The following is a 69,842-nucleotide window of genomic DNA, read 5'->3' as shown; positions in this document are numbered from 1 at the left end:
AAGATCGTGCGGCCACAATTTTTTCTTTATATATATATATATATATATATATTTTTCATGCAAAATGAGGTTGTTTTACCTTTGAAAATATAAAAAGCATTCAATTGTGGCCGCACTATCTTTGATGAACGGTTGGTATTAATTGATTCCTCGGATCCCCAGTGAGGAGATCCGGAGAGGATCTAAATGATATGGTTTAGATAATTGGATTATTAATTAAATGTCGATTAACGTGCTTGTTTCTTATTTGTGACACCTAATTTGGTTTAAAAAACTTTGTCTCCTTAACATTACTCTATTTTTACTCGTGGTAGAGATTAGTTTCGGAAGAATTTGGCATGTTTGTATTTTGGTATCCAAGGCCCAAAAATCACATGCAAGACCAACTAAGTCTCGAAACCCAAATGTCATACGAGCCTCCAATCAAGTATGGGTGATTTTTGGACCAATCAAGCAAGGGACGTAACTAAAAATAAGCCAAAACAATAAAACAAAATAAGTGCTCACAAAATAAATGAGAATTAACAAAATCAAGTAGGTTAATAAGATATGACAAATGTATAAAATTAGGGGTGATTTTCGGACCGATAGTATTAAAAATAACGTTTTTAATTTTCGTTCTATAATCTCGAAGTCGAACCGGATCACATCACATTTTTTAATTTTGAAATTTTTAGAATTAAAGTAATTTCAGAAAATTCAAAATATAATTTATATGTTTTTGAATATTCTCAAACTTTTTTGTACCTGCAATTTATTGTTATTTTTTAACATTTGATAAAAAAAAAAACCAAGCGCATCACATCTGGTTTTACAAAACTACCCTTAAAAAGCAACCAACCGAGTAGCCGACCTCATTCGCAATAGGAGAATACCAGGGTATAGTAGTCAATTGAACTGATCGGGTGGGAGATGTGACTGCGGGGACTGACTCAACAAATAACGACTTCATAAACATCGTTTAAATTGATACTCGCTGGATACGACGTCGTAGGTGGGCTCTCAGCTGCAATTCGTAAACACAAGCAGCAATTGTCATTGGATGTGCGATCGAGGTCTCCTGCTTATCCCCCAATCGCCGATCTCCTCAGGTTTGCCCCAGAATTTGATCATTGCTGATTCCGATCTGTGTTCTTCAATCGTATCGTGCTTATCTGTTTTTAATTTTTAATTTCACTTTTTCGAATTTTAAATGCATAATTTTTTTTTGGTTCAATTTGAAGGTTTAAAGTTTGGCAGTTGAAATTAGGGTTAGGTTTGTTGTTCGTGTAATTACTAACAGAGGATGAGATTGCAATTGAAGTTTGTGAATTTTGTTGGGATTTTTGTTTAAAACCCTACATTGGGTGAATTAACAAACTTGTTGATTTAACTAATTTAGTAATTTTTATGTGTTCTTCTTTCTGGCAATTGTTCTAATTTAATACATTGTTAATTTAATATGTAATATTTTGATTGTTTTACAAGAATCTAACTATCTGTGTTACTTTCATCTATTTTATCAGAGGACGGGTAATAATTATTTGGAACCAAAGGAGCTAAGTACTGAATAGTGCTTTATTTATTACGTTTTTCGTGAGATGGCGGAGAAATCATGTATCAAGCGCCTCCAGAAAGAATATAGAGCACTCTGCAAAGTATGACTTCTTTTGTTCATCGGAACTTGTTTTTGGCATCCGTTTGTAGGCGGTTCTTGCACCCTGAATGTTATCTTTTGTTCTCTTTCATGTGTTCTTTGTGGTTCTATCTGGCTTGTTTGACTAGTTTACAAAGTTTGATGTTTCATTCCAATATCAGTATGTGGGTAGTTTTTGGGTCTTATTGTGTTAAGGGCTTTGGCTTCTCTCGATGTCCTGTTGTATTCATGAAAAGATTGATTAATGTGGTTATTCTTGCTAAATTTGATAACTGTGGCAAATATATGTGCGCTAGTTAAATAAATGATGTCTCCTTTTTGCTATCTTGGAACTTTATTATTTTACTCTGGATGGTGTTAATAGTTTTATTTTCTGTGCGTAGGAACCAGTTTCTCATATTGTGGCTCGTCCTCACCCAAACGATATTCTTGAATGGCGTAAGTTTATTTGCATCTGATCCTTTAAATTTGAATATATTTGTTTGGCTATATAGGTACTTATTCAATGTGGTTTGTCCGCCCTATAATTTTTATGTTGTGTGAGAGTTTTTGGTCTTTTCAATAGTTGAACGAGCATTATATGCTAGAGCAGTGGTATAGGTTAATTTTACATCAATTTGCAAATTTTAGTGAAATTGGGACGAGGCATGAAACAACAGTTTTGTTGTTAACATTGTGAAATAAGGGAATTGTCGTAAGGAACTCTGTAGGTTAGACACTCCATAATAGTTCTCAAACAGTTTCTTTTAGAAACATATAAATAGCTTGCCAAACACAGTTTTCATATTGTTAGGTATTTTATTTTTTTATTGATTATGCTGAGTCCATGAGTGACTATCACCATGAGATGTTAATGTGCCACCATACTCATAGTTGTGTTGTCATTTCCGGAAGTGCAGAATACTCCTTTGCATAGTCCTTTGCTTCTACATTATTTCTAACTGCGTCGGCAGGGTTATCTATATGATACTGTAAATTATTTCTCTTTAGTTGAGGATATTTTTGCTTATTGTTTATATCTGATGCTTCAGACTACGTGCTGGAGGGAAGTGAAGGAACACCTTTTGCAGGTTTGTCTTTTCCCCAGACTGCCATTGTATTTTGATACGTGTATTGGGTTCTTAGCATAAATAATCTATATGATAAATTAGTCATTTTTTGCACTGTTCTTATGATTATCTGGGTTTGATTTCAATGCTTGCGTATTTTTTTAATTTTCTCTACTCATTGTAGGTGGATATTACTACGGAAAGATCAAGTTTCCTCCAGAGTACCCATTTAAACCACCAGGAATCAGGTATCTACTTTTTGGATGCCAAACATCTCCAGAAAAGTTATTTGCAAATATTTATGACATATTTCGTCATGCAATTGTTTACTTTATAAATTACTTTGTTGATTCTAATTGCTACTTACTCTTTCCATGCTGTCTGTAGCATGACTACTCCAAATGGAAGATTCATGACTCAGAAGAAAATTTGTTTATCTATGAGTGATTGTAAGTTTTGTGAATTTCTTTTTAAAGAGAATATTTCTTGTGTGTTTTTCAGTAACTAACTTCATGTGGTACATTTGCAGTTCATCCTGAAAGTTGGAATCCAATGTGGTCCGTGTCAAGGTTAGACACATCTGGGTTAATTAAGAACTTGTTTTGTTATGTTAATTGTTTTTCTACGCTTTCTCTTTGTTAGCAATTCCCTATTACTTATAATACTTGTGGTAAGTTGTAATTTTACTAACATCCGTTCTTCAAATATGCAGCATACTCACGGGGCTACTTTCATTCATGGTGAGTCCATTTTGGCCCTTTGACATGCTGATTTCTCTTTCACTTTGGTTTCTTTTTGCAATTTTATTTTCTACTGCGAACTGTTTTTATAATGTTATATCAGATTCTCCTAACGAATAAGTTGCTTAATGAATCTTAACTTGTTTGGAAGTACAGGCAGCCGTATCTTTTGTATAATGAGATGTGCTGATTTGTATCCCTGCTGCTGTGTTCAGTAGTTCAGGCAAATCATTTTATGTTGAACATGGTTTATTTAATTTTTTTCAAACTCTATTCCTTTGGTTGGAAATGTCACATCCTTTTGTTACTTTTGAAACATCTCTAATGCTTCAATACATATTTTCTCACGTAGATGGACACCAGTCCTACTACCGGCAGTGTGAACACTACTGTTGCTGAGAAGAAACGTCTGGCAAAAGCTTCTCTTGCATTTAACTCTAAGAAGTAAGTTCACTGGGTCATCCACAGCTTGTTTCCTCTATTTTAGATTATTTAAGCCACACCGAGGGCTAAAGTAACTTAATGTTTGAATATGGTTGTGGTTGAGTGGCCCATGCTCTTCTTCCATTCATCTGCATTTGCATTAACCAATTCCAATTGCCAATTGTGTTGCTTGTATCTGTTCAAAATTTGCTTGAATTAGGTGAGTTGAGAGTACTAGGCGTCAAATCAGTTTGCTCAGACAGCTGATTTTTTAGTAGAATTTATATATCATTCCAATAGACCCCATTGGATTTTTTTTCGAGGAAAAAAACTGTTCAGACACCCTGCCCTTTCATTTCCATCAACGGTATTCCTGATTAGGGGTCCCCTGTGTGGATTACTCCCCCTTTGGCTCGTTTCTGGTTTTCTACGTAAGTTTCAATCTTTATCGTGCTGTCTGACAATTTTATATTGAAACAGTGCAACATTCCGGAAAATGTTCCCCGAGTATGTGGAGAAGTATAACCAGCAGCAGCAGCAGCTTTCCGAGCAGCTTACTCCAGAGCATGTGTCATCCGATCTATCTCAAGGAAATTTGAGGCCCTTGTTGGAAAAGGTTGATGATTCAACAGGAGGTATAAAAAGAGTAGATGCCGAGGCGCGAAAAAAGAAAAGGCAGTCAGTCCCAACCTGGATGATGGTTTTGCTGATTTCCGTCTTCGGTGTTGTAATGGCGCTGCCTCTACTTCAACTTTGATATCGTACATCCCAAGTAGAAAATTTATTTGGGTCCGTGGACATAAAAGCTGTTGCGAGTCGAGGCACTTGTTCCAAATACTCGATTTAGGTTTTGTCTCTGTATCTAATATAATTTTGTATAGGAGGTTGATGCTAAGGTCAGTCGACTCTCGTGGCCGATGTTTTTCCTTCTATGTCAATGTTTGGTCCTCGTTTGCCTGCTAGTGTTCAAACATGACACTGCTCGTTGTGTTATTTCGACTTGAGTGGAGTTTCTGTTTGGTCTTTTGGTTGCTACTCTCTCTCGCCTGCAATCACGCACAATATAACCCTCCCTTGCACGCACAAGTTTCCGGTTCGGATTTCGGTTTACATTGGACATGCACAGCTTAGAAAATGATAGGATAATGAACTGAAGTTCTAAGTAATGCACGTATGGAGGTTCCCAGGCATGCAAATATATTTACAAACCTATATGAGAAGTTAATATATGATAATTTATGAAAATCAAAATACACATACAGTAAGTATATACACTTTTCAAAATTCGGGTCTTCACAAAAGAAGGGTGGGAGGATGGATAAGGTTGCAAGTGCAAAATACGGTGAAAAACACCGGAAAATGGCGAAAGACGCAGAGAATAAACGTCGTGACCTCAGAATCCGGCAACCATAAGCAGTGAAAGGGCAGGACCGTGCATGTAATTACTTGAGAGGAGAAGGAAAAGATGAAGAGTAAGGAGGTTGTTGCCAACCCCAACCTTTTGGTAGTTTCTCCGCGAGATGGAAAACGGGGAAGCATATAGGATTTTTGGCACAAAAGTTTAACAGAACAATATAAATTACATTAAGGGGTGAGGAATTTTGGCAAAGCCGCACAATAGGTCAGTCATAATATTTTGATATCGAACTCATTATACATGAAAGTCAAATTTAAGATCTCTCATTACAAGTGAACATGAATAACACAATAAATCAACCATAATAAGTCGAAATATTATAAACAATACAATAAATTGTCATCTTGACCTATTAATCTAGTGACATCCTGTCTTTACTTGACTTGAAAAGATTTCAAGTTCAACTCACATCGATGTAAAAATAATAAATTTATAATAAACTCGATAAAACGTCATTGTATAGTGAAGCAAGTTTCTTTTTCTCTCTATCTTGCTTTATAATTGGTTATGTTCTGATTGACGCCAGAAATGGAGGAAGAAGGAGAAACAGACTTTACCTTTTCCCTTCAAAACTTTTGCCCAAAAGCAAGCAGGTGGATTGTCTGCCTTCCATATCTATACTCTTCTTATGCCTTCCTGTAATGTGTGATCATGATTAAGTCATGTCAATATTTTATATTAATTTTTTATAGAAATAATAAAACAAAAAGTAATAGGAATATAAAATATTGACATGGTTTAACCGTTATCACATAAACAGAAAGGTATAGGAAAAGTATGGAAATGAGAGGGTAAACAATCCATCATCCAAAAGAAATCCTCAAACCCGCCAAAACATGCTCCGCATTCGTCGGCACTCGTGCATGACCCAGTCCACATGACAAAATGTATCTATCACTGCCCTTAATTTTTAAGGGCGATTCAAAATTAGTCAATTAGATTTGATAGTATTTTTCTTAATTTGTAAGTGATCTCGTAACAAATTAGGTTTCTCATTGTGTGATTAAGTTAAACTCTTCTCTTTCCTTAGTGTAAAATATATCGTTATACTAAACAATAATTAGTCTTAGGCTTTTTAAATATTCCAAATAACTACAACATTTTAAAAAATAAACATTTATTAGGTCACTAGCGTTAAATGATGATGTGAATAAATATTGAAATAGATTTGAACTCTCAAGTCATATGTGAAGATTTGAATTCCCAAATTGACCCTTTTTAGCCAAGCAAATTTAGTGTTTTTTTTTTTTTGGCTAAATGTCACGATTTAAGGATTTTGAGCTCCAAAGATAAGGATCAGCGAAAATCAACTTCATTTTTGTCCATGTTTATCATTTAACATTAATGTCGTTATCACTTAACACTGATACCGTAGTTACTTGACGTTTGTAACCTAACATATGTTTAACTTTGAAAACATTAGGTAGTTTTTTGGAATGTTTTAAAAGGTTATGACCAATTTGTAATCACCCCTAAAGTTTGGTAGTCATGCGTCCTTAACCCTTAATTTTTTTGACAGTTTTTTTTTTTATTACAACTGATATTACTATCATAATCTAAACTAATGGAGGAGAAATGTTTGAACTCTTGATTGAAGAGGAATGCGCTAACTACAAGGCAATACACCACTTGAAGGGGTTAAGGGTTGATTAAAGGGAGTAATGCTAGGGAGACTATTTATATATAAAATTTGCAAACTAAATGATGTGTCAGCAAGAGGAATTAGCACATTTATCAACGCTGAAGTCAAAATTCAATGATCAACTTTCATGTCATTTAGATTACAAAATTTTGTCTACATTTTATTTAATGGAACCCAAAAACATTTTATTTAAAAACTCTTTCAGTTATTTTAAAAGCACATATAAACAAGTCATTAGTTTCCTGGCATTACTCTTAATTTTGTGATGACAGGGGACCATCGATTAGGAGCACTGTAAAAGTCAATAAACAGTGGTTACCACTAATTAATGTTTCCAGCTTAACTTTGCCATTCAAGTGATTTTCCGTTTCATACGTTTTGACTTGTCAAGTGAGCCGTTTTAAGTATCTTTTGCTCATTGCACTCTGTGCTGCTTTCTCAAGTATGAACACTGCCATTCCAACCACCGTTTCAGATTTTTGTGGGTTTTTTTTAAACTAGAAATATTTTGATGTGGGTTTTTCTGTAAAAGGGTGGTTGGCTTTTGCCTTTTCTGATCAATGGCTAGTAGAAATGGACCACTATAATTTAGTACCAGAGCTTTCTGCTTGATTGATTGCTCTTCTTCAACTGAAAGGTAGAGAAGTAGCTAAGAATTTCATTTCATCTTCTTATCTTTATAATACAAAAAAAATTATGCAAAGCGATATTTGGGAAGGGAGATTCCAACTCAAGACCTCAGCTGCAAGAGTAAACGCTTTCTAACAATCTTCTTGTTTTTCCTTAATTTAGACGTGCATGAAGAAATCTCCTGTGCATCCAAAATATGAGATGGATCATGATCATAGCAATGGATTTGATCCTCATACCGACTTTTATCAGGTTAGGTTATTAATTAGTTAACGTTGAAGCGTTGAGTCTCGTAATGTTGAAGAGATTATAATATTTTGGGCATTCTTTCTTTTAAAGGACATATAAACCACTATAATCTTTTGTCACTTTCGTGCTTGAAAACAATTCTGTAGTCAATGCAAAAAAATATTCTATTAGCTAATTTCATCTGGTTTTAATTTTTAAATTCAATCAGTTTTTGGAAGAAGCCAAACACTATTCAGTAGAGGGAGACGTCCAGGCATCATCAGAAGAAGGTGGAGAGAGAAGATTGGGACAAGAAAAGAAGAAGAAATCATGGAAAAAGTTACTATTTCCATGGTTGAAAGGAGAGAAACTGAACAAAACTACTACAAAACCAGCAACCACATCTCATGTTTCTAATACGAAGAGGACTAATGTTTCCGGTCCGGTGTATGGCACCGGCAAGGCTACCGATGGCAAGCACCGGCGTCAAATGTCGGGGCCTATTGCCAGTCTTTTCAACCCCACAAAGAGAGCAGACAATGTAATGCCTTATATGTGCATCAACAAGAATGGAAGCCCTCAAGTTGGAAAAACTTATGGGCCAGTCTATTTGGTGACATAAATTTTCATGAAGTAGTTGGGGAATAAATAATTGAAATTATTAACCTTTCTGCTCCATGAAGGATTTGAACTGATTCATGGAACTGTGGTGGCAAGAAGATCCTAGTCTAACCCGAAAATTTTGATGAAGTACAATGAACTTATGGATCGTGCATTGGCTGTGATGGGAATGCAGTTGGATCATCGAATGGAAGAAAGCCGGGAATTCAAGCCGTCTTGGTTGCTTCGAATCATCTGGGGATGGAAAAGGTGCTGAGAAATTGTTCTTTAGGTGTACTGTTATCGTGTTTCATTTCAGAGTATGCTGTAAAATTGAACTTAAATTGCTTGAAAACCAAGTCGATATAGCCTTCTCTTAGGGTTTGTAAGTAATAAAAGGAATTGCAATTAAGAAGTGACATTTGATGAGTTTTGCTTTCGCACCTTGTGCTTATCTCTCGCCTCATGTCATGTGTCATTTGAGGTCAGGAGAGAGATAGGCACAAGGGGATAGGCACCCGGTTACAAAAAAGTTTCTCTCGCTTTGGACTACATTTTTTATGTCCTATTTCACTCAATCTTCAACTGCATCCTCATAATTTATATGCAGGGAAGCCAAATTATAGTTAAAAGAAAAAGTTAGTACTACACTTTCCCAGGAAAGCTTCATGTATTCTGCTTCTGCTAAAAGAGATGGAATGGCTGAGATCATTCAACTTGCCTTTATGTGACAGAGACATTTTATGGCAATTGAGGACTGTTAATATATCTGAAATGATGCTTACTTCATACATGTGCAGCTGTTTATAATTTGGGAGAAGCTTTCTGAGAGATCCTCATTATCCCAAAAACTGGGGAGAAATGGTATGGTCATTGCGGCTTGGTTGTATATCTTTTTACGTGATGGGGAGATGGGCACAAAGAGATATCACTAGGGAGAGATATGAGTGGTTACAAGACCGATTCTCTCCCAACAATCATTTAATTTGATTTATCACGTGACAAGTGAGAGAGACACAAGAGAATATACTAACAGTTACTCTCTCCAAAAACGTATTCCTCTTGCCGTTCTGGCATTTTTTTTGTCTCAGAAACTGATAGAATAATAACAACACAAAATGTTGTTTAAAGATCAAAGAAGCCTCAGTAGTGATTTTTCCATATTATTTTTAGCCGCTTACACACCTCTGATTAATTTGGTTCATTGGTTCCGTTTGATTTATTCAATTTGATGACCTTAAATAAAGAGGGGTGCGATGATAAAATACTGTGTGAAAATCACTTCCAGCAAAGGCAGAAGACATAACCACCAACATCCAACATAGACAAGAGAGATGATTGCGCATATTGGATGCTCACTAATCTGGAACAACATTTATGGAGTCAACAGAGAAATTTCCTCTTCACAAATGAGAGACTTTCACACCTTCAAAACAACGCGAGAGAAAGTCAAAACACATGACATTATTCTCGGTGGCACCAAGTGTAGGTAAGTCCTTTCCCTTGGGAATAACCAAACAAGAAAAAGTTAAAAAACTTCAATTACCATTTCATTTCCTTTCTTCTTCATAGAATCATAGGTTAACCAAAAAAAAGGGTTTAAGGCATCAAACCCATAATTAAGAAAACTGAGCCTACATTTAGCTTACAAAATATACATTCATTTCAAACAATTTGTTTGAATTTTGTTTCAAAGTAAAGAGATACATAAATATATTACAACTTTCTTGACATCTCAAGATCCATCTCTTCAAGAATAAAAGAACAATTTACCAAATTAAAATCCCCATAGACAATGCTTATATTGTCATCTCCATAAGAACCCTAATCCAAAATTCTCAGGGATGCAAAACATTGCACATCTATCAGATCCTCCTCAAACAACAATTTTTCATCACCAAAATTAATCTTCCCTTACCAAATTATGTGCAAACATTCTAGCTTTTTTTCTAACTCTGTCCTCCTCCTCTCTCTCCTTGTTCAACATCCACAGAACCAGGACTGCAGATACTAATCCTCCTATCCCTGCTCAACAACCTCTTCAGTGACCTCAACCGTGTCGGCACCGGAGACTTCAAGTCCTCTCCGGCGAACCTGTTACTGGAAGGCGAAGGCGAAGCCGAAACAAATGGAGTCTCGCTTGGTATATCAATGACCAACATCCCATCGCGCCTATTACTTGCAGATGACAAAGATGAAGAAGGTGGGCAAACGGGTTGTGATGAAGGGCCTTCTTCCTCCAAACCCGAACCGGGTCCGGAGCTCACCTGGGTTTGGTTCCCCCAAAACAACACATTTGTTGGGAAATTCGGAGTCTCAACCGAAATCTCAGATACCAAGTTCTCAGCTGGTGATAGTATCTGATCACTTACATTCTCTTCCAATGCAGAAGTACTGGAATCAGCAGAGCTCCCAGGAGCAACAGGGTTTCTACAGAGCGGACATGTGGAGTGAGACTGAAACCACATATCGATACAATCAACATGGAATCCATGACTGCATTTCGGAAGCAGCCTTGCTTTCTCGCCATTGACGAGCTCAGAGAGACAAACCGCGCATTCGAGACCGTCTTTTAAGTCATCGGAAGGAAACACTACTACTGGCAAGGATCTGAGGACTAAAGGGTCGAGCCCTCGTCGCATCGTGGCAACTGGGTCCTGCCCGGGAGCGAAAACGAATCGCCGCCGCCGCCGTGACTGACCGGGAACCGAGGAGGTGAGGTCATCGTTTGCCCGCCACAAGTAATATTTGGCGTAGAGGTGGAGGCAGAGGACGAAGACGACTACCAGGAAGAGGACGAGCACGGCGATCATCATGATTTTTCCGGTGAGTTGTACGGCGCTCGAGTCGTCGAGTGTTCGACGGAAAGTGGAGGAGTCTCCCATTGTTGCTGTTGTTCGAAGTAAAGGTGAGAGCTTTACCTGAAAAATCCAAAAAATGGAAGAAGGGTATTGAGATTTTGAGGAAATTAGGAGAACCCAAATGAGAAATGCTTGTGTTTTGCTTGGAAATCAATTTTTCTGGATGAATTAGAGGCATAAATATATGTGGACAGAGAGAGAGAGAGAGAGAGAGAGAGAGAGGCAGGTGTAGTGGGAAGGAAGTTGGATTTGTTCTTTGGGAGGACTAGGAAGGGAGAAAAATCTTTGTCCTGAAGCTTGAGAAAGAGAAAGGGACGTAAGTGCAGAGAGAGAGAGAGAGTTGTATTTGTAATTTGCACCTCTACTTTTTAGGTTATAGGAGGAGTCAAAAGACACGACATTTTTGTGGTGGAGGGAGAGAAAATCAAAATATGGTGGAAGAAGACGGCAATCTACTAATTGGGTCCAAATACGCGGGCAGAAGGTAGAATTATAAACAAAGGACTTCGAGTTCAAAGTTCAAACCCCACCTCTCAACTCAATGTCCATTTCTCAGTGCTTTCCACCTCTTTGACCCCAATTCTGGCATTTTATCACTTTTGAGACTTCATTTTTTCACTTTCAGGTTAAAATATATAATTCCTGATTTCCTTGTACACATTTTCAAAGTCATTTTTACATGTTACAGTCCTTTTTATCAAGATAGGATTTTCATATAACAGGAATTTTACCTGTTACAGTCATTTTTAATAAGATAGAATTTTCATACAACAGGAATATCGTCACAATGACATTTCAATGTTACATAAGTTTCTTCTTTAATTACTATTAGAAAACTTGGTTCTAATATCACACTCCTCGAGTTTTTTAACGGTTATGAATTAACATGATGTCAGATTTGTAGTTGAGCACTTTCTTTGCATTCACGACGAGTATTGACTTTTTAGATTATACACTAAGACGACATCCATGACATTGAAGTTTAAGTTTTTATCTCATGAGTAAGTAGCAGTTATAATTAACTTGACCACTTAAGCTTGTGCTTGTAGATTTGAATTTGATGAAGAACATTTGAGAAGTAAAATAGGCCAATGCTACAAAAGTGGCTAATTGGTGGTTAGTGTAAATTTAACGTCCAAAGCAGCATTTGAACCACAATGTTCAACTTTGGTGGTTTACGTTCGTTAGTTCAACACCACCTTATTGGAATGAAGAACTTGATATGACAATATTTAATAGCAACTAGCAAGAGAGAAGAAAATACAATACAAAACTAGTTCAACGTGGCAGTATTCCGAACAATTATAGATCGCCAAATAAAAAAATTAATCTTCGAGACGATATTATAACGCGCTTAAAGTATACATAAAGTATACACTACACCAGTACATTTTCGATTCAAATGTCAACACGTGTCTATTTTTTGAATTATTACATTATCGGGAAAAATACAGGTGTGGGGTCTTCTCCACACGATTTGTGTTATGTTCTGTTTTCAAGCACTGTTCTAGGTCTTAAAGCAAATCTCAAAGCAACTAATTACACCTAAACCCTAATCTCTAATCCGGAAAGTTAGCTGATTCCCAGCTGCTTTTGATGTCGGAATCAAATATTTTTCTAATTTGTACCCTCTTTTTTCTCTTTCGTTGTAGGTTATGCTTTTATTTAAGATGAGTAGTGAGCGGTGATCTCTTCTAACATTAAAAAGAAAAATACCGTTAAATTAAATAACTAATTAGTCGTCCTAAGTGGTGTTTAAGTACGAGATAAAAGAGCAGACTCGCATTGTTATTGGGTAAGTTGCAGGATGCAGTTGAGCTTGTCATGACTGGTATAATATGTGCTCCATTTGTTTGTAAAAGTTTGTCAATACATTATGCACTCGTGCATGTAACAAAGTGATGTGAACTCCCAGATGGAATCCCTGCACTGATCTGAACCGTTAACAAAAAATTTTGGGTACAGTTAAGTTTTTTTATATAAAATTCCTCTCATTAGTTCTAACAGATTTTTTTTTTACTAGATGCAGTATGAATCATATGGCCGAGCGGCCTTGATTCTTGGTGGTAGTTATGATTTTGGGTTTTGATTGTTTTCGGCTATGTGAGCTCGAATACGAGTTATGCTAGATTTTAGTACTGGATATGATAAAACAAACTCTTTTTTTTTTCTCCTTTTACACACTTTATTTAATCATGTCGATTTATTCTCATCTGATTTATTCAATCTAATGATTAGAAATAAGAAAGACATGTGTAAGACTACATAAGAGGTGTGAAAATCGGCTACCTTTTACTATTATAGGTTGTTGGTTTTACGATTACATTGAGATCTGTATCTTTCTTTGATGTAATTTTTAACTACTTAGAGCTATAATCTTGGTATCAAAAACTCAACAGAGGAAGCAATATTATATTTTATGAGCTCTCCTCCAATTTAGGTCCTGCAATTTTCCATGATTTTGGGCTTTAATTTAACATTTAGAATATAATAATGATGAACACTTGAGCAAGAAATAAATGGGATGGACATAATAATTGAATTGAAATGATTTTTGTTGCTCAGTAGTTATAGCCATTCATGTCATCCATTGGTAAAAGCAGAAACACACACAGAAATGAGTACCAAATTTTATAACTTTGTTTACAAATTTATAACTTATCTAAAAGGTTTCCGGCCTTTTAGCTAAAATGATCCTTAAAACTTGACATAACTCATCACTTTACTAATCCTTGATAATGAAAATTGATAAAAGTGGTTCTTGAATTTGTTCACCTTAAATCATTTTGGTCTTTCGTGAAAAGTCTGTCAATATCTTTTTATCAATTGTCACGCGAACAACTACGTAACCACATTTTTAAGGGCATTTTCGTCAAACCAACTTCTCTACTTAATGAGGATATTGACAGATTTTTCAAGACATGACTACAATAATTTACAATGGACAAACTTAGGTACCACTCCTACTGATCTTCATTATCAAAGAACAAAATGAAGAGTTATATTAATATCAAAAATTATTTTGGTTAAAAAGTTAAAAGATTACTGAAGAAAGTTGCAGGTACGAAAGAGGCCGTGCCAGTTTGACACCGGGCCGCAAGGCTTTATTTGATAGCTTGAGGGCCATAGCTTTACATATTACTGAAAAGGATAAAAGGAAAATGGGGATCATTTGATAAATATAAAAGAAAAAGGAGGGGCGATGAAGTGAACAAGGGTTGAGATCAATGCACTTTAAAACAAGTTTGATTTAACGTTGTTTGGTAGAGATCAAACTTTACCCCTAGTTTAGATGTATATGGAATGATTCATAAAATGTAAGATAACAAGTTTCAGTTGCTTTTACTTTCAAGTTTTTGTTTCATATACGTTCTTGTTTTCACTTTTAAGTTTTTATTTCATATACGTTCTTTTCGTCTTTAAAACTAAAAACAAAAACCTAAACAAAAAGCAAAATAGCTATCAAACGGACGCTCCAACTTTACCGCTCCCTACACTTTAAAGATAGAGATATCATATTTTTTCCCCATGCAGCAACCAGATCTCCTTGTTGACTTATGTGTCTGTCTTGTTAGAGAAAGAGTTGTGCAAATTTTAATTGGGGTGTACCGAGTAATGTCTTAGGAACTTTTTCACCAGCAGGAAATGTGAAGAAATAGATTTACCCCTATGTAAAACATATGCTTTGGAATGTCTGCATAATCTCAGAGTTCACAATTAGTTTGTAAGAAACCATACACGCCATGGTTAAACTTGGCTAGTCAATTTAATTAACACTTTTTAAGCTCCCTGCTGTTATTCGCACGCGAGTGCATAAAAAATTAGAAAATAATCAGTTCGGAGTGCATATGGATAAAGAACGCACTATCTATGATCATCAAGCTTTCTTTATTGTTGATGGCTTTGAGAGAGGAAGTTTAATTTGGAACAGCATTTGTGCTCAGGAATGTTGAAGTTGACTAGTAAGCAGATTAAGCAACAAGGAGGACCTGTTAGGGTTTTGACTTCTGGGAATTGGAAGGAGGAGGCTGGAAGATTCCAGGAGGGGCTGCGGCTTGGGAAACTAATCAGATGGTCAATGATTCAAAGCTATAACTTAAATTAATCAAAATAATGAATGCGTGAAGCTTCAACTTGTTGGAAGAATATAGAATGCATGCGTGTAATCAAAATAAAATGAAGAACCCATGAAGGCGGCTAAGCAAACCGACCAATTCAAACATATATATTTGAGTCACGTTTATAATACAATACAATTCGATACAATGCAATACAATCCATTTCTAATTAAGTGATGTACTTCTGAATCACATGATCATATTTAGGAAGAGATTGAAATGTCTTTGTGAGTCTTCCTAGTTTCTAGAAGAATGAACTGTTATGGCTAACCCATCAGCTAGTCTTTTTTTTTTAAAAGACAAAAAAAAGTGGTATGCTTGTATTAATGTATTCCATTAAAAAAATGAAATTTTAACGAAACATTTCCGTTACTATTCACCTTTAACGAAAAATCACATTTTTACCTTACCTTGATATTATTCACTACACCATTATTATTATTTTTCATTAAAACTGAAGTTTTTTTTGAACTTTTCACTAGTTTTCCTTTAAAAATGGGAGATTTGTTGCCTAAAACATTCATGTGATAGAAAAGCTAGACAAGTTGAAAAAAATATTGGTGGGAGGTCAATATCAAATACAACAACTACAACAATCTCAAGTCAAAAGTCAAAAATTCATTTCTAAAGACTAGTTTAACAACTACAATGCAAGATGTTGCTTTCTTTGGTTTAAGATTGTATTCATGAATTCGACATCGCATCTTATTATTTGCTTGGACAAAAATATTACTAATTTAAGCAAATGATAATATGCTATGGCGAATTTGTGATTATTTTCTCTTCCCATGGGCAAGATGAACCACATATGTCATTTTGACTGTTTGCCTTTTGCTTCTTACCTTGCCCTTGCCTCTTTAGAGTGTTTTATCATATATAGGGTACAGGGGTACCCATACTCAAGGAGAACATTAAAAGGAAAATTAATGGAAAATGCTTGAAAACTTTGAGTTTTAATGATAAGGATAAAATAAAAAGTAAAATGAATAGTACCAGAATTGACTTTTTAGTGTAAAAATGTGGTTTTTAGTTAAAGTGAACAGTACCGGAAACTTTTCGTTAAAGTTACCAACATTAAAAGAATGGTAGTAAAATTATGTGTGTGGTAGCACCACTCTAAAAAAAACTGGGCAATTTTGTGTGTAGCAATAAAAGGGTAGGGGCAACTGCATACATTGGCCCTAATGTGGCATTGCCAATAATTACGTACGTTCATTCATTAATAATAATTCTAAATTACACCACATGAAGTATAACTTAGGTGAGTTGGTAACACAAAATCGACATATCACGTGGTGTTACAGTTACGTACGTTAATTTTTTCAGTAGTTCAACTATTACAAATAAAGTGGGAAGCAACGTAATTCCATGCTAACCATATTTGGGATACTATTCTAACAATTCAGCCAATCCAGAATCCTCTTTGGTTCAAACTAATAATTGAGCAAAACTTATCACTTTAGGAGGCCTAAATTGAAAATTTGGCAATTCTATGGGGTGATAACATTATGACATATTTGTCGATTTACTTTCTGAACTTGTATAGAGCTGTCAATTTTCCATCTAAACTTTAATTTTAGCTTATTACCTCTTAAACTTATGTAAATGGCCCCTATTGTTAGATTTTAAAGATTTCCATCCATGGCAACTGTATGAGGACAAAAAGGTATTTTTATTTTAGGTAAATTGGGCGTAAAGCCGATACTTTGCAACTGCTAATTGGACTCTCATAGCTAATTCAAATAGAAAATGTACAGAGTAAACTAGCAAAAGAGGAAGAAGAAAAAGCAACCTGCTATCCACATTAGTAATAATAATTTAATGCCCTCAAATATTTGCCATGTGACCAAAATGAATAGAAAATAGGGTGGAAAATTCTAAAATTTAAAGTCATCGGAAAATTGACTAATTGTAAAAATTCAAATAGATAATTGACTAAAATTAAAATTCAAGAAGGAAATTTGCAACTCCTTACAAGTTCGGGAGAAATTAACAAATCCTCAAACATTGTCAATGAACATAAAAGCCCACTTTTGTATAAAATTACAAAGCCCACATAAAAATATCAGAACCCAGAAGCCTAGAGGCCTCAGGGAAATCTCCATATCAAAAAAATATCAAAGTGGGCTACATTTAAGTTTGAAACCCAATCGTTATCCATCTCTGTTGCCACCGTTATCAGAGTGGTATCTTTGCGTGCGTCTCTGTGTGGCTCTCGCAGTGGCAGAGTCTGTGTTTCTCCTTCCCAAAACCCCACCTCACTTTTCTGCTTCTGATTTTATGATTTTCGGGATTTCTGCTTTTCTGGTTCGGTAAGTTCTTCCTGAAATGCTGGCTGTGCTGTCTGTCTCTGCTGAACTGTCGCTGCTGAGTTTGGAATTTGCTGGATGAGCTTCCATGCCTTCACTTGGTAATCAAATTTAATCTCTTTTTTTTTTGTGTTTTTTGTTTTTTTTGTTTTTTTTAGTATGTTTTAAGTAGTTTTAGAAAACCCATTGTTTTAAATTCAAGGACCTCCGTACAACTTTTTCAATATGTGTGTGTGTTGGGTGTTCAATTGTTAAAGGACTGAACTTCATGCATAGACTTGCTAATATGTGGACTTTAGTTTCATGAGTTGCCCAACAACCCTTTGGCCTCGTTTGGTGTCAGTGATTGGATTTGATTCGATTGCTCACTGGATTGAGTGTATGTCGAATGAAGAAATGGATGACAATTTTCAAATTTTGTCCAAGTAGAAGGTAGAAGATACTTTATTTTCTGTCAGAAATGGTAGAAGATGGAGTAGTAATGAAGGAATCTAATCCCTTCCAATGCCCAGATGAATGGTTGGATAAGGAGCGACCAGTTTCCTCCACGTCTAATCCAATCCATCTTTTACCTTCAACTTCGAAAAAGTTTGGAACTTGACATCTTTTCTTCCTTCAACATATGTCTATCATCGAATCCTGGACACCAAACAAGGCCTTCATTAAAGAATTTGGACTTATGTGTGTGTATAAAAAATGTCGAATTGTTGAAGGAATGATCCTCTTGCTGATAATTGTTGTTGAAGCTCTGAGGATATCTCATATATGCCTGTACTTTTCAGCAGAGATTGCTGCTGCACAGCCTGCCTTCCAAAATCATCTCGGTACACTCAGGGCTCAAACCCCTGTTTATGGTAATGTAATTTCAAGTCCATTCGCCTTTGGAAATGACAAGAAACTGTCATCTGCTTGGAAACTCTCTCATATATCTATAAAATTGAACTTCAACTTGGGGCGCATTAACGTCCCAAAGGGTAGTCTCGGGATCATGGCAGTTGCTACTCTTGAATCCAGAAGTTTGGTTCAGAATGAGAATGCAAACATGGGTTACGACGGTTCAGAGCTGGGCAGGGAGTCCAGTCGCTGCGCAGGTCAGCTCGAGCCTTCCAGTGATGATTCCGAAGAACTGGATGATAGGGAGAAGTTAAGGCGATTGAGGATTTCTAATGCTAATAAAGGGAGCACGCCATGGAACAAAGGCCGAAAGCACAGTCCTGGTACTGATATGCCTATCCAGTCTGCCTTTTGCTTTACCTATCTGTATCCATTTTGCTTACCGTACACTAAATATTAGTACAAATATTGCAGAAACCCTTCAGCTGATCAAAGAGAGAACAAGGCTTGCAATGCAGAATCCTAAGGTGATGTCATGTAAGAAGAATTTGCATGTTCTCATAGAATGATCTTAATGCCTGTAGAATAACATATACATTAGAGCAGCTAGAGCTACATTTGAAACTTCGGCATTGTCTTCAGTCAGTTCATTATGAAATGACGAAGATGCATCTCTTGAGCTTCTTCCTAATTCGGCTCTATTTACCGCTGATCTTAGTTTTTCGTTGTAATGGAAATAATAGTGCTAAGTAGTTGAATCTGATAACTCTTCCCCAAGTACATAAATATCTTGCAGCTCTTCTGCTTTCAAATGGGCAGGTTAGCTGGTCTGTGTCCAAACTAATTGTCTTGTTAACTGAAGGATCACCTTGCTAATGCTTGACCGGGTACCTAATTTAAAGCATATACTCGTAAATTTGTATCCAATCGAAAGGGTAAGTCATTGGCGTATTGCCAACAATGTTTGGTTTATGAGTATGCACAGGTTTTGTGTTTTTAAGAGATGGAGGTAACAATATTTGGCTATGCAGGTCAAAATGAAGTTGGTGAACCTTGGACATGCTCAAAGGTGGGTATTGCATTGTTCTGTTTATAAGGACTTAAGTACTGTTTCCGGATAGCCTTTTTTCTACTTGGTTTTCAGCGTTCTACATACTAAACCAGAAGCCTGAGATTATAAGTTTCAGTTACATATTTTCTTTTCATTGACCATGTAGTGAAGAGACAAGAGTTAAAATCGGGCTTGGAGTGCGAATCAGGTGGCAAAAACGGCGTGAGGAACTATCATTGCAGGAAAATTGCTGCTATGACTGGCAGAACTTAATTGCTGAAGCCTCTAGACAAGGATACGACGGTGAAGAGGAACTGCAATGGGATGTCTACAAGATCTTAGATGAAAAGCTTACAGAGGAGTATATAGAGAGGGTTGAGCAAAGGAAAATTATGCGTAGGCCAAAAGGAAGCAAGAGAGCACCCAAGTCTCTTGAGCAAAGAAGGAAGATTTCACAAGCAATCTCTGCAAAATGGAACGACCCTGTAAGTGCAAATATGGTAATCTTGGAGAGGTCTTATCGTTATTAATCAAATCATCGGCTTTGGTTCCGATAGAGTTTTCATCGCTATATAAATTGTGTTCAATGGTGTACATAACTGCCTAAATGACCTATGTTATTACATGTTTAGTAAGAGTAGTATGAACCTGAGCCTTGTTTTCTTTAAGCTGTATTTTCCTCATGTAATTCGTGCATCAGAATTATCGCGACCGTGTTTGCTCTGCCTTGGCCAAATATTATGATGCATCATATGGACCCGAAAGAAAGCCAACGAAGAAGCCAAGTGGTAGTACAGAGTCCGCGAGAAGGGTACCTGCAAAGAAAAAGGTTAGCGAGAAAAACAGTTTCTCTAGTGGCGAGATTAAAATCCAAAAGCAACGACTGAGGTTGAGAAGTAACGCACCCATGTACAAGGATCCTCTTGCGAGTTCTAAGATGGAGATGATAAAGAATATCAGAGCACAAAGAGCAGCTGCTGAAACCAAAAAAACTGAAGCCGTAGAAAGAGCTAGGTAAGCTTATTTTGTGTACTGATTGGTTTGAAAACTCTATGCACTCCTTGCATGGAATTCACTAGCCTGCAAAATCATATCTCCCCTTGTTTGGTTGCGGTTTCATCAGTTGTGGTGGTACTTTGCAGGTTATTGATTGCGGAAGCTGAGAAGGCAGCTATGGCCCTTGAGGTTGCTGCAACAAAGAGCGCTGTTGCTCGAGCTTCCCTCGTTGAAACCCGACAGCTTATAGCTGAGGCAATTCAGTTCATTGAATATGTTGAGACGGCAAAGATTTCTTTGTTCGAGAATGAAGACCCTTCAGTTGCATCAAATGAAGCGATTACTCAGGACGAAAAGGAAGCACATACTGGGGTTGAGGAACTGACAGAAGTAGACAGTGGAAGGGCAAATGGCATCCGAGCTTTGTCCCCCCATGAGAATGAAGACCCCATATTTGCATCATATGAAATGATTACTGAGGGTGAGGAAGAACCATGCACCACGGTTGCAGGTCAGACTGAAGCGGGTAATGTAAAGACAAATGGCACGAAAACCTTATCGAGTACAAACGAGGACTCCAGCTTTGGCAACTTCACATCGGAGTATATGGTAGATGCCGAAGAGGACCTTTCCCCATTGCAGGATATGCTTAACGTTCTCGAGGACCCTGCCCCGTTGGAGGATATGCTCAATAGTGAAGAGGACCTTCCCCGACTGAGCACCAGTGGCTATGGTTTGCCTCTTTTCGGTTTTGAGGAGCCAATAAAGCAATCGGATGTGAGAAATGAACCCACCCAGTTAGAACCAAATGGGGACGGTGTGTGCAGCAAGAACCTTCAACTAAATGGGACGGAAGTTCAATCCAAAGAAGAGGAAAAGCCTTGCAAACCAGTGACCGGTGCTACTAAAAAGTGGATTCGTGGGAGGCTTGTTGACGTAGGAGAAGAAGCTTAATGCTAAGAAAGGAAACAAAACAAACTGTACTGCAGCTGTTCTCCCTCAAGATTCTCAAAACAGAACAAACTGTACTGCAGCTGTTCTCCCTCAAGATTCTCAAGCATTGAGATGAAGTCTTTGGTCATATCGGCTTCCACCAAACAGCAGTTGCTGTGTTCATCTGTCGAGTCGTCAAATCTGGCTACCGCTGTTCTCACATAGAGCTAATACTTGTCGACGATGATTGTTATATATGATACTGAAAGAAGTACTGTATTAGAGTTTCTAGGGGGCTTCTCTCTCAATTCTCAGTACCAATATACTGAAAGCAATGTATTAAAAGCGTGAGGCGTGGGCGAGGCGTCCGAGGCGAAGCCTAGCCTAGGCGTGAGGCGTGAGGCGTGAGGCGAAGCCTTACAGGATTTAATTTTTTTTATATTAAAAAATAATAGTATGTAAAATAAACATCCATTCTCAATTTTTCATTCAAATCCATAGTCATTCAAAAGATAATATCATTTAAATTCATCATTCAAAGGTAATATCACCCAAATTCATCATTCAAAAGGTAATACAAACAAAGAAAACAATCATTCATCCAAATCATCTTCATATAAATCAAAATACAAACAAATATATAAATCATTCATCTAAATCCTCTTCATCTAAATAAATTTCTAACAATTTATTAATTAATTTATAAATTAATCCTTTAATTAATTTATTAACAATTAACTCTTTAGTGCCAATTTCTAACAATTTCTAACAATTTATCTAAGTGCCAATTTATGGCAGTGCACATGGACACAATTTATGGCGGCAGAAGCATTAAGTTTATGGTATAAGACTATAAGTGCAAAACAGTTTGGCAGCCACACAGACATAAAACCGTGGGCTCTGTCCCCTGTTTTCTATTCTGCTTCTTCCTCTCTCTCTCTCTCTCTGTCCCCTGTCTCTCTCTCTGTCTCTCTCTCGCAGAGCACCTTCGGCCTTCCCCAGAAAATGCAAAACCAGAAAACTAAATCCCCATTAACCCCAGAAAACTATTAACCCCTTCCCCAGAAAATAAATCCCTAATTTCAGAAACCGTAACCTTTGGGATCTTGCTGACGGCGCTGGGGCTGGGCTGATGGCGCTGAGGTGACGACGGCGTGGCAGCGTGGCGACACCGATGTTCTGAGCCTCTGGGCTTCTGGCGCGCGAGAGTAGAAGAAGCAAGGCAGAGCCGCAGAAGGCAAAAGGCAGAGGCAGAAAAATGGGTCGAATTCGAAGGTATGGTGGGTGAAGACTGAAAATCCTTACCCAAACGACGTTGTTTTGGGTTTGGATAGTTTAAAAAAAAAAAAAAAAAAAACGTCCAGACGCCTTGAGGCGCACCTCCGCCGCCTCGGCGTCTCCGGCGAAGCATTTCGCCTACTCCAGCAAAACTGAGGCGTTTGCCTCTCCGCCCAGCCTCAAGGGCGCCCTAGGTGCGCCCCGAGGCGAGTTCTTTAAAACATTGACTGAAAGTAAATTAGTTTTACCAAATAGTGAATGGCCCCAATTTTTCAACACTCAGATTGTGAGCACGAAATACAATTGGATTGGAAAGGCTAGGTTAACGCTAGCCTCTCCAATCCAAGTGATCATCATCCAAACATTCTAATCCTACCTCCTAAATTCCTAATCCTATCCAATTCCTCATCATACGTCTTAATCCAATCCGAGTCGCCAAACATAATCATAGACAGCAAGCTCTTTTCTTTGGCGCATTATGTTGGATCATAAATTGTGCAAACACACAAATAAAAGCACAAGTAAATTACAACAAAAAACACAAATGGTTTATGATTGTGATGGAAGATTAACTAACTAGAAGCAGTAGTCTCAGGAGGGCAGGTGTCACCTTCGGAGCGGCTGCGGTTGATTTTGGAGTCGACGGCCTTCTCCACCTCCTGCCTCTTTTCTTCTTTCTCCTCTTTCCCTTTCTCTATCACCTTCTCTACTTCTTCCTCCTACACAATCACAAACAGAGACCCCCATCAGACATCAAACATCAAAGACTGGGGATGGAACTTGCAACTTTCCAAACTTCACTTGTTTTTGAGATGAAAACTCAAACTTTCTAAACTTCAATTTTTCAGATGAAAACTCCAACTTTCTGAACTTTCTCTAAGAGTTAACCTATATGTGAAGGCCAACTACGAACTTCACGTCACTCAATTTGTTGACGTATTAACCTTAAAATTTACCGACACAATAATAACTGTGAAAATATGAAGGCTTGTCCGCATTAAAAGTTAACCTTAAGGACTTATAAGGTCATCTCCAACTAAGGACTATAGGCCATATTTAGCCCGAATTATGTGCAGGAAGTCGGGTCATTACTAAAGAACAATCATGTGCATTAAAAAACGGTTGCCGTTAGATTAGGAACAAGAAACGTAGCATAACGTACATCAACAACACGAGGGATGGGCAGCCTATGTCCATGAACGGCGGCGCGGTTGGGCGCTTTGGCTGTCATAAAACGCAACGGCAGCAGCTCCGCCGTGTTTGGCCAACCTTGTGCGGTAGTGCTAGTAATGCCTCCGGCTCTTGACCACCATCCAAACACTAGCCTTCCCTGGTGCTGCTTCATTGTTTTCTACAAAAATCCTTTGCTTTGCTAATGCTAGGTGGTCTTCCTTCCTTTTTCTCAACTATTCATTCTTCTGGTAGAAACTGGAAATCTAAGAAACCATGAGTCATGAACAAATGGGAGCATTTGACACATGTCATTCACCTTGGCCGCCACATTTCCTCTAGTGAAACGTGTCACACTGTTTGAAATTATTGAAACGCGGAGAAAATGCTGGAACTCGCTATTTCCTGCTATCCAGAATTTCTTTTACGTGAATACAAAAGTGTTGGAGGATATTTTTTAAGGAAATATCTCAAAATGAGATAATTTCTTAATATTGAAATAAAAATAGAATAAATCAGTCATACATAAAATTAAAATTACTAAAATATCTATATATAAATGGATTATTTTATCTTATTTTCTGATTTCTCTCTTTACTCTCCCTTTCTCTTCCTCTCTCTCTTCTCTCACTTTCTCCCTTACGCAATATCTCTCCCATTCTTACTATGTAGACATGTTGTATTGTCAGCCCGACCATCACCATCCAAATCAAAGCCACCACCAATTTCATCTCGTCCTCGTGAGTCCAAAACACCTAGTCTTGTCACAAATCTCATCCTCGATCTTTGGGATCGAAACTCAAGTAGGTCGCGAGTTTTCCGACCATTTTTCGGCAAAATTGCAAACAACCGAGGCTCGAGACCACCATCACTGGACTCGCATCGATGGTGGGAACAAAGCCCAATCATTAAATGTTGGTGTTTTGTTGGATTAATTTTTTAGGATTTGCTCACTGTTTGTACTCGACATTCACATAATATGCTCACAGATATAAGCCAAGCCAAAAATCCAAATCTCATAGCTCTCTTTTCGAAATCAGAAAAATGACATTAACACCTGTGATGTCACCACCATATACACTATATGCGCATCACTTGCTCATGATATGTACAATACATGCACATGATATGCACAAAACTAGAAATCAAGCAACGAGCTGTTTTTCGCATTAATAAGAAACTTTAACGACAACCTATTGGTATAATGGATACAATTAAAACACAATTGTTACGTATATAAGGTTACAATGGTAGTTTGAAAAGTCTTGTTACGTTTTACAGTGGTAGTTTGAAAAGTCTTGTTACGTTTTACAGTGGTAGTTTGAAAAGTCTTGTTACGTACATTAATCACCACTTAATCGTGCACATGGAAAACATGATACTCGTTGTCGTTATTTTATGGACACACATGATCCTTAACGTCCTCTAAGCTTTTTCTTAATTTATTTTTTCGTCGAGGCCAACTAGATTGTGGTCATGCTTGCTAAATTTTAGGGCACAACATACATGCATCATAACTAGTGAACATTCCTGCTTCTTATATTAAGATGTAGCCATGCACATCATATGCACACCACATGCACATTACGGAAAAAATTTCACAAATTTCACAAATTTTTTTTTGTTTAGCTCATATCTATGAGCAAACATATGCATGTCATGTGCATGTCGTGTACATGTCATGTACATACAGTGTATAAGCAAGCTTAATACGAAGAGAGCGAACGAGTACGTGAAACAATTTCGTCCATATCCTTCGCTCTTCCTTTTTTCCACTCTAATTTCTCTCTTTCCCTCAAATTTATCTCTCCTCCAAAAGCCAACTGACCTTTAATATGTTTTTTCATTTAATTGCAGCAAAAGCCAAACCCTATTTTAGTGCTTGTAAATTTGGATCGAGAGAGGGAGCGGAGGGAGGGAGAAGATAGAAGAATGAAAACCCACATATAAATCAGAGAGAAGATAAAATAAAATAAAAATAAAATATCAAAATTGAAGTATTTGGGTCTCCTCCAAGAAACACCAAACCAATCACTTCAACTCCAAAAATCCATCAATCAAAAAGCAAAATTAAGCAAACCCAGTTCACAAAACCAACAAATGAAAAGGTAAAAATCAAAGAAGATGGGTGGGTTAGAGAGAGCTCTTGTGCATATTCGAAATGTAGAGCGAGGGGAGAGAGAGATAGAAAAAGCTTGGATGAAAAAGATGGGTGATTTAGGGTTCTTCGAATTGGAATTGGGCGAGAGAGCTCTCTCATCTCTGTTTCTCTCTCTACAAAATGAGAAATGAAGTATGACATTTTTGGATAACTCATTTATATGGGAGGACAATTTGATCATTTCAAGGTGTATGAAAAATCCTATTTCTGTCTGATTTTTGTGAATGGCGTGTGCATATGCTGTGTGCATATTTGAAATGTCCTATTTCAGTTACAAGATTAAGAAATTATCTCGTTTTGAGGTACTTCCGTACTTTTTAAGATGATCAATAATAATTATTGTTGTAAATTGCATTCAAAAAAGTGTGGGGATAGTTGGAATTGCATGCGTATGAAACACTCCTTTATTATAAACGCAAGAAATTCTTTTATTAGAAATTTAGAATTCAAGTGATTTTTAGAGAGGCAATTGAAAGTATTTTTTGAAGAATGATCTGATATGTGTTTCTTAAACGTTTCCCTATTAAAATGTGTTTTTATTGAGAATTTATTTCATATTGATGAGGAAGAAATTTTGCACATACTTATATAAGTTGAGTTACTTTTCATATTGTCAATTGGTTTTATGGTGGAATCTCAACTTCTTCAGAGCAAGTTGCCTCACGTGTGAAGCCCAATAGACACGTGTGCTCTATGACACTCCGTTTATGTTGTCCACATGTTATACTTGAAAATTTGTCACATAGGAGGGAGCATGTTGAGAATGAATATCACGTTGATGAGAGAATAGACCTTACATATGCTTTTAGAGGTTAGAGTATCTCCAAAAAAGTTACCAAAACTTTTTTTTTTTAAACGTGTCCTTTGCTAACTCATTTGACACTTTTATGCTGCTTTAAAATGGGGTCACTCCAATCCACTCTTCAACTAACTCTTTCACTTTAAAATATCAATATCTTTTTTTTTTTTGTCAAACGATAGATTTTGTTATATTAGATGTTAGATTAGTCACCAACTCAGTTTGAACCCAAGCTGTTATGCAAGAACTCAACATTTTTCCACAACTATGATAAATAGCCACTTGCTTAACTATTATTAATATCTTAACTTCATTTTATCTTTTGAAGCCTAAATTTTATTTTTAAACTCTTTACTAAACAATACTTTCCAATAATATATATATATATATATACATATTTATTGCTAGCAAATAAGATATATATTGCAAAACTCAATTTGTTAATTTAAAAAAGTACCAACTTACCTTGTATATTTACAAAATCGTTGTTAATTCTTTAATTTAGTAATTAGATTACCTTCTTTGGACATGACATTACAAATTACTATCTTTAGTTTGCGACCCAATTACTATCTTTCTTGGACATGCACATGCTTCAGTTACTCCTCATATTACGCATTAGTTTTACATTGAAATCTCTAGCTCTTTTTTTTTTTTTTTTTTTTTTTAACCTCTTTTAAAAGTAATTTCAAATATTCTCCTACCAATTTCTTTTTGCAAATAAACATTCCCCTACCAAAATACCACCAAATCACACACATATGGCTGGTTGAATGGGCTTTAGACAAACCAACATCAACCTCCTTAGTGGGCCGGTAAGTTGTCACTTTCGTCTACCGACACTCTCCATCGACAGCTCCACCCCACATTCCTCCACCACTGGGCCTCCGGCTTCCCCCTCTCCTCCGCGTTTCACTCACTCCACCAATTTCCTCCCACATCCCAGTCCCTCCCTCATCCGATAGTCTCACACACACAGCTCAAAACGCCAACAAGAAAGCGCTTTTTCCAACTGTCACACCGCCACATACATTCCACATTGCCGCTTCCCCGAAAAGCCAAAAGCACCTCCCAAAATGAACAGACTATCCTCGTCGTCCGAGGACGACGACGATCGCCAAAACCTAATCGACCAAAACGACAGAAAGCTCCCCACCCCTCGATCAACCGCCGCTGCCGCCGCTTTCCACATCGCCGACGACTACGACGACATCGACAGCAACAGCAACAATCGCAGCTACAACCACCACCAATTACGACGCCGCTTCACGTCCCTCAAGCTCGGCGACCTCTTCAACAAGCGATCCTTCGTCGTACTCGCCATCTTCGTCCCTACCTTCGTCATCATCCTCTTCTTCGTTACCGACATAAAAGCCCTCCTCTTCACCGCCGGAAACTTCTCCTCCTCCCCCTACGACTCCGCCTCCGGTAAGCTCCGGGAGTCCGAGCTCCGCGCCCTCTACTTGCTTAAGCAGCAGCAGGTAAGCCTCTTCAATCTCTGGAAACAAACACTCCCCAATCCCACTAATTCTACTAATTCCACTTCCAATCACTCCGATTCCGCCCAAATTCCGCTCCTCGACGATCTCAAATCCGCCGTCCTCCGTCAGATTTCAATCAACAGAGAAATCCAGCAAGTCCTCCTATCTCCCCACCGCACCGGAAACTCCACGGAGCCGGATTTCCGGGATTTCGGAGATTTTGAAAACCCGAGTCTCGGCGATCGCTGTCGAGCTGTGGACCAACAATTCTCCCAGAGAAGAACGATTGAATGGAAACCCAATTCCAACAAGTATCTTTTCGCCATTTGCGTTTCCGGCCAAATGTCGAACCATTTGATTTGCTTGGAGAAGCACATGTTCTTCGCCGCATTGCTGAACCGGGTCCTGGTGATTCCCAGCCACAAAGTGGATTACCAGTTCAGCAGGGTGCTGGACATTGAACACATTAACAAATGCTTGGGCAAAACGGTTGTGGTTACATTTGAAGAATTGGCTGAGAAGAAGAAGAATCACATCCACATTGATAAGTTTATTTGCTATTTTGCGCATCCGACTCCTTGCTATGTCGACAATGACCATGTGAAGAAGCTGAAGGGAGCTGGGGTCTCGATGAATAAGCTCGAGTCGGCTTGGGTTGAAGACGTGAAGAAGCCAACCAAGAGGACTGTGCAAGATGTTCAGTCGAAATTTTCGAGCAATGATGATGTTATTGCAATTGGGGATGTTTTCTTTGCTGATTTGGAGCAGGAGTGGGTGATGCAGCCTGGAGGTCCTCTTGCTCACAAATGCAAGACTCTGATCGAACCGAGCAGGCTAATAATGCTTACTGCCCAGCGTTTTATTCAGACATTCCTTGGGAAGAACTTTGTAGCGCTTCATTTTCGGCGACATGGGTTTTTGAAGTTCTGGTACATTCTCTTGCACCTGATTGTTTTTCAACCATAAAATGTAGATAGAGTAGAAACTTAGGCCTCATTTGATAGAGAGGATTGGCTTTGGTAGGACTATTCACCATATTGGAAGCATTTTAAAGGAAGAAATAGATGATAACTTCCTTATGTGTCCAGTTGTAGGATTAAAAGGGACAACTATTCTTCACGACTAACTTTCAACTTGGACAAAATACCTTTAATATAGTGAATAGTCCTACTCAAGCCAATCCTCTCTAACAAACAAGGCCTTAGAGAGTACATATATAATCGAGCTTTTTGGTTTACTTAGAGGTAGCTGTGATATTGCATAAACATTCCTAGACTCTTCTGGAATGGCTAAATCTGAACATGCTTCCAACTTTAAATGATGTGATCTCTAGGCATCAAAAGTGCAAAACCATTGGCTATAAATTACCCAACTTTACTGGACTTAACGTTGAAACAGTTGGTCTTTTTAGGGAGATCGATGTGAGGGCTTTGGTTGTCACTTGTTAATTCAGAGTGTGATATCAATGCATCAGTATATAGTCCAATTACGGTGTGCTTTTCATAATCTGTGTCTTGTGAGTTGTAGTATTAAAAGATTGGGTGCACACTAGTAGAATTTTTTGTTGGGATGTATTTGTTTATTGCCTCTAAATTCCTTCCTTATTTTCCAGCAATAATAAACAGCCAAGTTGCTTTTACCCCATTCCCCAAGCTGCGGATTGCATCACTCGGGTGGCACAAAGGGCAAATGCAGCAGTCATATATCTTTCGACAGACGCGGCTGAAATTGAAACTGGTTTGTTGCAGTCACTAGTTGTGGTGAATGGAAAGACTGTACCACTTGTTAAACGGCCTGCACGAAATTCAGCTGAAAAATGGGATGCTTTATTATACAGACACGGTATCGAGGGGGATGCTCAGGTAGATTATGCTATCATTTTAACATTCTATGGTTGAATTAGGGTGCATTCTATTAGTATACAGTGTATCGCCACTGCTTAAGATCCATGTAGCTTATATGCCTTTTATCATGTTTTGTAGGTAGAAGCTATGCTGGATAAGACAATATGTGCAATGTCAAGTGTTTTCATTGGAGCATCTGGATCCACCTTCACGGAGGATATCTTGAGGCTCCGGAAGGATTGGGGATCAGCATCATTGTGTGATGAATACCTCTGCCAAGGTGAAGATCCGAACTTTATAGCAGAGAACGAATGAAGAAATAGTATATTCATTGTTTGATGATTGTTGTTATTCTTTGTGGTTAAACCTGCGTACGTCGTATGCTTTCTGATTAGTTGTAGGTTTACCCTGAAATTAATTGACATGTATATTAGTGTATGATATCGGCATCTGCATTTAGAAAATGAGATTTGTTTTGCCTACCTTTTTTTCTCTCTCTTTTTGCTCAATGATAAATGAGTAGATGTATGCACACGGTGCTTGCGTATAAAGTGTTGAAGCTGCGAAAATTCTATGATGCATCATTGTATCTGCATACCTTGTGCTGTAGAATCCTTTGGACCGTCATATACGATGGTTTCATCTAGATCTAACCGTCCATTGATGCGAAGTCGAAAAACGCTTGAAACTGTGGGGGGTTATCAAACACACCCACTTTATTTATGTGCTAGTGTTGATATTTCTCCAGAGTATAACAGACACACTGCAATGACCAATTTGTCGAATTTTCGTCATTAACTTGGTTTAAAAGAAACTTGTGACAGCAAAAAAATGTGATTAATTATGACATAGCAGCAGTTTCGTATCAAAATCATGGATGCCAGATCAATTTGAGATTAAACAAAATTGGAACACTCGAATTGGAATTTGGAATTGGAATTGGAATCCAAACAGCTGCCAAATTGGAAAAGAAAATAAAAGCAGGGATATTGGAGTGAGATGGTAATTTAGTCACCAGCCAAATCCGTCACTCACCGCTCCAACCTTTGGTAAGCAAACAAAAGTATGACATGTATATTTACTTAGGACGAGAAAAGTTAGAAATCCATGAAGAATATGGCTATGATTAGCATTTACTATTATTTTATGGAGATCTTTCATAAAATGACCAAAATGAATGATTGTGGACAAACTCAGAAACCAATTCTATTGATTTAAAATTTTAGGGATTAAAGTGAGGAGTTATACTAATCTGAAGAACTATTTTGGTTAAAAAGTTAATCTGAAAAATAATTCAAAAGTAAGGTTTTTTTTTTTTTGGGAAGTGTTATTAACACTTAAAAAATTTCATTATATACTTTTCACAAGTATATTTTTTTTTTCTAATATTGAAAGTTTAGAACGTGAAATTAGATCTTTGAAGTGTTAATAACAAATTTTTTCTTTTTTTTTTAACGAAGTTCAAAAGTTATTTTCAACCAGAGATTTCACAGTCTATAGCGCACGTGGAAAGACGAGGAGTATGGCTGGGTCACCTTCAATTCCAATTTGCTTCTCCCTCACAATCACAAAATCTACAAACTTCACGAACACACACGCAGCCATGGCACCTCTTCTCCTCTTCCCTGTACCGTCCGTACTCTTTCCTTCACTCTCCGTGACTCGTGACTCGTAACTCGTGACTCAGTATTTGGTGTTCGTCACTTCCCAGCTGGTTAGTTGTTTAGCTTTTCCTTTCGTTTTTTTCTCAAAACCTTCAATCCTAAAACTCTTACATTGCAGAATTGTGTCATCGTCCTCAAATATATTTATTTAATTTGTCGATCTCATTTGAAATATTTGTATTTCTGTTCCTCCACTCCGTTGATTTAGTCAGTGATTGAAACAAAATTTTGGTTAATTTTAGTATTAAAACCCTTAGGAAAATGAAGATTCAATGATTCTTCGTCTCCTTCTTGGAATATACCAATTCCATTGATTTATTTGACTCAAAAACAAAAACCCAAATCAAAGATTCAATTTTTTTATTGTTAATTAAGAAAAAAAAAAAAAAAACTCTTTTTGGTAATTTTTGTGTGCTGAATGATCACCAAAACAAAATCTGTATAAAAATTAGGGTTCATATTCTTTGTGGGAATTGGGAAGGATGAGAGCGAGAGTGATAGTTTTTCCAGTTAAAGGGAGGAACTGGTGCTTCAGCAGATCCATTGAGCCTCTGGTTTCAGACTCTGCATCTGCCTCTGCCTCTCAAACTCCTTCAACTCTCAAAGACCTCTGGAAAAAGTACAAGTCCAATGCCAATGACAAGGCCATTGCCAATCCTTTAGCTGCCAACGCTGAGCTCCTCATCGATTTCGTCTCTACCAAGGTCCATAGCAAAACCCGTTTTCCTATTGTTAATCTTGCTGCTTTATTTTGACTTGGGTTGTCTTGTATCTGTTTGGAAATAATGGTTTTTTATTTTCTGCAAGTAGATGAACAGAGCTTGGATCGGTCTGGAGAAGTCGCCTCAGGGAAGTTTTAAGAACAAGCTTCATGGGTAAATGAAACTACAAACTCACTCAACACATTTTGGCGGTTTCATTTCATATCACCACTCGAAATTGTTCCTGTGTTTTTAACTTGAGCAATTTTTTAATGGTGTAGATTGGGATTGAAGTTGTTGGCTCGTGTTAAGCCGTCTGAGATTTTCCTGAAATCGATCTCTACTGAGGTCACAGGTGTTGAAGTTAAATACCCGTCCAGGTTTCTTTCTGTTTCTTTCACTTGCAAACTGCTTTTTAAAATGGCTGTCGTTTTTAACTTCTTCCTCCACTTTTGTTGAATTTGTACAGAAAACAAAACCGATAGTCAAATATATAGAATAGTTCGGTTTATTCATTGCTATTTGGAAAGATAACAATTTAATTTTAACGGCAAATGCTACAGCCCATGATGGTCTGAAATTTTGTTTCAAGTAAAGTTGATAGAGAGGACTTAACAGAAGTTATGTGGTGCTTTCTCTATTAGATAGGCTCATGGGAATAAATACTTAGCATTTCAACTTAGAACCTATTCCCAATCACAACTCTGGAGAGTCTGGACAATGCACACTAAGTAATGTTCAATTGAAACATGTCATTGTTCTCGGTGGATGTGGAAGTGTGAACAAGAATAAACGTTTGATCTTCTAGTTTTATTTATACTTTTCTTTCTGTGATATTCTTTTTGTGTTTTAAGTTTTGGTGTGCTGATCATATGTTAGGGTTTTGCAGCTTAAATGCACGACTTGTGCGTAGGAGGCTACGGCATATTGCCATGAGGTATTCTCTTGCCTAGATTTTGAAGAAACAGAAGTTTGTGTTTCTTTGCATGATGTAACGTTGAGCGAGTAATATGAAATTTGTGTTGAATGATAAACCTTAGGGAACATAGAACATAGTCACCTAAAGCTCCTTTATGTTGTGGTACATTTGGTGCTTGTTATGAGATCAAACTTTACTGATATGAAGTTTTATCTGCTTATCAGGGGATCTGTCATACACAAAAAGTATTTATATGGTTCAGTTACGTTGCTTCCTCTGACATCTGCATTTACTGTACGTATATGTTAACTCTAATTTTCAACTCTGATTTTACTCTGAATTTGTTCAATATGTTGATCCTTTAATTCTTTTGCACTTCTCAATATACATTTCCTTTTGCCAGATCAACAAAATTCACATTCTTGATTTATTTGAAATCTATGCAGGTTTTGCCTTTGCCTAATATTCCCTTCTTCTGGTGTTTATTCCGTACTTATTCTCATTGGCGAGCCCTCAAGGTTCGTTCCATACAGTGTTTTCAAAGATGAAACTATTTGTAGTCTGATTTCTTATGTAAAATAAATTAGCAAGCGAGTTAACACTCAGCAGAAGAAATTTGTATCTACCACTTACGTCTTGGTTGTTCCATTATGTATTTGCTAATATTTCAATCTGCGATATATTAATGTTCTTTATTGTTTTTGTTTATGTTGATGTTTTAGGGAAGCGAGAAGCTCCTTCAGCTAGTCTCAGATAGCTCTGTGACACCAAGTCACACTACTGATGGAAATAAAATTGAGCATATTGACTCTCAGCATGGAAGCAAAGAGATATTTGATTCTCCTTACGTAAGTTATTTTATGATGTTCTGCAATTAGAGACAACGGGATTGATTTTGAATGGTCTGTGACAGCAGTCCTAAAATAACACCGTACTGGAATATATTATTGCAATTTTCTTTGTTTTATTGCATCCGTTTAAGTAAGTAGTTGTTTGTGTTAGATAAACCTAATTTCCAAGAGCGTTTATCACATTTGCACAATTGAGACTTTTTAGGGTTTCGTCTTCTGTAACCTACTTTTGTTGTGGATGACAACTTGAGCTATCTTCCGGTTTTTGATTACTTGTACGAGTCTAGTAAGTTTTACTGGTTGTTTAATCACAAAATGCTGTCAAACCATTACTTGTAAGTTTTGGTTACCCTGTCCGTACGAGATCTGATTGACACTTGGTATGTCAAATGTGAGGATACGCATGTTCAGACTCTCCCGGTCCCAGAGGCAGATGCAAGCTTTGCTTGTACATACACAAACACACCATTTTTGCAAATGCATATAATATCACACTCACTGATCCCTGTCAAACATACTGGCATTCAGTTTTCTGCCATTTTACTAATTTCTTGTTTGGTTCCTCAATGTAAATAGGTTTTGCAGCCATCGAAAGCGCTTGAGGAACTTCTTCGTTATGGTGGCGAGCGTGAGGGTCTCAAAGAATGTGCGATATTAGTGTAAACACGAAAAGTTCCTGAAACAAGAAACAAGAATACGTGTACAAAATATATTTTTGTGTTTAATGATTTTGGGGTTACAATCTCTTTGTAATTTGATCCTCTGATTCTATCTTCGTAGGGTGTAGGTTTGTGGATGAGCTGTTGATCCAAAGGGCCGTCGGGGCTTGATCTAGGGATGAACAGTTGATGAACGGATCTTCGAGGGCTTTTGAGCTTGATCTTGAATACTGGGTGTATGGATTTCTTCAAGGGGGCCGTCGGAGCTTGATCTTGAGGGTTGATGGATGAGCGGATCTTCAAGGGCTTTTGGGCCTAATCTTGAAGACTGAGTGTATGGATTTCTTCAAGAGGCCGTCGGGGCTTGATCTTGAGGGTTGATGGATGAGCGGATCTTCAAGGGCTTTTGGGCCTAATCTTGAAGACTGATTGGATGTGTGGATTTGTTGAGGTTGTTGATCCAAAGGGCCGTTGGGGCTTGATCTTAGGACGAACGGATGATGAACACTTTCTTCAAGGGGCCGTCGGGGCTTGATCTTGAGTCGGCGGAAGTTCTTCAAGGGCCGTTGGGGCTTGACCTTGAAGGAGGGTTTGACGAAGAACGAAGAGTGTTTTCTTGATCCTTCGGGATTTGCTTGAGAGCTTTAGAGTTTCAAGGCTTCAAGGTTTTGGTGTGATGTAAATTCCCTTCTTTCTTTCTTTCTTCCTTTCTTTCTTTCTTTCTTCCTTTCTTTCTCTCTTTCTTCCTTTCTTTCTCCTTTTTTTTTTTCTTTCTTTCTCTCCCCTAAATGAATGCCTTGGCTTCCTATTTATAGAATTTCAAAACTTGATTTTTGGATTTAAATAATCAGATGAAATAAATCATTTCTGCCAAGTAATGACACGTGTCCTATTTGATGACTTTTCCAATTTATTTCGATTTTTCATTGAGTCACACGCTACATGTAAAATTTATGTGACACGTGAGTGTTGAAATTTTAATTATTGGTCAACATTCATTTCACCGAAATTTCGATGTCCACAAATGCCCCCACTTCAAGGCGCGTCGTAGACATGTGCTTGTCACGTGTAGAAGATGCGTTTTGAAGTCCCTTAATGTAGATGTCAACCCAAGGGCCGTCGAGGCTTGATCTTGAATTGAGCTGGAAATTTCTTCAAGGGCCATCGAGGCTTGATCTTGAGTTCGACTGGAAGATTTTCTGGTTTCCTCCAATCGTTGATTTTCCACAAGCTTAATCTTGAACTGGGCTGGAAGATTCTTTTGGTCTCCTCCGAAGGTCTGAACTTACTCCTTTTATCTGGAGTTGAATTTGATTCAAGGGTGGTGAACACTTGATTTTGAATCGGACTTGTGATTTTTTCAAGGGCCATTGAGGCTTGATCTTGAACTGGGCTGGAGGATTCTTCTGGTCTCCTCCGCTCGTTGATTTTCCTTTGTGCTACTCTTGAACTGGGCAGCAGGATTCTTTTGGTCTCCCCCCGAAGGTCTACGAGCGGTTTCAGGATATGGCAGGCAAGTACGAAGTGGAGGTGCTGACCTGTTTCTTTGTTCAATCTTTCCAATTCGTATTGAATACGAATCGGAAAGATTGAAGTTTCCTTGTCCCTTCTCTGGCAGTGTATCAACCGTTGAAGATGACTACTCGAGAGCAATACTAGGTAAGCAATCAGGAATAGATTCCAGGTAGTCGGTTCCAGATCGGAAGACTGACTCCAAGTGCCGGCTGATTGCTTCTTTCACTTTGCCATGCGAGTAAGAACAAGGACAAAGGAAAAGACAGGGAAAAAGCATGATATGAGATACCTTTGCTTTCGAAGAAGCAGCGAATGAATCAACACATATATTTGTTGTGCTTGTCTCCACATGCTTCGATGTACCATTTTCACTTGCCTTACTTGCTCCCCTTTGCAGAAGTGGTATTTCCTTATGCAGGTTTAGCATCTTCTCTTGTAGTATTTGTCCTCCGATGCAGGAGTTGAATGCAACATTTGCATTTAAATGGTGCTTCACTTCTTGGTGGCATCTGGTTTGAGTGGAGGTTTCGACATATTGCTTTCTCTGTCCTTGTCTTGGCAGGTGAGAACAAGGGCAAAGGAAAAGATAGGGAAAAAGCATGATATGAGATACCTTTGCTTTTGCCCTTGATGATATGAGATACCTTTGCTTTTGAAGAAGCGGTGAATGAATCAGCACATGCTTCAATCTATCGTTTCCTCCTGGGTCATCTGTACTCCAGGCATCTGGTATCTTCAAAGGTTGAATAGGTTTTCTTAAAGGAAGAAGAAGAATTGGGTATTTCGAGAGGCTTTGCTGGGAGTGCGCCCTCAGAGGTGAGGAAGAGTTGGGCATTTTCTTCAAGTCTGCCTTGCCATAAGAGACGAAGGTCGACACATATAGGGATTTCTTAATAGCAAGTGGTGGTACCGTTCTTTTACCCTTGTCGACAAACGTCTCTTCGATATCTGAACGACGCCTCTTCGATTTCTGAACGACGCCTCTTCGATTTCTGAACGACGCCTCTTCGATTTCTGAACGAGCGCCACTTTTGACAAAGCTGCACGCGTTTTCTGAAAAGCAGAGAAAGCGTCGCCGAACTTTGCGCTTGTCGGCTAAAGACGTGTAGTTGCGCTGATGGCCTCCACGTGTTCTCGACTTTGTCAGATATCTTTTGACAAAGTTGAACGCATTTTCTGAAAAGCCGCGAACGCGTCGCCGAACTTCACGCAGGAAAATCCGGATTTTTGAATCGGTGGTCGTGTCGCTTGGCTTTTTACAGAGGTATCGATCACTCCAACATACACACTCTGAAAATTGCCCATTCTTGAAAATCGTCTCCGGCCTTTTGAGAATTATCTTCATCCACCCATTCTCTCTGAACACCTTTGAAAAAAAATGACTAACTCATCGAACCTTTGCTTAGATTTGAGTCTCAGCAGCGATCCGGTTGCACCCGGTCAAGGTAATGTATGGCGCCCTTCTTTTTTATCTTCTACCGGTCCTCTTACAGGTGAAGACTCCGTGATGCAGGACGCCACAACAGCTACAATAGTAGCTAGGAACCTCCTCACTCCAAAAGATAGTAGGCTGCTGTCAGGACGGTCCGATGAGTTGGCCGTTCAAGAGTCCCTCGCTCTCAGCGTTCAGTGTGCAGGCTCTGTGTCCAACATGGGCCAACGCCTACTTGCTCGCTCCCGTCAGGTTGAATCGTTGATGGCAGAGGTGGAAAGTCTCAAGCAAGAGATCAAGCAGCTGAAGTATGAGAATAGAAGTTTGCACGTGCTTGCAAACAACTATTCGACGGGCATGAAGAGGAAGCTTGATGAGCTACAAGAGTCTGAAGGTCAGATTCAAAGTGACCGTCAAAGGTTTTCGTCTTTCCTCCAGAGGCACATTTTTCCTGGGTCTTCCAGTGTTTGGCCAAGTATTGAGGCCTCGAATGCTCTATCTTCGATGCCTCCCGCTCTGATGCCTTCCGCTCCGAGAGTTTTGCCAAATAATGGGGCTTCACGTGAACATCCTTTGTGAAAGCTCCAATCTTGTATTATTATTATTATTATTTTTTTTTTTTTTTTTTTTTTTTCATGCTTGTAATTTCTTGAAGACTAATGGACATGTTTTATTTTATTCAATGTATTGTGCTAAATACAAATAAAACATATACATCACTAAGATTTTTTATTTTTTATTTTTTTATTTTATTTTTTATTTCCCGATGGCGCTGATCCACCAAAGTTTTTTTTTTTTTTTTTTTTTTTTTTTTTTTTCAAAAGTGGCCAACTTGGCTATGCTTTCAGCTAGACCACAACTTGCAAATGCTTTTGGCTATAAAAAATTATAAAGGAAGAAAAGGAGAAACATTTTCCTTGTTTTGGGGAGGAAAAACAGGAAAATTTTTTTTTTTTTTTTTTTTTTTGTTTTTTTTCTTCAACATCCGTTGGGAGCTAGACCACAACTTGCAAATGCTTTTGGCTATAAAAAATTATAAAGGAAGAAAAGGAGAAACATTTTCCTTGTTTTGGGGAGGAAAAACAGGAAAATGTCTTCTTTTTTTTTTTTCAACAGTACTTTTTTTTATATATATATTCCCCACATGGTGCAGGGAGGAAATGCAGAGGAGCTTGGAGTAGTAGGAGGTAAGAGACGGAGAAAGTCTTTGGGTGTGAGTTGCCAAACTTTGGTTTTGTCAATCACATTCAAAGGCAGCAGCAAAGGCAAGCAGATGTGAGTTGACAAACTTTGTTTTTGTTAATCACATTCAAAGGCAGCAGCCATGGCGGAAGTGCAGAAGCAGCCAGAGCTTGAAGTAGTGCAAAGCGTCGAGCTTCATGATCGGCTAGTCGTTTGACAGCGGTCACTGAAGTTCTTTGCCGATTTTGACCACGGTGGCCAGAGTGAGGAGCTTGAGGTAGTTAGTGGATGTTGTTGCTGCGGCTATGGAGTTTGGAGAGCTGAAGATGGAGCACAGCCGTGAGGAGACAGAGGAAAAAAGCTCCACCATCACCATTGCGATTCAACCCAATGCCGCCACCATAATCAATGCCATCAAAACAGAACGATTTCCCCTACCATATGGACTCTGCTCCCTGCCGCAGTGAGCAATAAACCCGCTCATGGCTTGAGAGCAAGAGCCAACCCAATCTTGGCGCTCTTCTCAATGGCCTTGGTGTCTACCTCTCCTGAAACAGTGAGGAATGAACTAGTCCGCATAGCAGGAAAAGGAGGTGATGCTGTCAGTGCTTAAGGCCAAAATCCGAAGCTGCTGGAGATTTTTTTTCGTAGTTTGAATCATATCGTAATCAAGTGACAACACTAAGAGCACGCTCTATTTCCTCCAACGAACGACCTTTCGTTTCAACAATATTACCAGCTATGTACAAGACAGCCAGAAGGCAGACGCCAGCGAATCCAAAATACACTGTGCCGATCCCGAACTTAGTTACAAGGCTCAAGACGTAGAGGCCTATGACGAAGTTTGAAATCCAGTGCATGCCCAATGACAAAGAAACTGCTTTTGCTCTGATTCTTGAAGCAAAAATCTCTGGTAGAAGAAGAGCAGGCACAGGGCCAGCGCCAAGTGAAAAGGACAATACATAGAGAACAGTTCCAGCGACAGAAAGGGGGGCAGAATATGGAGCAAGGGCTTTCCATGTAAAGGACAGTGAAAGCAGCAACATCGAAGCAGCCATTCCACCGAAGCTTGTGAGTAGAAGACTTTTCCTTCCCTGTTTGCCCATCAATGAGGATGCAACAACTGTGCCGAAAACATTTGCTAATCCAACCAGAGCACTCGCTGCAACATCAGATGTAATGCCAGCAGTGCGGAAGACAGAAGTAGAATAATAAACCACAGCATTTATCCCAGCCATCTGTTGTAACAAGAAAAGTGCTGCACCCACACTAACGACTTTCCAATAGCGGCTACTAAACAAATCAAACCAGCCCGCTTCAGGTTCAGCTCTCATTCTCGTTGCAGACTCACTGATGCCGTGATTGTCAACAGAATTCGCCGCTTCTGGTTCCGAATTCGAGGCGTTTCTGCCAACGTTAAAGTCATCTTCGCCGTCAAAATTGTCGGAGAGCTGGAATCTGAGAGCGAACTCTTGAATCTTCTTCGAGAACTCTTCGTCTGAGAAGGCGTCCAGACTGGCACTGCAAGCTCGTCTAATGGACCGGAATCTCGGCTTCTGGTAGCCGCAGGACCGGGACCGGCTCAGCTTCGTCGACGGCGCACCGTACAACGCCGACCGGTTCAAGCTGTGGACGTAGAGACATAACTGACCTCCACCGTCGCCAAGCTCAGATCTCCAGATTTCATGGCGGAAGTCAACCGCTGTTGTTTGAGCAATGTCTCCAACAGATCCTCAGTTCCCCTGATCTGAAATTCTCCAAGGGGGACATAGCATAGTTCGATTCCAAATTTACAAATCATCAGCGTTCAACCGAAGATCGATATATCCTTGTGGTGAAATCTGGCTTTGTCTTGAGAGTTGAGAGTTGGAGAGAGTGAAATGAAGGCTCATATGGTGATTTCTTCATCTATCTTTATGCAAGGAATGCGAGATATGTTTCTCCAATCTTTTCCCTTCTTGTTCCGATACCTCTTCTTCAGAGAAGGACAACCCCAGATGCTCAGATAAGAAAGAAATGCCGGCAAACCCTCTTCCGGCAGGAATTCGAGACTCTCGCAGCTTGAAATTTGTAGCTGTTGAAGAGAAGTGAGATGCTCAAGTTCCTTTTGTCGAAAGATTTCAGATTTGAAAGTATAGAGATCCAGAGATTGTGAAGAGTGGCAAGGAGCAGCCGTTCTCGGAGCAACATCTCCAACGGATCCTTGTTTCCTTGGACCCGAAATTCTCTGAGAGGGGCAAGTCCTTGCAATCCCCACTCCACTGAAGGCCTCAGTCTCTCACAATTTTCGATCCAAAATGTTCGTAGGTTGGGAGGCAAAACCCCTTGTGCAGGTGACCCCAGATTTGGAAGATTTTGTACCCACAAATGTTGAAGGGCGGTGAGGGTGTGCATTTGGTGTGGACGGGGCAGCTGGACTCTTCAAAGCCGTCGGCGGTGGCGGATAGAGAGCCGGTACCGCCGCTCCATGAAAGCGGAGTCGTGGGGCTGCATCTAGTGGTGGAATCGGACGCCGTTATTGCCGCTGTTCCTCTGGTGTGAGACGCCGCCGTCGAATCTGGAACCGGACGACGCCGCTTTGGAGCGTGGCGTCCTTACACTCCACCTGAGCGTCAAAAGAGATTGCGACATCGGAGACGAAGACTGCAGCGAAGACGACGGCCCCGCCGCCTGCACCTGCTTGAGCCGCAGCAGTAGCTCGACCACGAGCACGTCATCGGTCATCGCCGCCCTCGTCCAATCGTCTTGAACCACCATCTCTGAAGGTACAAACCCAGAGTTCTTGAGAGAGGGTTTTTTTAGAGAGAGAAAGGAGGGTGGTGGATGCGGTTTTGAAGGGCTGAGGAGAAATGATGAGATTGGAGATTGAAGCCAAGGAGACGAGTACTCAGTCAAGCCCAAGGCCCATTGAAGGAATTGCATGCGGCTTGAGAGAAAGTAGGGCCCGGTTCTTTTGGGTATATGGGCCTTCATCATCAACACAACAATCCAGCCCACTATTTTGGGTTTGTCGACATTTTGCTCCTTTTTTTTTTTTTTTTTTTTTTTTTTTTTTTTTTAGGTGTAGAGAATATATATATTTTTTAATACATAGTAACATATGTATTTTTTTTTTCTTTTCTTTTCTTTTGTAATAAAATTGACTTTTTTTAATGAAACATTTATTTATTTATTTTGATGTGACTGTACTTGAAGTTTTGAAGTTTCAAGTTGCCTACGTACTCTTCCAAAGAAGAGATCAAGTCATAACGTAGTTCGAATGAGTGATGGTTTTTTTTTTTTTTTTTTTTTTTTTTTTTTTTTTTTTTTTTTGATGATGATTTTGCCGTACACAGTTTATGCTCTTGCGGGCCAGGAGCGGGTGCGTTTGCTTTAGGGGTAGTAGCGCTTCAAAAATCTGCCGTTGATGGGGCCGATCTTCAACCCGTCTTCTGCCGTGATTAAGTAGGCGCCATTGGTGTAAATCTCTTGTATTACGTAGGGTCCATCCCATTTTGATGTGAACTTGCTTTTTGTCTTATGGGTTGTAATGATAGGCCTACGCAATGCTAGCACGAGATCTCCGGCTTGGAAAGACCTTGGGCGGACTTTCTTGTTGAATGCCTTGGCTAACCGTGCTTGGTAGCATTCCAAGTGTTGTTGAGCTTCGAGCCTTCTCTCATCCAGCGCTTCCAACTCCTGAAGGCGCAACTTTGCATTTTCTTCATCAGTCAAGCCTTCTTGTATAGCCATCCTTAGTGAGGGGATTTGACTTTCAAGCGGTAGAACAGCTTCTACGCCATATACGAGAGAATAAGGTGTAGCTTGGGTAGGAGTCCTATGTGTAGTCCTATATGCCCAAAGTGCTTCACTTATTCTTTCATGCCAGTCTCTCTTTGTTCGGCCGATTACCTTTTTCAGGAGGTTGCACAGCGTCTTGTTGAATGCTTCTGCGAGGCCGTTGGCCGGAGCATGATACATGGAAGACTTGTGCTGCTTGAACTTGTATTTGTCGCAAAGCTCATCCACGAGTCGGTTGGAAAACTGCTTTCCATTGTCCGTGATAATGTAGCGAGGCACCCCATATCGGTGGATGATATGCTCCTTGATGAAACGAACAACAGTTTCCTTTTTTACTTCCCTTAAAGGTATGGCTTCAGCCCACTTGGAGAAGTAATCTGTTGCAGCTAGGATGTAAGCTTCCCCTGCAGATGACTTTGGCGTAATTGGTCCTACAACGTCCAATCCCCATGCGTCGAACGGCCATGAAGCAACTGTAGGGTGTAATGGTTCAGGCGGTTGATGTATGAAGTTGGCGTGGAATTGGCAGGCTTGGCACCTTTTGGCGTGTTCCAGGCAGTCCTTCACCATGCTCGGCCAGTAGTAACCCATTCTTTTAAGCTGGAAATGTAGCTTTGGTCCAGATTGATGTGCCCCACACATACCTGAATGTGCTTCTTCCATGGCTTGATTAACTTCTTCCTCACCTAAGCATCTCAGGAGCAGTCCTTCAAAAGAGCGTCGGTAGAGTGTTCCTTTGTAGTAAAGGAAGCGAGGTGCTCGTCGACGTATTTCGGAACGGTGTCTAAGATCATCTGGAAGCTTTCCGTGCTCTAAGTAGTCGATCAGCGGCTGTCTCCACTCTTCAGCATCGACTGGAAGTACTGAGATGACATTTGTATCATCTAGTGACATTTCATTAACGAGAGGAATCACCCATCTTTGGCAAACTGGCACGTCTGCAACTTCATCTTTTCCTAGTGTCATACTTGAGGCTAGATTGGCGAGAGCGTCTGCCATTTGATTTTCCTTTCTTGGCACATGTTCTAGTGTCACAGCTTCGAACCTTTGTAGCAGTTGGGTCGCTAGCCGGAAGTATGGGACGAGATCATCTTTCCTCACCTCATATTCAGTTAAGAGTTGATTGATTATGAGCTTGGAATCGCCATATACCTCAAGAGCTGTGATTTCCATGTTGATCGCCATTTGGAGCCCGATGATCAATGCTTGGTACTCAGCAACATTGTTGGAGCATAGCTCATTCAGTTGGAAGGAGTAAGGTAGTATGTGCCTTTGTGGTGACATAAATACTACTCCTGCCCCCGCTCCGTCTGCTCGTGCGGATCCGTCGAAGAACATCGTCCATGTCGGGAAGATGTCGATGTAGAACACCTCCTCGTCAGGCAAGTCGTCTGAGATTTTCCAATCAGCCGGGATTGGATGATCGGCAAGGAAGTCTGCTAGCGCTTGTCCCTTGACGGCTTTAGCTGGGACGTAGATGATCTCATATTGATTAAGAAGCAAAGCCCATTTAGCGAGTCGCCCTGTCAAGACTGGCTTAGTCATAACGTATTTGACAGGGTCGGCTTTAGCAACCAAGTGGATGGTGTAAGCATGCATGTAATGTCTGAGTTTCTGAATGGCAAACACCAAAGCGAGGCACATCTTTTCTATTGGGGAATAGTTCAACTCAGCGCCGGTGAGAGTTCGACTGAGGTAGTAAAGTGCTCCTTCTCTTTGGGATTCATTCTCTTGCGCCAAGAGTGCTCCGATTGAACTTTCCTGAGCAGCAATATACAATATGAGTGGTTTCCCGGGCACAGGTGCCCCCAGGACAGGTGGACTTGACAAATATTTCTTTATGCTTTCAAAAGCATTATGGCATGCTTTGTCCCACACGAATGGAACATCTTTCTTCATAAGGCGACTAAACGGTTGACAACGCCCTGCGAGGTTGGAGATGAAGCGTCTGATGAAGGCTAGCCGTCCTTGTAGACTTTTCAGCTCGTGCAGGTTTCTTGGCTCGGGCATGCTTTGAATAGCCTTGATCTTTGATTGGTCTACTTCAATACCACGGTGCTTGACGATGAAGCCGAGGAATTTTCCAGAGGTGACGCCAAACGCACACTTTAACGGGTTCATCTTGAGGTTGTATTTTCGCAGCCTTTCGAACACTATTCGCAGATCCTTCAAGTGTTCTGATCTTTTCTTCGTCTTAACCACCACATCATCTACGTAACATTCTACGTTTTTGTGTAGCATGTCATTGAAGATTTTCTGCATTGCGCGTTGATACGTAGCTCCAGCGTTCTTTAGACCAAAGGGCATTACCTTGTAGCAGTAGATACCTTTTGGAGTACGAAAGGCTGTTAGTTCCTCGTCTTCGAGGGCCATGCGAATTTGATTGTATCCAGAAGAGCCATCCATGAATGATAATGCCTCATGGCCAGTGGTTGCATCCACCATGATTTCAATGATTGGCAAGGGGAAGTCATCCTTTGGGCAAGCATCGTTGAGGTCCCGGAAGTCTACGCAAACACGTATTTGTCCTGATTTTTTAAGGACAATGACGATGTTGGAGATCCACTTGGGGTATTGCACTTCTCGAATAAAGCCTGCTTCGATTAGCTTGTCGATCTCGACCTCGATTTGTGGGATAAGCTCAGATCGATAGCGTCTTTGAGTTTGCTTTATCGGCCGTGTTCCAGGCCTGACCGCAAGATGATGAACAGCGATGATAGGGTCCAGGCCGGGCATTTCTTTGTAGGTCCAGGCAAAGACGTCTTTGTACTCTAACAACAGCTGATAATACTCCTCTATCTCGTCTGTACTTAATAATGCACTTACGAAGATAGGTTTTGGTTCCTTGCTTGTACCTAAGTTGAGTTCCTTGAGATCATCAATTGTGGCTTGTCCCCCATCTTCGAGCTGTGGTGGTGCAGCAGTGACATCTTCCTCGGGGATTTCGTCTTCTTTACCTTCTTGAACCGTGACGTGGAAAACATCTTGGATCTCCTCTTCGGTGCTGTCTTCTCGGGCTTGTCGGCATAAGGATTGTCTGGTGTTCTGGGAGAGGCGTTCCTCGCAATCTTCATAGGAAGGAGCCTTGACCGGGTAATTGAAGAAGTCTTCTGGGAAGAGGTCGCACATTGTGATGGGGATGGACGATCTTTGTGTCGAAATTTCATTATCTCCAATACTTTCACATTGTTCTGGAGGTTGACAGGAGCTGTTTTGCCCCCTTTTCGACTGATAAACTTGTGGACAAGATGGTTGCTGCTTGTCCAATTTCTTCGAAGCGATCTTCGAAATGCATTCCTCACAATCTTCATAACAAGGAGCCTTGATCGAGAAATTGAAGACATCTTCGAGGAAGAAAAGATCCCGCATGAACGATCTTTGTGTTGTAATTTCATCATCCTCAACATTTTCATGTAGCTTTGAAGGTTGACGGTAGCTGCTTTGCCCCCTTTCCGATTGGTGAACTTGTGGACAAGACATATGTTTCTCGTGCAGCTTCTTCGGAGTGACCTGAATCCATCCTTCATCTTCACTTGACTTGACTGACATGGTTTTGGAACATGCCCCCAGCGGTTGAGGTGAAGACTTTGAGTCGAAAGAGCCAGAAGTGACATCTTTCTTAGGGATTTCATCTTCAGTGCCGTTCTCTTGGGTTTGTTGGCATGAAGATTTGCCAGTGTGGACGATGATGCGCCTCCTTACCTTTAGTGGTCCTTTTGTGTCAACCTCTAGGATTGCTTGGCGCTTCATCCTTGAAGGAATCAAGCTTCGAACGTCGTCCTTTTCTCCTAACCCATTGAGCTTTTCTTCCTTTAGTGTTGTCTTCCTTTTTCCAAAAGGCTTCCCATTATCTTCAAACCTTTCTGAAGCTGATCGTCGCAGATGAGAGATAACTGTGTTGCTTTGTTTCTTAGGCTTTAACAACCTTTCAAAAACAGAGCTTTGGGATGTCGGCGCGTTAAGCCTCTTGAAGACAGAGGTTCGGTCTTGACCACCAATGCGATTAAGCACTGAAGTTCTGGAGCTTGACTGGCTCATCCTATCGAAGACCGACGTCCGAGGGGAGGGTTTAGGCTCTTCTTGGTCTTGTTCAATGCTCATGCTGACATATTGAGTGCTAGTGTTTTTCGCTTGGCTTGAAATCATCACAGGTGCATTTGGTGTGAAACCAAGTCCGGCTTTGTTGTTGTCAACTCCGTAACCATGCTCCTTCAACTTCTTTTGAGTTTTGGTGAGGTTACGTTCTTCGTCATTGACAGTGTTTGAAACCTTCTTTCCAGCCACCGCAGAAGAAGCGAAGTCGTACCCGGCTTTTGACATGAGTTTGTAGGCGTTAGGGTCAAAACCTTCCTCGGTCCTCTTGGTTGGAAGAAAGCTTGATTCCACCTTCTTTGGTAGAGCTTTTATGAAGCCTTGTGGTAGTCTTGCGGCCTTAGCACCCCCTAGCTGTGTCAGAGGCAAAACTGCATTCGTCTTGAGCAACTTCACGTTATCCGTGTGCCACTGTGTGTCGGCTTTTCTAGTTTCGAATGGAGATTGACCATTCTTTCTTCTTGACATCGGGATATACCGGAATATGGGTGCGTTCGGTCCTTCTGACGGCATCCTACTCCCTTTGGTTGTTGCAGGTTTAGCAAACTCGTCATCATCTTTGCTTGAAGATGGCCCGGCCTGCTCTTTTTGTTTTTTAGGCATGGCTTGCCACTCCTGCTTTTTAGGTGCTGCTCTGCCCGTGGATTTGATCTCTTCCGGAAGGGCTTCGGGTACCGTCTCTTCATCCATGTAAAACTTGGCATCTGCAAAGTGTGATTCGGCTTCGGTGAATGGCTTGGTATCACCTTGGATCACCTTCACTCCTTCTCGGTAAAATTTTAGGCATTGGTGAAGGGTGGACGGCACTACCCCATTTGCGTGGATCCAAGGTCTTCCTAAGAGCAAGCTATAGGAAGTTCTTGCATCAATCACGTGGAATATCGTGCTTGATTTGAGCTCTCCCATGGTCATCTCTACTCGGATCATACCTATCGCCCTTTGTCCTCCTTGGTTAAAACCCTGGATCAGCAGACGGCTCAGGGATAGTTCATTCACCTTGATGCCGATTATGGTCATTGTTGATTTTGGCATGATGTTTATGGCTGACCCACCATCCACAAGCATGCGGTTGACTTTGTATTCCTTTATGTACCCGGAGACGAAGAGAGGACGGTTGTGAGGCTTTGATCCCAACAGTAGGTCTTCGTCAGTGAAGTTAATTACGTCATGGGTGGCACAACATGTGGCACATTCATGTGGCTGAAGCTTCGAGCCTTCGTCGTTACTTTCTTGCACTTCGTGGTCGTCGGGACCTGCCAAGACTGCTGCTAGTGCTCTTCGCATCTTTTTTGGCAATGGTAGCGCTTCCTCGATGCTAAAGTGTGTTGGCAGACCTTCTCCAGGTGTAAGGGTCTTTTCTACCTCAGTGGCAATAGCTTTGCCTTTTGAGGGCTCTTCTATTTCTACTTCAACCATGTGACAGGCCACGGTAGTGCACTGTTGGAAAAAGTCATTCGGGAAGTACTCACGCAAGGAAACGGGAATGCGTGGCTCCTGCTCCATAGGTTCCCTAGCATATGTTGTTTTATTATGCTTTATGTTTCTTTTAGGCTTCGCATTGTTGCGGCCGTGGTGATTTCTTCTTTGTTCCACCTTTGGCTGTATGACTTGTGGTCTTGGTTTCCTTGTCTTTTTGTAGGTTACCAATATCCATCCTTCTTCATCATCAGCATGTGTATCTTGGTCGCTTCTCTCCAGTGATGGTTGTGTAGGAGGTGCCGTGCAACTTAAGCATTCACGGGAACGGTCAGGTGTCATTTGGAGAGGCACAGGATTAAACGATCCAAACGCAATTGTAGTGGTATGCGTTGCGGCCGTGTCCTCAAGGTCGAGCTCAATTTGCCCTTGTTGTGCTAGCTTCATGATGAGTTCTTTGAGAACGAAGCACTTGCCAACAGGATGGCTCACAATACGATGATACTTGCAGTACCTAGGATCGTTTGTGCGATTCATTTCTTCAGGACGCTTGCATTCGGGTAGCTCAATCACCTTTTTTTCCAGCAAGTCATCTAACATGGCAGCCATGTCAGAGTCAGGAAAAGGGTACGTTTTCTGTTCCAACTCTCTCAAGGTGCTCTTGTATCTGTCTTGGGTGCGAGAAGGCTCACTTGTCTTTATCTCCTTCGCTTTCTTCTTGGAGGAGATCTTGATGGGCGCTGAGGAGGTCTTGATGGGCGCTGAGGAGGTCTTGATGGGCGCTGAAGAGGTCTTGATGGGGGTAGTGTTGACGGTGAAAGCTTCCTTAGCGGGCTTCTTCCCGGTCTTGTCTACATTTGGGGCGAATACTTTCTCCTTATTGAAGTTAGTAATTGGCTCCTTTTTCCCATGATTAGCGATACTCAGCTCCATGTCGTGGGAACGAGTTGCTAGCTCTTCGAATGTTCTTGGTTTTATGCCTTGGAGGATGTAATGTAACCCCCAGTGCATGCCTTGAACGCACATCTCAATGGCAGAGGTTTCAGAAAGCCGATCTTTGCAATCCAGACTTAAGGAGCGCCATCTATTTATGTAGTTGACGACAGGTTCATCTCTCCACTGTTTCGTACTGGTCAGCTCTAGCATGCTTACAGTACGACGAGTGCTGTAGAAACGGTTGAGGAATTCCCTTTCTAGCTGGTCCCAACTGTTGATAGACTCAGGTTCGAGGTCAGTGTACCAGTCAAAAGCGTTACTTTTCAGCGAACGCACGAACTGTTTGACGAGGTAGTCTCCCTCTGTCCCAGCATTGTTGCAAGTTTCAATGAAATGGGCGACATGTTGCTTCGGGTTGCCTTTTCCATCGAACTGCATGAATTTTGGGGGCTGATAACCCCTTGGCATCTTCAAAGCGTCAATCTTCTTGGAGTAAGGCTTTGAGTACAGTACGGAGTCATGCGAGCTTCCTTCGTACTGTGTCTTGACAGTGCTTGCGATCATCTCCTGTAGCTGCTGGATAGAGAGAGATCCCATGAATGCCGTTTCTTGGTCTAGCTTTGGCTTCTCTTCAACTTTCTCCACTGGTGGCTCCTCTTCTTCGTCGTCTTCTTTCTTTAATAGGCCAATATTTGGGTCGACTTTCACGTCGGGCAGCGCATCTAGTTGGTTGACAAGTGCGGCAATCTGCAAGTCCTTCTCCTCCACAGTCCGTGTGAGCTTTGCGATTGCTTCATTCATCTGAGCTAGCTGCTCCTCGATTGAAGTTGCTCCAGTGGTCATAACTTGCATGGTTGTACTGCCGCTCGAATCAGCGTCGGAGAGTAGGGACTCTGAGTATTTCCTCGGGCTTTCCCCCCTTGATGCCTTTAGCGAGGCTAGGGTGATCACAGGCTCGTACCTCAGGTGCTCTTGTTCCTTTGACAGAGTCAATGCAGGGGCGGAAGCCGCGGCAAAAAGAGCTCTTGCCTTACTTCGGGTTACGATGCCCGAAATATCACCACTTGCGGCGATGATGTTCTTGTTCTTTGCTTTGATTGCAGGAACAGCTTGATCCTTTCTTGATGCCATTTGTGTTTTTCGATGATTGGAGGATAGAGATGAGAGGTAGAGATTGTCCCACTGGGCGTGCCAAATTTGTAAACACGAAAAGTTCCTGAAACAAGAAACAAGAATACGTGTACAAAATATATTTTTGTGTTTAATGATTTTGGGGTTACAATCTCTTTGTAATTTGATCCTCTGATTCTATCTTCGTAGGGTGTAGGTTTGTGGATGAGCTGTTGATCCAAAGGGCCGTCGGGGCTTGATCTAGGGATGAACAGTTGATGAACGGATCTTCGAGGGCTTTTGAGCTTGATCTTGAATACTGGGTGTATGGATTTCTTCAAGGGGGCCGTCGGAGCTTGATCTTGAGGGTTGATGGATGAGCGGATCTTCAAGGGCTTTTGGGCCTAATCTTGAAGACTGAGTGTATGGATTTCTTCAAGAGGCCGTCGGGGCTTGATCTTGAGGGTTGATGGATGAGCGGATCTTCAAGGGCTTTTGGGCCTAATCTTGAAGACTGATTGGATGTGTGGATTTGTTGAGGTTGTTGATCCAAAGGGCCGTTGGGGCTTGATCTTAGGACGAACGGATGATGAACACTTTCTTCAAGGGGCCGTCGGGGCTTGATCTTGAGTCGGCGGAAGTTCTTCAAGGGCCGTTGGGGCTTGACCTTGAAGGAGGGTTTGACGAAGAACGAAGAGTGTTTTCTTGATCCTTCGGGATTTGCTTGAGAGCTTTAGAGTTTCAAGGCTTCAAGGTTTTGGTGTGATGTAAATTCCCTTCTTTCTTTCTTTCTTCCTTTCTTTCTTTCTTTCTTCCTTTCTTTCTCTCTTTCTTCCTTTCTTTCTCCTTTTTTTTTTTCTTTCTTTCTCTCCCCTAAATGAATGCCTTGGCTTCCTATTTATAGAATTTCAAAACTTGATTTTTGGATTTAAATAATCAGATGAAATAAATCATTTCTGCCAAGTAATGACACGTGTCCTATTTGATGACTTTTCCAATTTATTTCGATTTTTCATTGAGTCACACGCTACATGTAAAATTTATGTGACACGTGAGTGTTGAAATTTTAATTATTGGTCAACATTCATTTCACCGAAATTTCGATGTCCACAATTAGATATCTGCAAAACCTTCGATTTGAACACGAATGATGTTTTAAAGTACAGGGGCTCGACGTAGTAACGTTGTTGTTTTTGTTTTCCTTATGAAATGCAACTCACATTCTATTGGGGAAAGTAGTTTCATCGTTTTCTTTCATCATTTGTTGAACATTTGGCCCAAGTCCGAGTAAATTTTGAATTTTGAGGATGGAAATCTTGGCTATGATTGATTTACTGGTCTTATGAAATGTCAATCATTTTTTCTGGTATAAAATTTGAAATCCGAAATAAGAGGCTTTTGTTTACTTATTGTGAGTTTAAACCGTCAATCCTCCTTAGCGCGATAAGACTTTGTTGTTATTATATTGTGGGAGTTTAAAACAATACTTAGGAATGGGGCACTCCGAAACGGATTTCGTGCATGCAAAGCTCGAATGCTGGCGGAAAGAAATATGGAATTGTGATCTCTTGTTTTTGAGCAAGAAGAATGGCAACGGTGCTTTAGTTTCTGAAAGCCAGCCAAACGGGGAACAACGGAGGAGCTGCGAGAGAGAGTTCGAGAAGATGGTGGAGTATGCGATCCAAACGGGGCATTTTCATCGTAACAGTGTTGAATGGACGGTAAAAGATCATAACTTAATCGAGACTTACAAAATGCTTTGTTTATATCTTTGAAATTCGATATTGAGTGAACCCGATACCTAATTGTTATTTTTTCAAAAAATGAAGATTCCTTTATATAAAGAGTTGATACCTAAGTAAATAAAATGATCAGTCTAAATAAATGAAGTTTTCTAAAAGGTCGAAAATGCCTTTTTATTTTCTTCACAATCAAAATCCAAAATATTAAAAAAACAAAGACAAACAGGTAAAAATGATAACTTAACAAAAAAAGTGTACTGGAAAACAAAATAAATTTAAAAAAAGAAAAGAAAAAGAAAAATGAAAACGGAATAAGAGCAATGTACAAATTCTGGCTTTATACATAGACCAGCCTCTATATGTATTTTACCAGAGCACAGTCCCAAATCCCAACTTCTACTCCTCTCTCTACTTTCTCTGTCTAAACTCCCCGATGGCGCCAGAACCAGAAGACATCAAGGATGAGAAGAACCCTAGACCCCTCGACGAGGATGACATCGTCATCATGAAGACCTATGTGAGTTCTTCAACTGAATTCTTTTTCCACAAACCCTAAATCCCACCACCGATTTCAGATTCACCCAAAACCCTAATTTTTTTTTATTGATTTAGTGAATAATGGTTGTGGGGATATAATGGAATATGCAGGGGTTAGGACCGTATTCAAAGCATATTAAACAAGCAGAGAAAGAAGTAAAGGATCTGGCTAAAAAGGTCAATGATTTGCGCGGTATGTAGCTTCTTTGCTCGATTTGTGACCCCAATTTCGAAAGTTGTTGTTGTGAGTTGTTAGCTTTGTGGATGGGTTGGGTTAAATTTGATTGCTTTTATAGGTATTAAGGAATCCGATACTGGGTTAGCTGCACCCAGTCAGTATGATCTCGTTTCGGACAAGCAGATGATGCAGGAGGAACAGCCTCTTCAGGTTCGGTTCGGTTTGGTTACACGCGCAACTATACACTCATTGATTTGTGTTATAATGTGATAGGTTTTGATTGATTTCTTGAAACCAGGTGGCTAGATGTACGAAGATTATCAATCCCAATTCCGAGGATGCTAAATATGTCATTAATGTCAAACAAATTGCAAAGGTCTAGCCTCTTTTTTCATCAATTTTTTTCATACAGCTATTTGTTTTTACCTTTGCTCCGTTTTTCAATCTTTGATCTGTTGATTTTCTTGTTCCATTCTTAATGCTTTGGATAATTTCATTGCAGTTTGTTGTGGGTCTGGGTGACAAGGTTTCCCCAACGGATATAGAAGAAGGCATGCGTGTGGGGTAGGCCCTCCTATTTTTTGAACTCTGATAGATTTCCATTTTTGTTAACTCTTATTGGATTATTTCCATGAGCATTGCTCGTTTAGGATGCAGTACGTAATGTTATGCTTGATAATAGTTGGTAAGCCACGCACCACCAAAAAACATCTTAAAAGAATTTTCTGCAATAGTGAAGTTTTTAAGAAATGGGGATAGTAATTTATTACAGTGATGCAGTTTTGGACCTTCATTGCATAATTGCATATCAGCTATTTGCTTATCACCTTTGTTTAATTGTATAATGCTATAGCATTCCATATTTGTGTTTGCAGTGATGGATATGTTAGTTCTCTTAGGATTGCAATTAGTGCTGTGTTTAATCACGTGCTCACGTCTTTAGCAAGATTATAGTATTTTTGGAGGCTTGTGTATGTTTACAATTGTAGTGTCTTTCTGGTTATCCATTAGTTTGCCACTGCAGAGTTTGATAGGAACATGATCAAATTTGTGTGTTTACAATTGTGCATGCTTGCATCTCAGCTCTTTGCAGCACCATGTTTTATTATGTTGCGCTGTTGTATTCCATATTTGTGTTTGCAGCAATGTATTAAAAGCGTGAGGAGTGGGCGAGGCGTCCAAGGCCTCACGGGACCTAAATTTTTTAATATATACATTGAGCGTACACATATTATATTAAAAAAAAAAAAAAAAAGATTATTAATCAATAATCATTCTGAGCACACACATGTATTATAAATATATACACACACATATATATACATATTATATATATATATATAATAGAGGATGAAAAGTTCAATGAGCACACATATAACAATGCACGCAGACAGCACACACATCCATTATATAAAATCAGAAAAAAAGGCAAAGAGACAATAGTGCAAGGAAGAGGTATGAGGCAGTTAAAACCCTACCCAAAATCACCCATGAGGCACGCCTAGGCGTCTCTGGCGAAGCCTTCCGCCCACTCCCTCAAAACAGAGGTGGCAACCCCACGCCTAGCCTCAGAGGACGCCTAGGCGCGCCCTGAGGCGAGCCTTTTAAAACATTGGTTTGCAGTGATGAATATGTTAAGTCTCTTAGGATTGCAATTAGTGCTGTGTTTTATCACGTGCTCATGTCTTTAGCAAGTTTTTAGTGATTATTGTTGGAGGCTTGTGTGTGTTTACAATTTAGTGTCTTTCTAGTTAACCTTTTGTTTGTCACTGCAGGGTTGATAGGAACAAGTATCAAATTCAGATTCCTTTGCCTCCAAAAATTGATCCAAGTGTGACCATGATGACCGTGGAAGAGAAGCCAGATGTGACATATAATGATGTGGGTGGATGTAAGGAGCAGATTGAAAAGATGCGAGAAGTACGTATAGATTTAACCATTTCTCTTTACGCTGTTCATTTGTCTCCTATGGTATGTATGAATATCTACCGTTTTGGTATTAGGATAAACTTAACAGTGTGCATATATACTTGATCATCTGTCTTAGGTTGTTGAGCTGCCTATGCTTCACCCCGAGAAATTTGTGAAGCTTGGGATCGATCCGCCTAAGGGTGTCCTCTGTTATGGTCCTCCAGGAACTGGCAAAACTCTTCTGGCCAGGGCTGTTGCGAATAGAACTGATGCTTGCTTCATTCGTGTGATTGGGAGTGAGCTTGTTCAAAAATACGTTGGTGAGGGGGCTCGGATGGTCAGAGAGCTGTTCCAGGTTAGAAATAATTGCATGGTTTACCCATATTGATTTAACTTGGAATTATTTGGAGGACTTTTTAGCCAAAATGGTCCTTGAGATTTGCATAACTCCTCATTGTGGTACCTGAGATTTGAAATCGATAGAATTGGTCCCTGAGTTTGTCCAGAATCAATTATTTTGGTCCCTGAGTTTGCCAAAATCGTTTTAGCCTATTGTTTATTATATTGAGGGTAATTTTGTCACGATGATCCTTATTTAACATAATTTTTCACCAAAATGATTGATGGTGGATAATCTTAGGGACCACTTCTATTGATTTCAAATCTCAAGGACCAAAATGAAGAGTTAGACAAATTTTAGGAACCATTTTGGCTAGAAAGCCTTATTTGGAGTACTGTTTTTGTGTTACTCTATCTTCTAACCATGTCTGTTTTGTTTTTAGATGGCACGCTCAAAGAAGGCCTGTATTGTCTTTTTTGATGAAGTAGATGCGATTGGAGGAGCGAGGTTTGACGATGGTGTGGGTGGTGATAATGAAGTTCAGCGGACTATGCTGGAAATTGTGAATCAGTTGGATGGCTTCGATGCTCGTGGGAACATTAAAGTCTTGATGGCGACAAACAGGTTTGTTCGTGTATTTGTTTTGCAGTTTAAGCGATCTATATTTGGTTTCTTTTTTATTATATTAACATCTCATGGGCTTTATTGGATCTTTTTTTCAGGCCTGACACACTGGACCCAGCGCTACTGCGGCCAGGACGGTTGGATAGGAAGGTCGAGTTCGGCCTCCCTGACTTGGAGAGTAGGACGCAGATCTTCAAGATCCATACAAGAACGATGAATTGTGAAAGGGACATTCGGTTCGAACTGTTGGCTCGTCTATGCCCAAATTCAACGGGTAAGGATGCTTTCTGTACCACTGATAAGCAAATTGCCATTGTTACCTAGTCGTCCTCCTGATTCTTATTGTTAGTTTGATCTGATGTTGCTATCATTTGCATCCTCACCTTTATTACGGTAACCTAAGGCGAGAATGTTGTGATTTGCATCTTCATTGCTATGTTTGATTGTGCTCCTATGGTCTCCTGTTTGTGATCTGACCTGCTACATGCCTCTTATCATGACTTTTTATTACTGGACTTCAATTTTGTGACATGGTTCTCTCTTTCACAGGAGCTGATATTAGGAGTGTGTGCACGGAAGCCGGGATGTATGCCATAAGAGCTCGAAGGAAGACGGCAACAGAGAAGGACTTCCTCGACGCAGTCAACAAAGTCATAAAGGGGTATCAGAAGTTCAGTGCGACACCAAAATACATGGTTTACAATTGAGCAGAGGAGATAGTGTATCGTGTTTCCAGAACCCATCAAGAAGCGATGCATTCTCTAATGGAGGGAGGAGGATATGCGGTGTTCCTTTTTAGGGTCACCTTGGCGACTTTCACGTCTGTTGTTTAAACTTGGTATCTTTCCTGTGTTGTAAACCAATCTCGTAAAATTTATTGTTCGCTAAGCTGGTGGTTCTGAACTTGGATCTGCTCCATCGGAAAAACGATCCGATTGCTTTATACGCTTGTTTTTCTTGCCACTCCAATTGCTAGACAACTACATTTGCAGTTATTCCAAGTAGTGGTGATGGTGGATGTTCACATTTATTGTGTTGAAGCAGCTTATGCTAATTATAATGACCCAGTTTGGTTTGTTTTTGAGGTATATTTGGTAACTGCAATAGAATCCTGGTAGGCTATGTCAGTTAAGAGTATTGGAACTCTCAGCAGAATGCAGATGGTATGCCGGAGGAAGGTGAGGATGGCGTGAAGCCACCGCGTCCCTTATGCCCCGGGCAAAACACGTGCTTCAATGGCCGGGACAAGGGTCTAGGGTTTCTCGTTCGGAGTTGGGGATCTTTTTAATTTGAAGTCTCTATTGCCCCTTTAGTGAGGGACCTTAGATAGTAGATATTGCACGTTGTGGAAGTTGAAGAGCTCTCGGAAGTGAGGTGCTGGGAGCAAGCCTGGCACTCCTCGGGTGTCAAACTGCACCCCCTTGGACACGGAGAGAGCGAGTTTTCGGAGAAGGGACTGAATCGACACAAATCCTAAGCAGAAATTGCGATCTTTAAGAGCAAATGCAGAACTTGAAACAGAAGAATAGGATCATTCGCAAATGCACAACTTGTAGGGAGCGAGAAGGGACTCACCAAATACCAACAATGGTGTCTCTGCCCCGGCTATAGCCCACCAGCAATTAACTGTTCATCATTCTCTTACTTCGTCGAATTTGGCACAAAATGCAGGAGCTGACTTGACGACTTGCTCTTTTTTTTCGAAAATTATTTAAATGGTTCTTTTATTTGTTTGTAAACAATTATTACTACTCTAAACTAAACGAACAGGAAGGAAGAAGAATTTGAAACCAAAACGCAATAGGTTGAAGAGCAAAACTCTATTCACCGGCAAATCCACCACTTCGATAAATGTATTATAAACAACATTAATATATTAACCTACATTCAACAACGTTTAAAGCAATGAAAAAATCTATTAAATTTGTTCAAATTGAAGAAATTTGATGAATTAGTCAGAAATATTTTTTTCCCTTCCAATCAATCTTTACAACCAATCTATCTTCTACATTCAACTTCAACAAAATTGCAAAACTTGACGTCTATTTATTCCTTCATCCTACCTTGAATTTCGTGGCCACCGAACGTGAACGAAAGAAAAAATGAATTTTAAGTTTTAATTTATTTACTTAAATATTGTAGAGCTACAAGAGAAATCAAGTGCGTGAAGAGGTCCATAGTTTCTGCACTGCAAACTGATCACTGATAGCTGCACCGTACATGCACTGCTTTTTAATGTATACATAAAGTGATTTAAATAACTCATTTGAAACAAGCTCCAAATTCACACAGTTCAATTTGGAAAAGTATTCAGCAACGAAAGAACTACCTCAACTACGTAAAAATATTAACAGGCGTATACTACCGCTCGGTAGCATGTGGTGTAGCCAGGGCAAATGTACTCAAAATGTACGCGGTTTTCTTGAGGTGTGTCCCCGTGTGTGTCAGCATTGTCACCTCAAGCTTTACTCAAGACAGGTCGTCCTGTGCATCGGCATTACCACCTCCATGGGACGATCCTTGATCATTTCCAACTGTTCTCCTGCTCATGTTGGCTCGCTGCACTAACCGAACCAATGCCTGAACCACTTCTGACATGGGAGGTCGAAACTCAGGCTCCGGCTGCACCAAAATGTGGAGCTCAAGGGTCAGATTTTCACCTCAGTGCACTCTTATGGAATTGCAAAACATGAACCCCACATCCTATATTTCAACTAGAAACTAGGTAACAGTCGTCTTTCATCCCCTTACGAGTAGTTCAGTTTAGTGTAAACTTAAATTTCTTGTTTATTACCTGGACACAGAGCGCTATCACATCAGCAAACCGTGACAGAGATTTAACTGGATAGAGCCCCTTGAGTTCTGGATCTACCATTTTTGAAAGGGCGTCGATATCATGGAGCTGGGGTGTTGCCCATCGAACCAGAGATTGTTCAGACCTAGGCTTCGAGCTGTCAAGGAATTTTCATACAACAATTAATTTCACCAATCTTTTTAAATGGTAATAACATAAATATAATAATCAAGACTAATTTATGTAATTATTTACTTATCAAATGCTTTCCTCCCACTAAGAAGCTCCAGCATAACCACTCCAAAACCATAGACGTCACTCTTTAGAGTATATTGGCCAGACATGGCAACCTCTGGTGCGCTGTACCCAGATCCTGCATTATGGTCCAATGCCTGCACATGTGAAACTTAAACCATCAGCACTTTCCCAGAAAAATAATGATCAATTTGACTGATGCAACAAGTATGCACGCGTTCTTCTACCACTTAAACAAGAACACCCATCCAGTCATATAATTTTCCGACAATCATAAATGGGTAACACTTGAGTCAATGAAGTCTCAGCACTTTTGGGGGCATGAAATGGTCGTTTAACCAAGGGGTTTCACACATGAATTTTTTCTTCCTAACAAGTACAGATGCTCTTGGGTCATGGAATGTGTTCCACAATTACAGGAGATCTGAACAGGAAGTACCCTTGTAAGCGTTCTAAAGTCTGCTCCTACCTTATTTCTCTAGGTCCATTTATGTAAATGTTAAAACGTATAGAACCTTACTATCGTTTACAATCATAAGACAATAGAAATTTGAGTACGATAGTCTATTCCAACTCAGTATGTCTGATTCTGAGACTGGTGCATATGAGTTCTGGGTTTTCGTAAATCCTGGTAATTATAATCATCCACGTATAAATACAGCTATTCAGCTAGGACACAATTTCAGAAATGGAGTTATCAGTTCATGTTGTATGGATATGAAAAAGATATAAAAGTTCAAAGTATGATATCCCAAATTTAACCTGATCAGCATTGGGGATAGAGCTTGCAAGGCCAGCGTCCGAAAGATGAGGGTTGAGCTCCACATCCAATAATATGTTGGTTGACTTTATATTTTTGTGAATAATAGATGGTGAACAAACTTCATGCAAGTACCTAAAAGAAAGCATTGTGAGTACCCGCGGCACATTTGTCCAGTCATCGAGGTATCAAAATGATTGCAAGCTCAAATTTGTAAGCCAAAGGATGGACGTCCACTAAGAAACTTACTCTAATGCACGTGCAGTCCCCAAAGCAATCTTGACACGAGAGTTCCATGTCAATGGCTTGTTGTATTCATCTGATAGGTGCAGGAAGTCATGCAGCGAACCATTTTTATGGAATTCATAGACTAGCAGGTGCTGTCCATGCTCTGAACAATAACCCACCAGCTCTGTTACATTTGGGTGATGCAACTGGGAGATGCTTGAAACAATCTCGGTGAATTCTTCGGACAACTGACTAGGAAGGACAGATGAATCTAATTTCTTCACAGCAAGAACCTATTAACATTGTTAAAAGTAAGTAACAAATTATTATACTGTCTTCAGTCTTTGGAACAAAGGAATTGAAGCATTTGATAAATAAATATAACAATAATAAATTAAAAACTAACAAATGCTTAACCAATCATATATGCATGCAGGATTTCATACTGGTTCTCCAGAGTATTCACTCTGTGTGTGTGTGTGTGTGTGCGCAAGGGTGTCCATAGCCCGTGCATGAGAGAGAGAGAGAGAGAACAGAAGATTTCAACTGAAAAATCAATTAAATGATCGAATTAATATGAAAGTAAACAAGCAAGTCAGTCATCTTCAGGCAGGATATGAAGAAGAAAAAGCACTAATCCTTTGACATCAATGAAAAGGGACATGTCACTGGATTTAAAGAGATTAAACCTTTCCAACATCAATGGCATGGCATATAGATTTATTAGGTAAACAGTATACCTTCCCATCATCAAATTGAGCCCGATAAACACGTCCAAAAGACCCCTCACCAAGAAGGTTGTCAATGCTAAAGCTGCCAGTAGCCATCTGCAGGTCTGCTATTGAATATGTGGTCACATTTAAAGGAGCTGTGATGGTTTTCTTGACAACAATGGGTTTCTTAGTGAATTCATCGTCATCAAATGATTTATTGCGATCAACTGGTGGGGGTCTAAGATTTATTGTGGCAGGAGTATCAAAGGTCTTGAAGTCCAACGGGGCAGGGGTTTGTACAGACTTCATTTCTGCATTGGAGTGCCGGAGACAAAGCAGTTAACATTGGTTCAACAAAAAACTTTTAGAATCATTGAAATGTTTATGTATCCTATTTGCATAACTAATTTCAAAATGGCATCAGTTGGCCTCAGGCAAGGAACATAATTTTCTAAAATAAACTTGAGAAACAGAAAGAAAAAAAAAAATAGTGAATAAACCAAATCTACAGACATCAAGAGACATTTATTCAGTAAACTGCAAATTTGAGCAATTCCTCGCCATTTAGAATACTTTTTATTTTATAACGCTATAGATCTTGATCTTTTAATTTCAATTCAATGATTTGCGAAATGAACTAATAAACTCAATCCAACTGATAAACAAAGAAACCAGTATCACACAAAAAACTGGCAGGAATATTGCAGAAAATATAGTCATATTCAGTCTAGGGAAGTCAAACCGAATAGCATGAAAAGCAAACCAATGGAAATGACAAGGTAATTTCAGATAATGCTCAACTGAATGTAAAATGTATACAAATTGTCGGTACCTTGCACTTCACTTGCAAGGGGAGCAAAGGGCCGACTTTCAAACTTTTCCACATCTGAAGATGACTTCTTTGACCTTTTCTTTATGAGAAAGAATGCTACAATCGCTGTAACTACAAGAAGAGATATCACTATTCCTGCTATGGCACCACCCCCTATTCCTGATTTCTTGCCACCTGACCCACCATTTGATGATGAGTTGTCGCCGCCAGACTTGTGATTTCCGTTGTGCTTGGCTGGAGGTGTACCAGGTGGGGGTGGGGGTGCAGGACCTGAGTTCCACGTGTTTCCATCCTTCCTGTAAAGAGATTTCTTAGAACCATATTGTAAACATATTCTCCCCAGATTGGAAACAACAGTAGCTCATTATAGAATGCTTACTCCAGATTAATGTTTTTCAACTGCTCTGGAATCCAGCCGGTGAAACGGTTATTTTCAATATTCCTAAGAAACACAAACAAAAGTACTTTAGTGGGTTGAAAGCCTGAAAGCCAGGAGAGTGGGGAGTGCTAATGAGCATCCCACTAAGTTGTATGGATATCTCACAGATTATCAAGGGGGAGATTGGCAAGGACGTCAATAGTCCCTGTTAACTGGTTATTCTGCAAGAACCTGAAAGAAGACAAATTCCAGGGAAGGGTCAAGACTACAAACTAGAAAAGCGTACCATAATAATAAAATTCTCAATACTTACATTGTTTTCATACTTGAGAGGGAGCTAAAACTCTCAGGAAGGTTGCCTGACAGAGAATTGAAAGATAGATCCCTGAAACGAAGAAAAGAATTATCGTCATTTCATCCTTTAGTAAAACCAACATAAATTCTTTAGCAACTTTCAAAGGAGATGATTGACACTTGCAGAATTTCATAGCAGAACGAAAGCATAATTCTTTTTGAAGATTGTACATATTGAGTCATTGACTGATTATGCAATATGGTACAATGTTATCGCCAGTAACAATACTTTTTTTCTTCTTTTTGAGAAGGGAGTGGCTGAGTTGCAAACTAGGCACTCGTGCCAAAATGGACAACATTTCAAGCTACTTCTTATGTACAACACAGATGGAAGAACTCACAAGATGGATAGAGAAGAAAGCTTTCCAAAAATGTCATTCAACTGGTTCTGAAGCTGATTGTGACTTATGTTCCTGCGGTCCCCAAAAGAATGAAACTGGTTTATTTCAAACATTTTCGATAAGTTGTGAGTATTGTGACAAAAGTTATTAAGATTTACTTACAGGTATTTAAGAGTCGTTAGCATAGAGATGGAATAGGGGATCTCTTGATTGAAGTTATTATGACCAAGGTTTCTGCATAGAAAAGATGGCTAATGTTATAGAAGTGGAACAATACACAACAGAACAGTAGATAAATGTGGTTATGAATCATACAATCGTGTCATGTTCGGAGGAAGTGAATAAGGTATACTGCCTGCAAGATTATTATTGCTCATGTCTCTGCAAAATTTGTCAAATACTCAAATCATGAGATCAAACTAATCAGTAAAATAAAATAGATCAATCAACTTGACACACGTGACCATTGATCTTACAGGTTGGTTAGTGCTGTCAAACTCTGAAGCTGATACCCTAGCGTCCCAGAAAGTTGAAGACCTGATAAATCACTGATAAAAAAGAAGTAATGACAGCATAGCTATCAGAAATTTGCATAAATGTGATAATATCTGGGCAAATGAATGCGGAAGTAGGGAATCACATTTCTGTTACTCGTGAGCCCGAGCACTTAACACCTTTCCACGACTGGCCACATGGATCATCGCCATTTTGACTCCATTGGGTTAGCTGAGGTGGGGAATTTAAGCTACTATACAAGACCTTCAGAGCACTAACTGTGCATTTAACATGCCAAAAGAAAATTCAATATCAGAAAAGCAAGATATGGACCATGAAAATTAATTTTATGTAGTTTCAACACTCTACTTTCTTGCAGAACAATGAAACAGGAAGAGAAGTAAAATATTCCTAAGTCTGAAGGAGAGCATCTACAACCGATATTACGACAAGATTAAACTCGCAAACAGTAATGGTACAAGGATGCAAACCAACTGATTTTGTCTAAAAGATGCTCGGAAGTTCGGGATGGTGTGTCATTCAGAGATTTCCTAAACCAAGCTAGATCTAGAGGAGCAAGATAACCATTCGTTTGAGTCAATCAAGTCGATGAACTACTCTCACGTTGAACGTTTTATATATGCGTTTTGTTCGATGATGAAATAGTATTTAAATATAGTTGATGTGTTTTAGATGATGAAATTTCCAAAACATCAAAACTATACTTCAATTCCTCATTCACAAATTGATGCACCTAAGGGAAATAAGAATGCAACTGAATAGGTTAGCCAAACTGACACTTAAATCCTGTAACTTCGAATCAAATTTTTTAAATCGCATCCTTTTGAAATCCGCTGGTACTTCCAACTCCGTAATTACCTATCCTAGACGCAAAGTGCGAATTGTTAATGACAGAAAAGTAGCAATTGCAATTTCATCATCACTCAAAGTGGGAATTAAACACTTATAAAACTCTCAAAGTGGCAATGATGGTCATAAAGCGACATCTAATTATCACTTTGATAAAGAAAAAGACTCAATTTATTCTCTTTTCGGAAGCACAAATTACATGAATGGCAAACAGCAATCACATCAAACCCCAGAATTGCTTTTTAATTAGTAAGGCAAAGTAACAGTTCCTCCGATGGTCCTTTAATTTTGTCTATAGAAACAAATCTTCACACCAAAAATATAATTAAATTAAAAAAATGAAAATTAACAAGATAGGCACAAATCTGACTCCCAATAAGCAGTTCAAGAACCACTTCTGAAATACTAAAGAAAGTCAAATCCAAAATACATTCAGTGGGTTTAGTATTTAACACAAACGAGAAAATCTAAAGTTTCTAACTTTTTATGCAGATTTAGCAAAAATTAAATCATGGGAGCCCAGATAAACCGATACTAATTCAAATAAACAGCAGAAAATTACAGAGAATAAGAGTCGGGTGAGGCAACTGACCATCTGTTGGATCTGTGGCAGCATTGATGGAGCTTGGACTCCACCCCAGAATGCAGATGCAGAAAACCAGCAAAACCCAACTCCAAATCTCCACCATCTCTCTCTCTCTCTCTCTCTCTCTCTCTCTCTCTCCTGCTCAACACTCAATGCCTCCTCCTTCTCAAACACAATGGTAATCAAAGCATGCCCCTTTTGGGGTGAATTGAATTGATTTTGTTTTCCCAAACAGCAGATTTGTAAAATATTTTATTCAAGTAGGCATTTGCCCAAGCAAAGCTGGCAGGCACGATTTGCCAGAAGAATCCAAAGCCACAGAAAAGAAAACCCTTTTATTTTTACTCTCTCTCTCTCTCTCTCTCTCTCTCTCTCTCTCTCTCTCTCTCCTCTTGGTTTTATTGCAAATTTTCAGTCTTTTCCTTTCTTTTTAGTTTTTAGGTGTGAGGGGAAAAATATTCAATACACTCTTGGTTGGTGTGTATGTAGCTCCGTCTCTTCTGTATAATTATGCTCTATCATCTTCGCACACACTCTCTATCTCTCTCATCTTTCTCTCTTTCTCTCTCCTAATTTATTTACCAAATCAGGTTTTAAAGTCAGAGCATTCACCAGCAAGCATCACACGGTTTCATCAGTAGTGGCCTTCATTTCAAGACTGCGTGGCCACCCAATACTTCAAAAACGTGACCAAAACAAAAACCCATAATAAAAGTCCATTAAAAAAAAGTACAACCCATGCTGGATTTACTTTCAAGTTTCAAGTTTTTACTGAGATTGTCACCTTTCCATTTTTCAATGAAGAGTCACGAGATTCTCGTAAGGGAAACCATTTCTTTTTCTTTTTTTCTTTTTTTTGTTTCTGTTTGTATCTTTTGAAATTCTCCTAAGGGATGGTTAACAGTTGGATTGGTCGGGTTGAACTTCAACCCATCCGCCAACTCAATAGGTTCGGATTGGAATTCTTCAAACTCATTGATACATGATAAAATGGGCAAGCCATTGTTTGGCGGTTTTGGGTTTGATGTGTTTCGCTGGTTGAGCTTAATTGGTTTCTTTCTTATGCATAAGAGCATCTCTAATGAGCTTCCTAAATAAGCTTGTAGCTAAATTTCAGAGAGGATTTGAAAAAAAAGTTTATCTTCAATTACACTCACTATCCAAAGATAGGAATTCTGAATTGTCCTAGGAGCTCCTAAATCTTAAACAATAAAAAATGATTCCCTAAACTAGAGAGTATGATTGGATTATTTTTTTAGAGAGCTTCTAAAATAACTTTATAGTCTTTTTAGCATGATTGGAGATGCTCTAATATGAGTTTGAATGACAAATAATCAACAATTACGTCAATTAGGCCCAAATCATGTGAATTCAGCGTTTAGAACCACTGTACGTTAATAATAAATTTCACTAGTCAAAGCAAGTAGTAATATACAAGTGCATTTAAAAGTTACTAAATTTTGTGAATATATCTATTCAATATACTAGTAAGTTTAAAAATTATAGTGATTCCAGTGATTCATGTTTTTACTCGAAAACAAGTTCTAATGTTTAGAACCCAACACAACCCAATCCAATTCGACCCAATTTATATCAGTTGGTTTGTTCGTTGGTCGGTATACCCAATAAAATGTGCACCCCTAATTTTGCTCGTCTATGATACAAGAGCAACTTATTTAGTACGGTTATACTAATACAATAACATTTTATGTCAATGATACAAGGCAGGGCCGGCCTTGAGGGGTGCAAAGTGTGTGACCGCATAGGGCCCCCGATTTTTTGGGGCCCCCAAATTCTAAAAACCTTTATATATATGCATATACATATATACATAATTGTTGAAGCAATATTAGAAAATATGAAAATAATACAAGAATTCCATTAATAATAATCATAAAGAAATTCACAACATCAATTTATGTATGACATTAATATATATTTTTGTATTATTAGAACGGAATGACACGATAATAGCATGGACAAGGATTCTCTCCCCTCCTCTTTCCATCATCTTCCATCCCCTTCTCTCACATTATCTATTTTATCTTTCTCTTTCTATAAAAAATTAATACGAGATGTTAACGTGATTTAATCGTGACCATTCAAACAGGAGGAGAAGGAAAGGGAGGAAAAAATGGAAAGAATCCTACTTCTAATAGCATACCTTACCATGTTAGTTGTTACCAATGTTGGTGAAAAATTAGATTTAGTATTTGATTAGATGGCAACCAACACAATCATCATAAACGGAGGACTAAATCTAAATGACCGAATCAGCTGTCAGCAGCGAAAGCAACGGAGGAAACGGTGGGAATTGAATGGTGACATTTTGGACCACGAAGCAGCTGTAGTCTCTGTTTTTACTTCACTTTTTTTGTTCTTGTATTTTGAATCCACGTAAATGATCATGCAGGCATACGAGTCCAAGTAATACTAAATGAGGAAAAATATGCTTGACACTTCGCCAAATCCAACTTATAAACTTCTGTAATTTCACTTGCACTTTTACTTTCCTTTTGTAATTTTCCTTTCTTGCATTTTGGCTTGTAGTTTCATTATGTTCCCAAAATAATACAGTCCATCAAATCAACCAAAATCCATTTTAAGTTGAGTTTTTAAAATGAGAGGGTGCAATTTCTCTTCAGTAGTCTGTATTACTTCAGAAAATGAAGGGTGAAGAATATTTAAAAATCAAACTACTTGGTAGTCTAAATTACCAAAAATAAACTTGAGAAGATGTGAGCAGATATTAGAAGTGTAGATGTAAATCGGTGAGCAAAAGCGGACCAAATTCAAAAAATGAAAAAATCTAGTATTAAGATTGAGTCATTTCAGTTGCCACTTATGAACCAAACCACGCTAGTTATATGATCTTTAAACCATATATAACTAATTATTCTTTTAAATTTACTACCTTAATCATAGACACCCTCTACTCCCTCAAGGTCTCACATTCCTTGATCACACAATTTCAACCTCCGTTATCTCCTTTACGGTCTCCCAACGTCCATCCACACTTGTTTTAGGGGGAAAACGAACCGAACGAGAACGTGTATGCCCTAACAAAAATGAATATAAAAGTTGCAATGGCATATCTCAGGTTCTCAACTCATTTCATTTGTTAATATTGGATTGTATTTATTAATATCATTTATTTATTTTGGTTAAAAAAAAGGGGCCTAAAAGTAAGAGCCCAAATAAATCTAGACTTGAACATCTTAATAGTCGATCCTCACGATTCGTTCTAAATTTTTTTCTTTGTAGACGTATCGAAGTTTGTATTGCTAAGATCTTGAAAGAAATTCTCAGCATACCAAAACAAGGGAATCCAAAAATGATTATTGCTAGCAGCTTGTAACACCAAATGAACTATGAAATATAGTATCATATCATCCATCATGAAAATATTTTGTTCCAACTTTTTTATTTCCAAACATATACTGTTCTTAAGTTTTAGATTTTCTTTTAATCACTATTTTGGATTTGGGTGGTAGGTAAAATGAATAAACACAGTAAGTCAAATCTCAACGAATCTTTCATTTCTTATTTTTTTCTTTACTTTAATGATGCAAATCATGATAGCTAAATATATTTAAAATATATGAGAGAGAAAGCAGATATGTTATCTTTACCATTTATTTGTACTACCATTTAATAGAGATAAGACACACATGTGTTAGCAGATCCTATATTTATAGAAAGCTAATACAAATGATGATATAAATAGATAGTAAATGTAGCATTACTCAAATCTTATTACATAATCAGTTGGCTAGAACATCGTGACATCTTTGAACAAATTGATTTCTAAATATATATATGTTTTGGTAAGGCAGACCATACACGCTCTACACAGCATACATGTTAATGTATGAACGAAATCCAGCCTAACATACACATGTGGATAACGCATAAATGGTGACGTTCCCTTTAAACAAATGCAACTTTTAGGTTGGTTTGTTGCAATATAATTTTCTTTCTTCTATTAAAAACATATAGGGTCAATGTCGTTTTTGGAGTGTGAAATCAACATAAACCATATTTATCATACTCGGTTTTATGTCTCTATTATTCAATGAAAATTATTTGCCATATTAATTGAACTTGTGAAATATTAATTTGTAATTTGTGAGTAAAAGAAATTAATACCATGTTAGTTGGACTAAGTTGGTGTTTGATTGGTTGATTGGAATAAAGTCTAAAAAAGAAATGGACGTTGCCCTAAAATTATTTTTCAGTGATTTTCATTCTTATTCCTCACAAACATTGAACTCGAATATAAAACTCATGACCTGTTACCTAATAGTCCAAGCGCAAAATTTGTGCACCAAAAACGGACTTGAAACTCATTCTCAACTTTGAGCATCAAACACTTGACATGTGCTCAAAAACTTGATTTCAATTAGGAACACCATAACTTAGTTGATTTTTGTTTCATTTCATTTCATCCCAAACGAGAAAATGAGCATTGGTATATGAACTTTAATTGAATTGAAACTTTTGTCTTTGTACTAAAAATTCGTAAATATGATCCCTGAACTTGACATTATGTGGAACAATGATTATCTTGGATCACTAATGCTAGAATGTCCCTTATTTTTCTCCTTAAACTCTTTATTTATTTCTGATGAATATTCTAACAGTATTACCCAAAAAGACTATGTCTTCATTTTTTAACAAATCCAAGAATTAATATTCGTATTTTTTAGTTCAAAGACCAAAATTCTAATTGGAAAATTTCATACACTAATACTCTCTAATTTTCTTTATCTTTTTTCCTAACCAAACATCATTACCAAACATGGAATAACATATAGTTTTTGGATTTGGATCCTCTCCTGAGCCCAAGGAGAGGATCCTCCTGATCAAAAAGTGTGAGTCGTTGGATTTTCATTCAACAACTATAATTATTATAACTTTAAAGGGACCCTCTTGTTTGTAGCCGTTGAATTTTCATCAAACGACCCACAATTCTTGGTCAAAAGGATCCTCTCCTTGGGCTCTGGAGAAGATCCAAATCCCTAGTTTTTAATTAATTTCACTAATCATGATCGTGGCAAAGTGCAAACAATAATTTGGACATAAATTAGTGGAAATATGGACAACAATAAAGAATGAAAATGGCTGACAAGTGTTTACACAGGTGGGGCATGTGTCAATTCTTTGCATTTCTGTTGAATGACAAGCATACCATTAATCTAATGGAGTAGATTATCTTCTTCTTTTTATTTTTTATTTATTTATTTTTTTAAGAAAATTAATAAAAATAGTTTAAAAACTTTGAATTTTAATGATAAGAACAAAATAAAAGGTAAAATAAATAGTACTAGATTTGACTTTTTAGTGTAAAAATATGATTTTTCGTTAAAGTGAACAATACCGTGAGTTTTTCGTTAAAACTTTTTTTTTTTTTTTTTTCCTCCTCTTCCCTCCCCTTCTATTTGAA

General features: G+C 39.1%; 7 protein-coding genes across 8 annotated transcripts; 5 read left to right on the top strand and 2 right to left on the bottom strand.

Annotated features, from left to right (window-relative positions):
- The first annotated feature begins 969 nt into the window (after positions 1–969).
- Positions 970–4,871, top strand: LOC137739234 (ubiquitin-conjugating enzyme E2 34-like). The gene is made up of 10 exons (XM_068478786.1): positions 970–1,091; positions 1,506–1,637; positions 2,020–2,074; positions 2,668–2,706; positions 2,870–2,933; positions 3,073–3,134; positions 3,215–3,254; positions 3,398–3,425; positions 3,778–3,869; positions 4,329–4,871. Exons 2-10 carry the CDS (start codon positions 1,581–1,583, stop codon positions 4,603–4,605), a joined length of 714 nt encoding a protein of 237 aa, XP_068334887.1. The 5' UTR covers positions 970–1,091; positions 1,506–1,580; the 3' UTR covers positions 4,606–4,871.
- Positions 4,872–9,946: 5,075 nt separating this feature from the next.
- LOC137740883 (RING-H2 finger protein ATL3) lies at positions 9,947–11,497 on the bottom strand. Its single transcript, XM_068480688.1, has one exon. The coding sequence runs from the start codon at positions 11,248–11,250 to the stop codon at positions 10,315–10,317; it is 936 nt and encodes a 311-aa protein (XP_068336789.1). The 5' UTR covers positions 11,251–11,497; the 3' UTR covers positions 9,947–10,314.
- Positions 11,498–17,496: 5,999 nt separating this feature from the next.
- On the top strand, positions 17,497–21,961 carry LOC137739910 (uncharacterized). 2 transcript variants are annotated; one of them, XM_068479657.1, is made up of 7 exons: positions 17,497–17,754; positions 18,439–18,870; positions 18,962–19,014; positions 19,519–19,556; positions 19,705–20,023; positions 20,239–20,552; positions 20,681–21,961. In XM_068479657.1, the coding sequence occupies exons 1-7, from the start codon at positions 17,742–17,744 to the stop codon at positions 21,486–21,488; spliced, it is 1,977 nt and encodes a 658-aa protein (XP_068335758.1). In that variant the 5' UTR covers positions 17,497–17,741; the 3' UTR covers positions 21,489–21,961. The 2 variants fall into 2 exon arrangements, with proteins under 2 accessions (XP_068335758.1, XP_068335757.1); XM_068479656.1 differs by having other exon boundaries at positions 18,436–18,870.
- A 5,873-nt stretch (positions 21,962–27,834) lies between these two features.
- Positions 27,835–30,682, top strand: LOC137739962 (O-fucosyltransferase 36-like). Its single transcript, XM_068479720.1, has 3 exons — positions 27,835–29,285; positions 29,969–30,218; positions 30,339–30,682. Exons 1-3 carry the CDS (start codon positions 27,952–27,954, stop codon positions 30,513–30,515), a joined length of 1,761 nt encoding a protein of 586 aa, XP_068335821.1. The 5' UTR covers positions 27,835–27,951; the 3' UTR covers positions 30,516–30,682.
- A 1,039-nt stretch (positions 30,683–31,721) lies between these two features.
- LOC137740329 (uncharacterized) lies at positions 31,722–51,825 on the top strand. The gene is made up of 10 exons (XM_068480189.1): positions 31,722–31,914; positions 32,317–32,568; positions 32,675–32,739; positions 32,847–32,945; positions 33,455–33,502; positions 33,709–33,778; positions 33,931–34,002; positions 34,207–34,332; positions 34,912–34,993; positions 51,575–51,825. Exons 2-10 carry the CDS (start codon positions 32,347–32,349, stop codon positions 51,634–51,636), a joined length of 846 nt encoding a protein of 281 aa, XP_068336290.1. The 5' UTR covers positions 31,722–31,914; positions 32,317–32,346; the 3' UTR covers positions 51,637–51,825.
- A 732-nt stretch (positions 51,826–52,557) lies between these two features.
- On the top strand, positions 52,558–56,873 carry LOC137739345 (26S proteasome regulatory subunit 7). Its single transcript, XM_068478904.1, has 10 exons — positions 52,558–52,716; positions 52,848–52,929; positions 53,033–53,124; positions 53,213–53,290; positions 53,417–53,478; positions 54,690–54,834; positions 54,962–55,180; positions 55,608–55,789; positions 55,888–56,063; positions 56,339–56,873. Exons 1-10 carry the CDS (start codon positions 52,633–52,635, stop codon positions 56,494–56,496), a joined length of 1,278 nt encoding a protein of 425 aa, XP_068335005.1. The 5' UTR covers positions 52,558–52,632; the 3' UTR covers positions 56,497–56,873.
- Positions 56,874–57,892: 1,019 nt separating this feature from the next.
- Positions 57,893–64,945, bottom strand: LOC137739155 (protein STRUBBELIG-RECEPTOR FAMILY 6-like). The gene is made up of 16 exons (XM_068478664.1): positions 64,403–64,945; positions 63,086–63,218; positions 62,922–62,993; positions 62,761–62,826; positions 62,608–62,679; positions 62,446–62,517; positions 62,064–62,135; positions 61,916–61,981; positions 61,751–61,813; positions 61,372–61,667; positions 60,567–60,850; positions 59,848–60,119; positions 59,601–59,733; positions 58,839–58,975; positions 58,584–58,740; positions 57,893–58,411 (listed from the first exon to the last, which is right to left on the bottom strand). The coding sequence occupies exons 1-16, from the start codon at positions 64,497–64,499 to the stop codon at positions 58,259–58,261; spliced, it is 2,145 nt and encodes a 714-aa protein (XP_068334765.1). The 5' UTR covers positions 64,500–64,945; the 3' UTR covers positions 57,893–58,258.
- Between the last annotated feature and the right edge of the window lie 4,897 nt (positions 64,946–69,842).

Source organism: Pyrus communis, chromosome 7 (assembly GCF_963583255.1).
Source record: "Pyrus communis chromosome 7, drPyrComm1.1, whole genome shotgun sequence".
Classification (NCBI taxonomy): domain Eukaryota; kingdom Viridiplantae; phylum Streptophyta; class Magnoliopsida; order Rosales; family Rosaceae; genus Pyrus; species Pyrus communis.
This window is presented reverse-complemented; position numbering and strand designations above follow the sequence as displayed.

Coding starts and splice junctions, on each gene's coding strand:
- LOC137739234 (XM_068478786.1), top strand. CDS start 1,581: ATGGCGGAGAAATCATGTATCAAGCGCCTCCAGAAAGAATATAGAGCA. Junction 3,135..3,214: donor TTGTTTATCTATGAGTGATT/GTAAGTTTTGTG, acceptor GTACATTTGCAG/TTCATCCTGAAAGTTGGAAT. Junction 3,426..3,777: donor CGGGGCTACTTTCATTCATG/GTGAGTCCATTT, acceptor TTTCTCACGTAG/ATGGACACCAGTCCTACTAC.
- LOC137740883 (XM_068480688.1), bottom strand. CDS start 11,250: ATGGGAGACTCCTCCACTTTCCGTCGAACACTCGACGACTCGAGCGCC.
- LOC137739910 (XM_068479656.1), top strand. Junction 18,871..18,961: donor AGGCCGAAAGCACAGTCCTG/GTACTGATATGC, acceptor CAAATATTGCAG/AAACCCTTCAGCTGATCAAA. Junction 19,015..19,518: donor TTGCAATGCAGAATCCTAAG/GTGATGTCATGT, acceptor TTGGCTATGCAG/GTCAAAATGAAGTTGGTGAA.
- LOC137739962 (XM_068479720.1), top strand. CDS start 27,952: ATGAACAGACTATCCTCGTCGTCCGAGGACGACGACGATCGCCAAAAC. Junction 29,286..29,968: donor CATGGGTTTTTGAAGTTCTG/GTACATTCTCTT, acceptor CTTATTTTCCAG/CAATAATAAACAGCCAAGTT. Junction 30,219..30,338: donor GTATCGAGGGGGATGCTCAG/GTAGATTATGCT, acceptor CATGTTTTGTAG/GTAGAAGCTATGCTGGATAA.
- LOC137740329 (XM_068480189.1), top strand. CDS start 32,347: ATGAGAGCGAGAGTGATAGTTTTTCCAGTTAAAGGGAGGAACTGGTGC. Junction 32,569..32,674: donor TCGATTTCGTCTCTACCAAG/GTCCATAGCAAA, acceptor TTCTGCAAGTAG/ATGAACAGAGCTTGGATCGG. Junction 33,503..33,708: donor CTACGGCATATTGCCATGAG/GTATTCTCTTGC, acceptor TCTGCTTATCAG/GGGATCTGTCATACACAAAA.
- LOC137739345 (XM_068478904.1), top strand. CDS start 52,633: ATGGCGCCAGAACCAGAAGACATCAAGGATGAGAAGAACCCTAGACCC. Junction 55,181..55,607: donor TGGTCAGAGAGCTGTTCCAG/GTTAGAAATAAT, acceptor TTTTGTTTTTAG/ATGGCACGCTCAAAGAAGGC. Junction 56,064..56,338: donor TCTATGCCCAAATTCAACGG/GTAAGGATGCTT, acceptor TCTCTTTCACAG/GAGCTGATATTAGGAGTGTG.
- LOC137739155 (XM_068478664.1), bottom strand. CDS start 64,499: ATGGTGGAGATTTGGAGTTGGGTTTTGCTGGTTTTCTGCATCTGCATT. Junction 61,814..61,915: donor AATCTCCCCCTTGATAATCT/GTGAGATATCCA, acceptor TGTGTTTCTTAG/GAATATTGAAAATAACCGTT. Junction 58,741..58,838: donor GGGAGGAAAGCATTTGATAA/GTAAATAATTAC, acceptor ATTCCTTGACAG/CTCGAAGCCTAGGTCTGAAC.